The sequence below is a fragment of the Cucurbita moschata genome, unplaced genomic scaffold, assembly GCF_002738365.1.
Source record: "Cucurbita moschata cultivar Rifu unplaced genomic scaffold, Cmos_1.0 Cmo_Scf00041, whole genome shotgun sequence".
Lineage (NCBI taxonomy): Eukaryota > Viridiplantae > Streptophyta > Magnoliopsida > Cucurbitales > Cucurbitaceae > Cucurbita > Cucurbita moschata.
Genome location: NW_019268557.1, coordinates 1,948,296 through 2,016,942, shown reverse-complemented (window position 1 = coordinate 2,016,942; position 68,647 = coordinate 1,948,296). Strand labels below are relative to the sequence as shown.

Below are 68,647 nucleotides of genomic sequence, written 5' to 3'. Positions count from 1 at the left end.
AATATATATTTCCTAACTAATTCAAATTAAAATAAGTTGCACTAAATTATGACATGTCGTGCCATATACGAGAGAATAATCTTTTTTATCTTTAAAAAATAAGATAGGAAGGCTGAATTAGTATTTGTTGTAAGATTTGGTTATATCAATTTAAATAGCGTTCAAGCACTACTATAAATATCGAACTCTAAAGTATTCATGAACAAAGTAAATCGGTTGAAACTAATTCTATTGAAACTAACTATCAAAGGTGTTCGAGAATGAGTTCGGGAGAAATGCATCCTTCAATTGAAATGCCAGAAATTAAGGACGTCAATGACAAAAGAGTGCAAGAGGCTGGAAGGTTTGCCGTAGAAGAGTATAACAAGGGTGAACATAGTTTAGTTTACAAGGGTGTGGTGAACAGTCGGTCAATTATGATTGGCAACCCATTTAGTTCCAATTAAGGATGTCAATGATGAAGAAGTGCAAAAAGTTGGAAGGTTTGCAGTGAAAAAGAATAACAGGATTCGTCAACATTCTTTCATTTACAAGCGTATGGTGAACGGTCAGTTTGTTCAGATCAACGAAAGTGCTCGAATGTATACTATTGTGATAGAAGTTATAAATGATGATGATATTCCTTAGTCATACATTGGAAAGGTCCAGTGCGGTAAGCATCCCTTCCTATTGTCATTTCTCTTATCATTTGAAGATGTCCTAAAGGATTTCAACCGACATTAAATTGCTCTCTCTGTTTGCACTAAGTCCTCTCTCTCTATAATATAGGGGTGCTATTGTCTTTTAACTATGAAAATGGCATAGCGCCGCAATAAAATAATCCCATACTTATCTATAATATATACTTATCTCTTTTTTTCCTCTAATTTTCTCAAACTCAACTCTTAATTATGCATATTACGGTACCACCAAGCTTTCCTACCTGACGATTATAAATGAAAGGACTAATTTATTTTATAAATTATGTAATTTTATTTCAGATATGCTTATAAATCTTACAACATTTTACGTCATAAATATGAGAATAAGTTATTCTCATACATTCTCTGCATTTGGTCAAATCGTATTTGAGAATAAGTTATGTTTTGAGAATAAGTTATGTTCTATATGTATGATCTTCTATCTCATTTTCCCTCTCTTTTTATTCGTATAAAACTGTCTAAATTAATAAAAAAATATCTATAAACTTTATACTTTGTCCTAAAAATAGCACTAAAATTTCAAAAGTTTTTTTTAAAAAAATTCTACCAAATATTCTTACCCTTAGTTTTGAAATAGTTAATACTTTGTTTCAAAATTACTGTTGAACTTTCAACAATATTTTAAAATAGTGGTGGAACTTTAAGATTAAAAAAAAAAAAAAAAAAACTTAGGTTAGTATTGTGTTTAAAATATATCCATGAAAGTTTTAAAGCTAGCATTAACACCCATCACTATTATAAAAAAAAAAAAAAAAAATTTACAGTCAATATATGAATAGAGATCATTTATCGACACCTCTAAGATTATCTTTTTTTTTTTATGTTATTTTTTAAAATTAATTAATATTTTTGAAATGGGTAGTAATCGTAAAGATTATTTTTTAAGTTTTTTTTTTATATATAAATTAAGGGTATTAATAAATTTTTTGAAAAATCATCTGATATTTTTTAAACTCCTTTGAAAATTTGAAAAAAAATTATAGTATCTATTTAAAATTAACGACTAGGATATTTTTAAATTTTAAAGTTTATGGGGTTTGTTTAGATTTTTTTCAAAAATTTAAAGATATTATTGAAATTTCTAAAATTTATAAATATTTTTTAAATAGAGGGAAAAGTTAAGTGGTATTTTTATTAATTTAGTTCTGATTTTAGAAAAAAAAATACAAATAATTAATATTTTGAATCAATAAAATAAATTTTGGAAGAAAAAAAAAACATCAACACATTAAAATTAATTTGACTGAACATAAAAAAAAAATTGAAGTATAGTTGTTAGTCGTAATCTTTGTGCTAGTTTTAAAACTACTTTGAATAGGTAAAAAGAAAGCATCAAAATAACTTATTCTCATGTCTCTTTTGGACACGTGTGTTGGATATGTATTGAACACTTGTTAATACAATTAATATGTTAGACACTTTGACTTTGAATAAATTTTAAGAAATTTTGAGGGTAAACATACGTTAAACTATTTTAACCCTATAAGTATACAAATTTATTTATTTTGAATTTCTTTCTAATATAAAGTTGATAAACTTTTTAAAAATCTATATTTTTTTTAATTAATGTGTCACTGTCACATCGGTGTCTTAGATTTTTTTTTTTTAAATGACATGTACCATATTTTTGTGTATCATATTTATGTCTCAGGTCCATACTTATTTTTATTTTTGAGTCTTAGATATTTGACTTCTATAAATCGATATCCTCACGAAAAGAAGTTAAAATTCATGTTGACATGGAGAAGCTTGCAGCTTAAAATTACTTAGGTAGAAAGTGTGTTTCACTTAAAACTCACTCAAAAGAGAATAATCAATCAATACGGTACCATATTTGAGAGAATAATTTTTTTTTTTTTTTTTTTTATCTTTGAAAAATAAGGGAGGAATGTTGAATTAGCCTTTGTTGTAAGATTCGGTTATATCAATTTGAATAGCGTTCAAGCACTACTATAAATATCGATCTCTAAAGTATTCATGAGCAATGTAAATCTGTTGAAACTATCTATCAAAGGTGTTCAAGAATGAGTTCTGGAGAAGTGTTTTCTTCCCTTCAAATTCCAAAGATTGAGGATGTCAATGACCAAAGAGTGCAAGAGGCTGGAAGGTTTGCAGTGAAAGAGTATAACAATCAAGGTGGACATTCCTTCATTTATAAGCGTGTGGTGAACGGTCTGACAATTAGTGTTGGCACCTCAGTTGATTTTGACTAATATTATACTTTTGTGATAGAAGTTACGAAGGAGGATTGTATTCCTTGGTCATTTATTGCAAGGGTGAAAGTCAAGGTGAGAGGGTGCAAGAGAGAGATGAATCTCTTATTATTTGAAAATGTCCTCAAGGATTTCATCGAGCATTAGATTGCTCTCTCAGTTTATACTAAGCCCTCGTTCTATAGTGGAGAGGGCGTTGCTCTCTTTTAACTATGAAAATGGCATAGAGTCACACTAAAATAATCATATACTTATCTTTCTATCTATCTACTTATCTTTTTCTTTAAAATTTGCCAAATTCAACTATTAATTATACATACTAGGGTGAAGGTAGTAACATGACTAATTTGTTATACAAATTCTATATATATATTAAAATTTATTAATTTTATACGTGTCTAATACATGTCCGACATGTTTTGAAGATGATATGAGAATAAGTTATTCTCATGCTTTCTTTACTTTAATTTTGTTACCTAAGCATTTTGACTCAGGGAAAGACGATCAGAATGAACATAAGAATGAGAAAGCAAAATAAAATCCTTAGTTTGATACTTCCAAATTTTTTTTAAAAAATGCTACAAAATATTTTTATGGTTAATTTTGAAATCGTAGTCGAACTTTAAGAAGTTTAATTAATACCTTTCTACTGTTTTTAAATAATCTTAAAATTAGTACCGTGCTTAAATATATTTAGGAAAGTTTTGAATATAGCATTAACACTCTTCCCTATTTAAAAAAAATAAAAATATAATTTTTACTGTTAAAATATTGATAAAAATCATCTGTGGACACCTCTAAGATTATGTATTTTTTAATGTTACTTTGAGAGTTAAAATAATATTTTGAAATGTGATTTTTTTTTTAAATGAAGGATATTAATAATATTTTTATAAAATTCATATGTATTTTTTAAACAAGTTAAAAGGTGAAACTCTCTCAACCATTCAAAAGTATATTAGAAAAAAAAAATAATAGTATGCTAGGATATGTTTCAATTTTGAAGTTTAATATTTTTTTAGAGCTCGTGTAAAATAGTATATTTATTAATTTAGTTCTAATTAAAAAAAAAAACAAAAACAAAATACGATTCTTAATATTAATTTTATGAATAAAACTTTAAAATTTTGAAAAAAAAAATCATAACAACCCATTAAAATTAATTTAATGAAATTCATAAATAATCATACTTAATAAAATTAAACCTAAGAATTAATTTATTTTAGTTTGTAGTAGGGTGGATAAAAAAAAAAAAACCAACCAGAAGATTTTAAGGTAAGTTCTAAAAATTAATTAAATATTTTATAGATATTTTTCTCTTAACCATAAATAAATTTAACTTTTATATCTATATTTGAAAATTTAATAGGTGAGAGCTCCAAGAACACAATTACAACATCACACTCACAAGATTTTATGTCATATTTTAAAAAATTAAAGACATAAATACAACAAAACACATCTTCTTTCTCCATCCTAATTTCTTCATTCTCACGTTTATTTTTTTTTTTTTTAAACGAAAAAGTTACGGTGAAAAAGGAGAGAAAGGAGAAAGAAGGAAAAAGAAAACTTTTAATTCTAAAAGCGTATTAAATACTCTTTGACCGATATAAAGAAAGCATAAGAATAATTTATTCTCACCATCTTTGTTCTCTTGGTCTAAAACGACCCATTAAATGACAAAATTAAAGTTGTAGTTAGTCCAGCATAATATTTGATGTTCTAGCTAGTTTTCAGGCTGCTTTAAATGGGTTTAAAGAAAGCAACAAGTAACTTATAATATACATAATATAACAGTAACCAATGTGACGCTCGAATAAATGAGATATACATGAATAAACCAAGATTTCTTTCCACGGTAACCCTTCCATCCTCAATCGGCACTATACATTTTGCAAGCACCCGTTCCACACAACTCATTATAATACCTTTGATTATAGTATCTCTAACATATTTCTTATATGAAAGATTACTAAAATATTACACATTTAACTTTAAAATATTTAATATTTATACCCATTAAATTTTATAATATACATAATATAACAGTAACCAATGTGACGCTCGAATAAATGAGATATACATGAATAAACCAAGATTTCTTTCCACGGTAACCCTTCCATCCTCAATCGGCACTATACATTTTGCAAGCACCCGTTCCACACAACTCATTATAATACCTTTGATTATAGTATCTCTAACATATTTCTTATATGAAAGATTACTAAAATATTACACATTTAACTTTAAAATATTTAATATTTATACCCATTAAATTTTATATCATATATTAGCAATTCATCCGAGCAATTAGTGTTTGCTTCGTCAAAATTACTTAGGTAAATAATGTGTTTCACTTAAAATTCACTCAAGAGAAAATAATCAATATCGTACCATGTTCGAGAGAGAGAAAATAATCTTGTTTTATCTTTGAAAAATAAGAGAGAATTAAAAACATCAATAACAGTAACTACTTTGTTTTGTTCGTGTGAATATTTCAAAAGGAACCTTATATAATTTAATTGTTCAACTAGCTCAATCCAAACTTCTACTCACAATTGTATCCAACTAAAATAGATTATCAAATTAAATTGTAGGGGCCAAAAGTACATTTTTTTTTAATAAAAAAATATGATAATTTTAATAATTATATACATAATATAGGGGCCAAAAGTACATTTTTTTTTAATAAAAAAATATGATAATTTTAATAATTATATACATAATATTAAAATTAAATTATAAGTCGTATGTAAATTTCTCCACAAAATAGTAGATAAAAAAAATTAAATTTACTTAAAGTTGCATTATATATAAATTTTATAACAACAAATATTTTGATGTTCTCTAAATTTGTTTGCGTTTCAACGTTGAAGATGGCTGTGGAGTATTTATTTTTAAATAAAAATATATTTAATTTTAAAAAATAAATTAACCTTTTGCATATCTAAATCCACATTAGAAAGATTACTAAAAAAAATTATTAAAAACGTGTTTAACTTAAAATTCACTTTGGAGAGAATAATCTTTTTTATCTTTGAAAAAAATAAGAGAGGAATGTTGAATTGGTGTTTGTGTAATATTCGACTATATCAATTTGAATAACATTCAACCACGACTATAAATATGGCACTCCAAAGTATTCATGATCAAACTAAGTTTGTTGAAACTATCTATCAAAAGTATTCCAAAATGAGTTGTGAACCTGTGTTTCCTCCAGTTCCATATGCAATTAGGGGTATCAATCACAAAAAAGTACAAGAGGCTGCAGAGGCTGCAATAAAATGGAAAAACGAGAGGGAAAAACGTTGTTTGGTTTACAAGCGTGTGATAAACGGTCTGTCCGATTCTAAATGCAACCACGAAGATTCTCAACATTATGCTCTTGTAATAGAAGCTATAAATGACGATGGTATTCCTTGGTCATATATTGCAAAGGTGAAGCACTTTGGACACGGGAAAGAGCCCCATGTCTTTTCTGTTGAAGATGTACTCAAGGATTACAAGAAGCATTAAATTGCTCTCTGGCTCTCTACACTAAGCCCTCTCTCTCTCTACAATAAATGAGAGCGTCATTGTGTTTTAACTATAAAAATGGCATAGAGCCACAATAAAATAATAACATACTTATCTATCTATATATCTACCTATCTTTTTTTTTCTTTAAAATTTTCCAAATTCAACTTTTAATTATACATAATGGGTTAGGGTACCGACTAATTTGTTAAACAAATTCTACTTATTCAAATAATTTATAAAAATTGTTGGTAAAACACCGTCGTACGATAATAATTTTAAGAAAGAGATGAAGAAAAGAAAATTCTTCGGGTGAAAATCATCCATTATAAAAAATTGTTAATTTTAGTGTTTTAATTTCAACAATAACATAAAATATAATATAGTATCGAGGATGGGCTTAGCTCAGACTTACTTTAATTAATTAAGAGTATTAAAATAGGTTTTTATAAATAGAAGTATGACAGCAGAATAATAGAGGAGTACATGAATGAACCGAAATCACATCTAAATGAGAACGGTTTTTAGGATATGATGATGGTTAAGAAAACCTTAAAAAAAAAATTGAGAGTCACTGGTTACACCAATAAGTTGCAACTTTGTTTTCGGTGGCGTAATCATAAAAATTTCACTGTTAAACGTGCTTTTTTTTTTATAATTTTTCTAGGATACATGTGAGTGAGGATAAGGTATTCTAAAAAGACTCGTATTAGTTTGTGGGGGATAATTTTCACTTTTAGAAACGAGAAACGAGAAGTAAGTAACGTGACTATGTCGAAGAGAAATGTCGGGGTCATCAGCTCTTTAGATACTATCTTTTAAAAGTGAATCAATACAATATTTAAGAGAGAATAACCACTTTTTTGTTTTTTTTCTTTGTTTTGAGATAAGGAACCATTAAAATTCAAATTAACCACATGAAAAATTAGCCCTAAATTAATTAGCATTTATCGTTTGATTGGACATATTTTCAACCATGAACAAACTTGAATATCTAACACAAAATATAGTAATATCTATGTGAAGCTCCTTTTTAATTCATGTCAATATTCTTTCTTTGCATACCAACCAATTTTATCAGTAGTTTTAGATTTATATACGGTAACCATTTTTAGTTTCAAATTCTCAAAAAAATTTAATTAAAAGTATAAAGACTCTAGGCCATATAAATTTTAAAAACTAATTAAATATCCAATAAATATTTCATTTATTTTATAAAGACTCTAGGCCATATAAATTTTAAAAACTAATTAAATATCCAATAAATATTTCATTTATTTTTCTTCTAAAATTATTTTAATAAATTTTAAAAACTAATTAAATATCCAATAAATATTTCATTTATTTTTCTTCTAAAATTATTTTAAAAAAAATACATTTATTTGTGGTATTATAATATTGCAAAATAAAATATTATTAAAAAAAATTAGGAGTCCAATAGTTCACTTTTATCAAACTAAATTTTAGAGACCAAAAGTAAATTTTTTAAAATAAANTCACATACATGTCCGACATGTTTTAAAGATGGCCATGAGAATAAGTTATTCTCATGCTCTCTTTACGCCCATTCAAACTAGTTTGAAAGCTACAACTTTAATTTTGTTACCTAAGGAAGCGTTTGACGAAGGGAAAGACGACCAGAATGAGAAAGCGAAATAAAATTCTTAGTTTAATACTTTTAAATTTTTTTAAAAAAAATGCTACAAAATATTCTTAGGGTTAATTTTGAAATAGTTAATCCTTTATTTCAAAACTAAGGTCGAATTGAAATAGCAGTCGAACATTAAGAAATTTGTTTAATACCTTTCAACTTTAAAAAATAATAATAATAAATAACCTTAGAGTTAGTACTGTGTTTAAAATATTCCCATGAAAGTTTTAAAGGTAGCATTAACCCGTTCCACTATTCAAAAAATCAAAAAAAAATTTACTGTCAATATATTGATAGAAATCATTTATATTATCTATTTTTTTAATGTTACTTCGGAGAGTTAATTAATATTAATAATTTTTTTTTGAAAATTCATAAATAATCATACTAATAACAACAAGATTTTAAGTCAATATAAGTTCTAAAAATTAATTAAATATTCAATAGATATTTTTCTCCAAATCATAAATAAATTTAACTTCGATATCCATTTTCGAAAGTTCAATAGGTAAGAGCTCCAAGAACACAATGATGACACCACACCCACAAGATTTCATGTCATTTTTTAAAAAACCTAAACACAAAAATACGACAAAACACACTTTTCTCTCTCCTTCCTAATTTCTTCATTCTCACGTTTAATTTTTTTTTTTAAACGAAAAAGTGGAGAGAAAGGAGGAAGAAGGAAAAAGAAAACTTTTAATTCTAAAAGCGTATTAAATACTCTTTGACCGATATAAATAAAGCATAAGAATAATTTATTCTCACCGTCTTTGTTCTCTTGGTCTAAAAGGACCCATTAAATGACAAAATTAAAGTTATAATTAGTCATGCATAATATTTGACGTTCTAGCTAGCTTTCAGGCTGCTTTAAATGGGTCTAAAGAAAGCAACGAGTAACTTATTCTCGTGTTCCTAATCAACATGTGTTGGACATATATGGAGATATTTATAATCCATTGTGAGAGAAAAAAAAATTGATAGACATGTATTTCTCTAAAAAATTAGCCACTTTACCTATAATCTTTATATTCACATACATAATGTAAGGGTAACCAATGTGACGGTCGAATAAATGAGATATACATGAATAAATCAATATTTCTTTCCACTGCAATCCTTCCATCCTCACTCAGTACTACGGATTCTGCAAACACCTGTCCCACACAACTCATTATAATACCTTTGATTACAGTATCTCTAACATATTTCTTATTTGAAAGATTACTAAAGTATTACACATTTAACTCTAAAATATTTAATATTTATACGGATTAAATTTTATATAATATATTAGCCATTCATCAGAGAAATTAGTGTTTGCTCCATCAAAATTATTTAGATAAAGAATGTTTTTCACTCAAAATTCACTCAAGTGAGAATAATCAACATCATACCATATTCGAGAGAGAATAATCTTGTTTTATGTTTGAAAAATAAGAGAGAATTTAAAACATGGCACCAATAACCGTACTACCTTGTTTGTGTGAATGTTTAAAAAGAAACCTTATATAATTTTAGATATAATTTAATATTTGGTGTTCAACTAGGTGAATCTAAATTTTTACTTGCAATTTTATTTAACATTAATTGTATCCAACTAAAATAGAATTATTAAACTAAATTTAAGAGATCAAAAGTAAATTTTTTAAAATAAAAAATAGGATAACTTCAATAATGGTATGCATAATATTAAAATAAATTATAAGTCATATATACTAAATTTCTCCACATAATAATAGCCATAAAAAATTTCAATTTTCTTAAAAAGTTGCATTATATATATATATATATTATACGATCAAATATTTTGATGCTCTCTAAATTTATTTGCATTTAAACGTTGAAAAAGGTGGGGAGTTTATTTATTTTTAAATACAAATATATTCTATTTTAAAAAATTAATTAATCTTGTATATCTAAATCCACATTTTTTTTTATTAAAAAGATCACTAGAAAAAAAAAATTACCCATCTAGATAAAAAAAAAAAAGTGTTTAACTTAAAATTCACTCCAGAGAGAATAATTAATATCTTTCCTTACCATATTCAAGAGAATAATATATTTTATCTTTGAAAAATAAGAGAGGAATGTTGAATTGGTGTTTGTTGTAATATTCGACTATATCAATTTGAATAACGTTCAGCCACGACTATAAATATGGCACTCCAAAGTATTCATGATCAAACCGAGTTTGTTGAAACTATCTATTAAAAGTGTTCCAAAATGAGTTGTGAACCTGTGTTTCCTCCAGTCCCATATGCAATTAGGGGTGTCAATCACAAAAAAGTACAAGAGGCTGCAGAGGCTGCAATAAAATGGAAAAACGAGAAGGAAAGACGTTGTTTGATTTACAAGCGTGTGATAAACGGTCTGTCCGATTCTAAATGCAACCACGAAGATTCTCAACATTATGTTCTTGTAATAGAAGCTATAAATGACGATGGTATTCCTTGGTCATATATTGCAAAGGTGAAGCTTGGGGGTAACGGGAAAGAGCCCCATATCTTTTCCGTTGAAGATGTACTCAAGGATTACAAGAAGCATTAAATTGCTCTCTCACTCTCTACACTAAGCCCTCTCTCTCTACAATAAATGAGGGCGTCACTGTGTTTTAACTATAAAAATGGCATAGAGCCACAATAAAATAATAACATACTTATCTATCTATATATCTACATATCTTTTTTTTTCTTTAAAATTTTCTAAATTCCAACTCTTAATTACACATAATGGGGTTAGGGTACAGACTAATTTGTTAAACAAATTCTATATATATATATATATATATATATATTAAAATTTATTAATTACAGACTAATTTGTTAAACAAATTCTATATATATATATATATATATATATATTAAAATTTATTAATTTTATATTAGAAAAAAATTTAAAATCAATAAATATATATATATATATATATATTAAAATTTATTAATTTTATATTAGAAAAAAATTTAAAATCAATAAGTTTATATACTAACATATTTTAAATAATTTATTGTGTATTTTACTCTAAAAAATTTATTTGAAGTAAAGTGTCCAACAAATATTGAATTTATATTTATACGTGCTTAATACATATCTGACATGTTTTAAAGATGGATATGAGAATAAGTTATTCTCGTACTTTCCTTACCCCCATTCAAACTAGTTTGTAAGTACAACTTTAATTTTGTTACTTAAGAAAGCATTTTGACCAAGGAAACGAAGATTAGAATGACATGAACATAAGAATTTGAAAGCGAAATAAAATCTTTTGTTTAATACACATTTTCAAATATGAGATATGAGTCAAACCGTATCAAATACGCTCCCAAAATCAAAGGTTTTCTGTATGTATGTTCTATCCCCTTTTTCTCTCTCTTTTCATTCGGCTAAATTAATAAAAATATCTTTAAAATTTATATTTTATCTTAAAAATACGTCTAAAATTTCAAAAGTTTCAATAATTCTTCTACGTTTTTTTAAAAGATATAAAATATTCTTGCAGTTAAGTCAGAAACAATTAATACTTTATTCAAAACTAGGTTGAACTATTAACAATGTTTCAAAATAGTAGTGGAACTTTAAGAAGTCTTATTAATACTTTTCAATTTTTTTTTTTTCAAAAAATAACTTTAAAGTTAAGTAATGTATTTAAAATATACCCACGCCAAGTTTTTAAGATACATTAACACCCTCACTATTAAAAAACAAAAAAACAAAAAAAAATCGAAAAAGTTTTTACCGTCAATATATGGATAGAAAACATATATCGTCACCTCTAAGATTATCTCTTTTTTTTAATGTTACTTATAAAAGTTAATTAATATTTTTGAAACGTAGTACTAACGTAAGATTATTTTTACATTTTTTAAAAAAATTAAAGATATTAATAAAATTTTTGAAAACTCGTGGATTTTTGAAAGCTAAAGGATAGTTTTGAAACTCTTTTAAAAATATATATTTGAAAAAAAAAATTAATAGTATCTATTTAAAACTAAAGGCTAGAATATTTTTAAATTTTAAAGATTATGGATGTTTTTTTTTTCAGATTTTTTCAAAAGTTTAAGGATATTATTGTGAGGGCAAAGTTTAGTGGTATTTTCATTAATTTAAATCTAATTTTAGAAAAAGAAAAAAAAAACAAAATACAATTTTTTGGTTAATATTAATTTTAGTAATAAAACATTAAAATTTTGAGTCAAAAATATAAATTAAAAAAAAAAAAAATATATATATATATATATATATATAACAACGCATTAAAATTAATTTAACAAAATTCATAAATAATCATCCCGATTAAAACTAAAAAATTAATTTATTTTAATTTCGGGTAGAGTGGACCTCGAAAATTACAATAAGCAAATATAAGTTCTAAAAATTAACTAAATATCTAATAAATAATTCTCATGTCATTTTTTAAAAAATTTAAGATACGACAAAATATAATTTTTTCTTTTCTTTTCTTTTTCCTTCTTAATTTCTTCCTTCCCACATTTAACCTCCAAGAAAAATTAAACTTGAAGAATGAGAGAAAAAACGAAGAAGAAAAAAGAAAACTTTAATTCTGGAAGCGTATAAAATACTTTCTGACTCATATAAGGAAAACATGAAAATAACTTATTCTAACTGTCCCATCATTAAAAATATGCAAAGTTTAAGGCTTTTATTTTCCTTTCTCCTTTATATGTTGGTTCTCATCTTCGTTCCTATGATCTAAACAATCCATTAAATGACAAAATTAAAGTTCAGTAGTTAGTCAATCCTAATATTTGATGTGCTTGTTTTCAAACTACTTTGAATTTGTGTAAAGAAAGCATCAGAATATTTATTTATTTATTTGAATTTCTTTTTAATATAAAATTGAAAATATATATATATATATATATATATATATATATATATATATATATATATAAATAGTATAAAATTGATAAATTTAAAATCTATATATATATTTAAAATTAATGTGTCATTGTTACCTAGTGTCATTTATATTTCCTATCCACATCTCATTTTTATTTGTGTGAAGCTTTGATATTTGGTTTTTATAAATAGATATATTCACGAAAAGAAGTTTAATTCACACTTACGAACTTTGATACTTGGGGCTTCGATTCCTCTTAGTATGATGCTTGCCGCTTAGAATTACTTAGGTAGAGAATGTGTTTCACTTAAAATTCACGCAAGAGAGAATAATCAATATCGTACCATATTCGAGAGAATAATCTTTTTTATCTTTGAAAAATAAGATAGGAATGCTGGATTAGTCTTTGTTGTAAGATTTGGTTATATCAATTTAAATAGCGTTCAAGCACTACTATAAATATCGAACTCTAAAGTATTCATGAGCAAAGTAAATCGGTTGAAACTAAATCTGTTGAAACTAACTATCAAAGGTGTTCGAGAATGAGTTCGGGAGAAATGCGTCCTTCAATTGAAATGCCAGAAATTAAGGACGTCAATGACAAAAGAGTGCAAGAGGCTGGAAGGTTTGCAGTGGAAGAGTATAACAAGGGTGGACAAGTTTAGTTTACAGGGGTGTGGTGAATGGTCGGTCAATTATGATTGGCAACCCATTTAGTTATATCCAAGTTTTTATTATTGTGATAGAAGTTAGAAAGAAGGATGACCTTCCTTGGTAATTTATTGCAAGGGTGCAAGCCAGGGTGGTCGATAATAACATAGAGATGGATCTCATATACTTTAAAGATGTCCTCGAGGATTTCAACCAGAATTAGATTGCTTTCTCTGTTTACACTAAGCCCTCTCTCTCTACAATAAAAGGGGCGTTACTTATCTTTTAACTATGAAAATGGCATAGAGCCACAATAAAATAATAGCATACTTATCTATTGTTCGTAAAATCAACTCAGGCGTGAGAAAATAATTTTAAGAAAAAATAATTTTAAGAAAGATATGAAGAAAAGAAAATTCTTCACCTAAACATCATCTGTTATAAAAAAATTATTTATTTTAGTGTTTTAATTTTAACAATAAAAAATATATATAATATAGTATCGGAGTAGGGGTTTCACTCAAACTTACTTTAATTCAGAGTATTAAAATAGATTTTTATAAATAGAAGTATGACAGCCGAGTAAAGAAGTGTACATGAATGAACAGAAACCACATCTAAATGAGAAAAATCTTTAGGATATGATGGTTAAGAAAACCTTAAAAAAATTGAGTCACTGCTTCTACCAACAAGCCGCAACTTCTTTTTTGGTGGCTCAATCATAGAAATTTCATTGTTAAGCGTACTTTCTTCCTAGAATGCATGAGCGAGGGTAAAACATCTTAAAAAGACTCGTGTTAGTTTGTGGGGATAGTTTTCATTTTTAGAAATGACAAATAGCGTGACCATGTCGAAAGGAAATGTCGGGGCCATAACCAATACTTTAGTCTTTAGATACTTATCTTTTAAAAGTGAACCAATACAATATTTAAGAGAGAATAACCATTTTTTTCTTCTTTGTTTTGAGACAAGGAACAATTAAAATTCAAATTAACAACTTGAAAAATTAGCTCTAAATTAATTAGCATCTTATCGTTTGATTTGACATATTTTCAACCATGAACAAACTGGAGTTTCAAGCACAAAATATAGTAATATCTATGTGAAGATCGATATCGTCAAATATATATCTATAATGTCGACTTTTTTAATCCATGTCAATATTCTTTCTTTGCGCGAAAACCAAGTTTATCTGTATTTTAGACTTATTTACCAGTTAAAAGTAACCCTTTCTAATTTCAAATTGTCTAAAATTTTTAATTAAAAATATAAAGATTTTAAGCCATATAAATTTTAAAAACTAATTAAATATCCCATAGATATTTTTCATTTATTTTTCTTTTAAAATTATTATTTTTTAAAATACATTTATTTGTGGTTTGGAAAAGTCTAACAAAAATTAATTTTTTATTTCTAAAATTTATGTGAAACCTTTCTAGAAATGAGTAATGAAAAGCCAAAATAGTTATAAAAAGCATTAGTATTGCAAAATAAAATATTCTAAAAAAAAATTATGTGTCGATATAAAATAGTTATAAAAAGCATTAGTATTGCAAAATAAAATATTCTAAAAAAAAATTATGTGTCGATATACTCAAGTATAGTTCAATTAAAATGGGATTATCAAACTAAATTTTAGAGACCAAAAATAAATTTTTTAAATAAAAATACTATAATTTCAATAATTAGAAGCATGATATAAAAATTAAATTATAAGTCATTATATGGTAAATTTCTCCACAAAATAGTAACCCTAAAAAATTTAGAATTTATCTCTAAATTTGTTTGTATTAAAAAATGCAAATTTTTTTGTATTAAAAAATGCGGTGAATCTATTTACTTTTACATAAAAATATATTTAATCTTTAAAAATTAATTCATCTTTTGCATATCTAAATCACTTTTTTTTATTAGAAGATAGCCTAAAAAATTACCCATTTAACTCTACTAAGGTAAAAAATGTGTTTAACTTAAAATTCACTCTAGAGGGAATAATTAATATCGTTCCTTATCATATTCGAGAGAATAATATTTTTTATCTTTGAAAAATAAGAGAGGAATGTTGAATTGGTGTTTGTTGTAATATTCGACTATATCAATTAGAATAACGTTGAGCCACGACTATAAATATGGCACTCCAAAGTATTCATGATCAAACCAAGTTTGTTGAAACTATCTATCAAAGGTGTTCCAAAATGAGTTGTGAACCTGTGTTTCCTCCAGTTCCATATCCAATTAGGGGTGTCAATCACAAAAAAGTACAAGAGGCTGCAGAGGCTGCAATAAAATGGAAAAACGAGAAGGAAAGACGTTGTTTGATTTACAAGCGTGTGATAAACGGTCTGTCCGATTCTAAATGCAACCACGAAGATTCTCAACATTATGTTCTTGTGATAGAAGCTATAAATGACGATGGTATTCCTTGGTCATATATTGCAAAGGTGAAGCACTTTGGGGGTAACGGGAAAGAGCCCCATGTCTTTTCCGTTGAAGATGTCCTCAAGGATTACAAAAAGCATTAAATTGCTCTCTAGCTCTCTACACTAAGCCCTCTCTCCCTACAATAAAGGAGGGCATTATGTGTTTTAACAATAAAAATGGCATTGAGCCATAATAAAATAATAATATATTTATCTATCTATATATCTACTTATCCTTTTCTTTTTCTTTAAAATTTGCCTAATAGAGTTAGACACCTCACTCCCTTTGTCAATAGTATGAAAATTATAAGTAAAATGACTCATTTGTTATATATATATTAAAATTTATTAATTTTATATTAGAAAGGAATTTAAAATCAATAACCTTATGCACTAACATATTTTAAATAATTTATTGTGCATTTTACTCTAAAAATTTATTTGGAGTGTAAGTGTTCGATAAATATCCAACAAATGTTGAATTTATCTTTATACGTGTCTAATACATGTACGACATGTGTTGAAGATGGCCATGAGAATAAGTTGTTCTCGGTCAAATCCCATTTGATACGTTTCCAAAAAAGTTTTCTATACGTATCTTTTTCTATCCCCTATTCCCTCTCTTTTTATTTATATAAATTTTTGGCTAAATTAATAAAAATATCCTTAAACTATATGCTTTTATATTGAAAATACTTCTAATTTTTTTTTAAAAGTTTCAGTTATACTTCTAAATTTGTTTAAAAGAATTCTACAAAATATTATTACCCTTAATTTTTTATAGAAACGATTAATAGTTTGTTTAAAAATATGGCTGAACTTTCAACGTGTAGTTGAACTTTATAAAGTTTTATTAAAAGTCTTCCATTTTTTAAATTTTCAAAAATAATCTTAAATTTAGTATTGTGTTTAAAACATATCATTGAAAATTTAGATGGAGTACTAACACCCTTCACCTTTATAAAAAATAATAATAATAAATATTTTGTCGTCAATATTTGGAAAGTATTTATCGACACCTCATAGATTATCCTCTTTTTTAATATTACTTTTGAAAGTTCATTACGAACCATAAAATTATTTTTTTAGTTTTTTTTTTTAAATTGAGGATATTAATAAAAATTTTGAAAATTCATATGTATTTTTTTAAATACTTTCGAAAGTTAAAAGGATGATTTGAAACCTTTTGAAAATTAGTATTGTAAAAAAAAAAATGATCAACGGTTTCCTAAAGATATTTTTAATTTAAAAGTACATAACTATTTTTTTAACTTTTTTAAAAGTTTAAGAATATTATTGAAATTATATCTTCTAGATAGAGTACTAAACTATTAGTTTATTAGTGGTATTTTCATTAATTTAGTTTGATTCTAAAAACTATATATATACAATTTTTTTTATTCAGTTAATATTAATTTTAGTAATAAAACATTAAAATTTTGAAAAAAAATATATAACACATTAAAATTAATTTAACAAAATTCATAAGTAATCATTAAATTAAAACTAAAAAATTAATTTATTTCAATCTCGAGTAGAGTGGACAAGCAAATATAAGTTCTACAAATTAATTAAATATCTAATAGATACTTTTCATGTCATTTTTTAAAAAGTCTGAGACATAAAGACGATAAAATATAACTTTTTTTCTTTTTCTTTCTCCATCCTAATTTTTTCCTTCTCACATTTAACTTTAAAAAAAAAAATTAAACAGGAAGAAGGGGAGAAAAAGGGAGAAGAAAAAGGAAAAATCTTAATTTTGGAAGCGTATAAAATACTGTTTGACATATAAAGAAAACATGAAAATAACTTATTCTAACGTCCCATCTTTAAAAATATGCACTAAGTTTAAGGCTTTTATTTCCCTTTCTCCTTTATATGTTCATTCTCATCTTATTAAAGTTTAAGGCTTTTATTTCCCTTTCTCATTCTCATCTTACTAAAGTTTAAGGCTTTTATTTCCCTTTCTCCTTTATATGTTCGTTCTCATCTTCGTTCCTATGATCTAAACGACCCATTAAATGATAAACTTAAAGTGCAGTAGTTAGTCAATCGTAATATTTGATGTGCTTGTTTTCAAACTACTTTGAATTTGTGTAAAAAAAGCATTAGAATAATTTATTCTCATCCCTCTTCAACACGTGTTCGATATGCATTGAACACTTATTAATATAAGGGATATGTTAAACTATTTTTAACCATACAAATATATAAACTTATTTATTTGAATTTTTTTTAATATAAAATTGATAAATTTAAAAAAAAAAAAATATATATATATAGTATAAAATTGATAAATTTAAAATCTATATATATTTAAAATTAATGTGTCATTGTTACATAGTGTTATTTATATTTCTTATCCATATCTCATTTTTATTTGTGTGAAGCTTAATATTTGACTTCTATAAATAGATATATTCACGAAAAGAAGTTTAATTCACACTTACGAACTTTGATACTTGAGCTTCGATTCCTCTTAGTATGATGCTTGCCGCTTGGAATTACTTAGGTACAGAATGTGTTTCACTTAAAATTCACGCAAGAGAGAATAATCAATATCGTACCATATTCGAGAGAATAATCTTTCTTTATCTTTGAAAAATAAGATAGGAAGGTTGGATTAGTCTTTGTTGTAAGATTTGGTTATATCAATTTAAATAGCGTTCAAGCACTACTATAAATATCGAACTCTAAAGTATTCATGAGCAAAGTAAATCGGTTGAAACTAAATCTGTTGAAACTAACTATCAAAGGTGTTCGAGAATGAGTTCGGGAGAAATGCGTCCTTCAATTGAAATGCCAGAAATTAAGGACGTCAATGACAAAAGAGTGCAAGAGGCTGGAAGGTTTGCAGTGGAAGAGTATAACAAGGGTGGACATAGTTTAGTTTACAGGGGTGTGGTGAACGGTCGGTCAATTATGATTGGCAACCCAGTTACTTATATCCAAATTTTTATTATTGTGATAGAAGTTAGAAAGGAGAATGGCCTTCCTTGGTCGTTTATTGCAAGGGTGGAAGTCAGGGTGGCTGGTAATAAGAAAGAGATGAATCTCATATACTTTAACGATGTCCTCGAGGATTTCAACGAGAATTAGATTTCTCTCTCTTTACACTAAGCCCTCTCTCTCTACAATAAAAGAGGCGTTACTATCTTTTAACTATGAAAATGGCATAGAGCCATAATAAAATAATAGCATACTTATCTATAATATATACTTATCTCTCCTTTTTTTCTTCTAATTTTGTCAAACTCAAACTCATAATTATGCATATTTAAATACTATCAAGTTTCATTATCTCGAGGTAAAAATAAAATATTAATTTTATCATTAATATACTTATTATCTTCCAAAATTTTACTTCCTCAATAAAATGTTTGAATATAAACATTAAAATAATTAGTTATTAAATATGTTTGAATTAAAATAGTTATAATTTGAATGATTTTCAAAATTTAATTCATACAAAAATAAATAAAATGTATAGGAAGAGTTTGATGTAATTAGTTTATTCCAAAATTTAATTTTAAAAGTAATTAAAATATTACAATGATTCAATCATCCATTATATGCCGGACTAAAAATTAATTTTTAGAAAAAAAAAATTCTTAACTCAAAACCGTCATAAAAAACATTATAATATTATAAAATAAAATATTCTAAAAAAAAATTGTGAATCAATTTGAATATAATTCAATTAATTTCGGATTATCAAATTAAATTGTAGAGACAAAAAGTAAATATATATATATATATATATATATATATATATATTTTATTATTATTATTATTATTTTTTTTTTTTTGTTGTTGCTACGGACAAATATTTTGATGCTCTCTAACTTTGTTTGGATTGGAAGGTTGAAAAAGGCTGTGAATTTATTTATTTTTAAATACAAATATATTCCATTTTAAAAAATTAATTAACGTTTTGCATATCTAAATCCACATTTCTTTTATTAAAAAGATCACTAGAAAAAAAAATTACCCATTTAACTCTACTTAGGTAAAAAAATGTGGTTAACTTAAAATTTACTCTAGAGAGAATAATCAATACGGTAATGTATTCGAGTAACCTCTTTTATCTTTGAAAAATAAGAGATGAATGCTAAAGTGGTGTTTGTTGTAATATTCGACTATATCAATTTGAATAACGTTCACCACGACTATAAATATGGAACTCCAAAGTATTTAGGAGCAAAGTAAGTTGGTCGAAACTATCTATCAAAAGTGTTCCAAAATGAGTTTTGAAGAAGTGGTTCCTTCGGATCTATTTCCAATTAAGGATGTCAATCGCAGAAAAGTACAAGAGGCTGCAAGGTTTGCAGTGGAATGGAAAAACAAGGGTGGACATCGTTTGATTTACAAGCGTGTGGTGAACGGTTTGTCTGATAATACCGACAGCCACGCACATCATCAATATTATATTCTTGTGATAGAAGCTATAAATGACGATGGTATTCCATGGTCATATATTGCAAAGGTGAAGCACTTTGGTTTTAACCTAATACCACCTTGGGTCTATTCCTTTGAAGATGTCCTAGAGGATTTCATCAAGCATTAGATTGCTCTCTCAGTTTATACTAAGCCCTCTCTCTCTACGGTGAAAAGGGCGTTACTGTCTTTTAACTATGAAAATGGCATAGAGCCACACTAAAATAATAACATACTTATCTATCTATACATATATACTTATCTTTTTGTTTAACATTTGCCAAATCCAACTCTTAATTATACATATTAGGGTTAGTGTACCGATTATAAGTAAAATGACTAATTTGTTATACAAATTCTATATATATATTAAAATTTATGAATTTTATACGTGTCTAATACATGCCGACATGTTTTGAAGATGGACATGGGATTAAGTTATTCTCGTGCTTTCGTTACACCAATTAAAACTAGTTTGAAAGTTACAACTTTAATGTTGTTACCTAAGGAAGCGTTTTGACAAACGGAAAGACGATCAGAATGAACATAAGAATGAGAAAGCGAAACAAAATCCTTAATTTAATACTTCTAAATTTTTTAAAATGAATGCTACAAAATATTCTTATGATTAATTTTGAAATAGCTAATACTTTATTTCAAAACTAAGGTCGAATTGAAACAGTCATCCCCTCTTAACTTTTTTTTTAAAATTTTTTTTTAATAACTTTAGAGTTAGTACTGTGTCTGAAATATACCCATAAAAGTTTAGGTAGCATCACTACTCTTTACTATTTAAAAAAAAAGAAAAATCAAATAGATTTTTATCGTCAATATATTGATAGAAATCATCTATGAACACCTCTAAGATTATCTATTTTTTTTAATGTTACCTTTAAGAGTTAATTAATATTTTGAAATGTGTATTGCCACTCCAATTATTTTTTGAGAATTTTTTTTAAGTTAAGGATATCAATATTTTTTTTTTCAAAATTCATAAATAATCGAGTTGATTAATTCTAAGAATTAATTTATTTTAGTTTGATAAAAAAATAACAACCAGAAGATTTTACGCAAACATAAATTCTAAAAATTAATTAAATATTCAATAGATATTTCTCTATATTGTAAATAAATTTAACTTTTATATTTATTTTCGACGATAAGAGCTCCAAGATGACAGGACAAGATTTCATGTCATTTTTAAAAAAACTTAAAAGACATAAATACAACAAATACACTTTTCTTTCTATTTCCTAATTTCTTCATTCTCACGTTTAATTTTTTTTTCCTTTTTAAAAAAAAGTTAAATGTGAAGAATGAGAAAAAGGAAGAAGAAGGAAAAAGAAAATCTATAATTCTCGAAGCGTATTAAATACTCTTTGACCGATATAAAGAAAGCATAAGAATAACTTATTCTCACGGTTCCCTTGGTCTAAAAATACCCATTAAATGACAAAATTAAAGTTGTAGTTAGTCAAGTATAATATTTGACATTCTAGCTAGCTTTCAGGCCGCTTTAAATGGGTCTAAAGAAAGCAACGAGTAACTTATTCTCGTGTTCCTAATCGACATGTATTGGACATATATGGAGACATTTATAATCCAATGTGAGAGAACAAAAAAAAAAAATTGATAGACAAGTATTTCTCTACAAAATTAGCCACTTTACCTATAATCTTTTACACACATAATATAACAGTAATCAATGTGACGCTCGAATAAATGAGAGATACATAAATAAACCAAGATTTCTTTCCACGTAATCCTTTCATCCTCAATCGGCACTATAGAGTCTGCAAGCACCTGTTCCACACAAGTCATTATAATACCTTTGATTATAGTATCTCTAAAATATTTCTTATTTGAAAGATTAATAAAGTATTACACATTTAACTTTAAAATATTTAAAATTTATATCCATTAAATTTTATATAATATATTAGCAATCCATCGGTTAGTGTTTGCTTCATCAAAATTACTTAAGTAAAAAATGTATTTCACTCAAAATTCACTCAAGAGCGAATAATCAAAATCATACCATATTAGAGAGAGAAATCTTGTTTTATCTTTGAAAAATAACAGAGAATTAAAAACATGGCACCAATAACCGTGACTACTTTGTTTTGTTGGTGTGAATGTTTAAAAAGAAACTTATATAATTTAATATTTCCTGTTCAACTAGCTCAATTCAAACTTCTCCTCACAATTTTATTTAACATTAATTATATCCAACTAAAATGGATTATCAAACTAAATTTTAGGGACCAAAAAATGTAAATTTTTTAAAATTAAAAATATGATAATTTCAATAATTATATGCATAATATTAAAATTAAATTATAAGCCATACATACGGCAAATTTCTCCAGATATAAAAAAATTAAATTTACTTAAAAAGTTGTATTGTATATATATATATATATATTTTTTTTTACCAACATATATTTTGATGTTCCCTAAATTTGTTTGTGTTTAAATGTTGAAAAAGACTGTGAATTTATTTATTTTTAAATAAAAATATATTTAATTTTAAAAAATTAATTAATCTTTTTCATATCTAAATCCACTAAAAAAAATTAAAAAATGTGTTTAACTTAAAATTCACTCAAAAAGAATAATCAATACCGTAACATATTCGAGAGAATAATCTTTTTTGTCTTTGAAAAATAAGTGAGGGATGCTCAATTGGTGTTCATTGCAATATTCGACTATATCAATTTGAATAACGTTCAGCCACGACTATAAATATGGCACTCCAAAGTATTCATGATCAAACCAAGTTTGTTGAAACCATCTATCAAAGGTGTTCCAAAATGAGTTGTGAACCTGTGTTTCCTCCAGTTTCATATCCAATTAGGGGTGTCAATCACAAAAAAGTACAAGAGGCTGCAGAGGCTGCAATAAAATGGAAAAACGAGAAGGAAAGACGTTGTTTGATTTACAAGCGTGTGATAAACGGTCTGTCCGATTCTAAATGCAACCACGAAGATTCTCAACATTATGCTCTTGTAATAGAAGCTATAAATGACGATGGTATTCCCTGGTCATATATTGCAAAGGTGAAGCACTTTGGAGGTAACGGAAAAGAGCCCCATGTCTTTTCAGTTGAAGATGTCCTCAAGGATTACAAGAAGCATTAAATTGCTCTCTAACTCTCTACACTAAGCCCTCTCTCTCTACAATAAATGAGGGCGTTACTGTGTTTTAACTATGAAAATGGTATAGAGCCACAATAAAATAATAATATACTCATCTATCTATATATCTACTTATCCTTTTCTTTTTTCTTTAAAATTTGCCTAATAGGGTTAGCGACACCTAACTCTCAATAAGTATGAAAATTATAAGTAAAATGACTAATTTATTATATATATATTAAAATTTATTAATTTTATATTAGAAAGGAATTTAAAATCAATAACATTATGCACTAACATATTTTAAATAATTTATTGTGCATTTTACTCCAAAAATTTATTTGGAGGGCAAGTGTTCGATAAATATCCAACAAATGTTGAATTTATCTTTATACGTGTCTAATACATGTCCGACATGTTTTGAAGATGGCCATGAGAATAAGTTGTTCTCGGTCAAATCGCATTTGATATGTTTCCAAAATCAAAAGTTTTCTATGCATATGTTTTTCTATCCCCTATTCCCTCTCTTTTTATTTATATAAATTTTTTTGGCTAAATTAATAAAAATATCCCTAAACTATATGCTTTTATTTTGAAAATACCTCTAAATTTTTTTTAAAAGTTTCAATTAAACTTCTAAATTTGTTTAAAAGAATTCTACAAAATATTATTACCCTCAATTTTTCATAGAAACGGTTAATAGTTTGTTTAAAAATATGACTGAATTACAACCATGTAGTTGAACTTTATAAAGTTTTATTAATAGTCTTCCACTTTTAAAATTTTCAAAAATAATCTTAAATTTAGTATTGTGTTTAAAACATATCCATGAAAATTTAGATGGAGTATTAACCCCCTTCACCTTTATAAAAAAAAAAAATAATAATAATAAATATTTTGCCGTCAATATTTGGAAAATATTTATCGACACCTCATAGATTATCCTCTTTTTTAATATTAGTTTTGAAAGTTCATTAAGAACCATAAGATTATTTTTTTAGTTTTTTTTTTTTAAATTGAGGATATTAATAAAAATTTTGAAAATTCATAGGTATTTTTTTAAATACTTTCGAAAGTTAAAAGAATGGTTTTGAAACCTTTTGAAAATTAGTATTTTCTAAAAAAAATGATTAACAGTTTCCTAAAGATATTTTTAATTTAAAGCTTCATAACTATTTTTTAAACTTTTTTTTAAGTATAAGAATATTATTGAAATTATGTCTAAAGAATATTATTGAAATTATATCTTTTAGACAGAATACTAAACAATTAATTTATTAGTGGTATTTTCATTAATTTAGCTTTGATTTAAAATATATATATATATATACAATTTTAATTAAAACTAAAAAATTAATTTATTTCAATCTCGAGTAGAGTGGACAAGCAAATATAAGTTCTACAAATTAATTAAATATCTAATAGATACTTTTCATGTCATTTTTTAAAAAATCTGAGACATAAATACGACAAAATATAATTTTTTTTTTCTTTTTCTTTCTCTATCCTAATTTTTTCCTTCTGACATTTAACTTAAAAAAAAATTAAACAGGAAGAATGGGAGAAAAAGGAAGAAGAAAAAGGAAAACTCTTAATTTTGGAAGCGTATTAAATACTGTTTGACCATATAAAGAAAACATGAAAATAACTTATTCTAACGTTCCATCTTTGAAAATATGCACTAAAGTTTAAGGCTTTTATTTCCCTTTCTCCTTTATATGTTCATTCTCATCTTACTAAAGTTTAAGGATTTTATTTCCATTTCTCCTTTATATGTTCGTTCTCATCTTCGTTCCTATGATCTAAACGACCCATTAAATGATAAACTTAAAGTGCAGTACTTAGTCAATCGTAATATTTGATGTGCTTGTTTTCAAACTACTCTGAGTTTGTGTAAAAAAAGCATTAGAATAATTTATTCTCATCCCTCTTCAACATTGATATGCATTGGACACTTATTAATATAAGGGATATGTTAAACTATTTTTAACCACGCAAATATATATACTTATTTATTTGAATTTCTTTTTAATATAAAATTGATAAATTTAAAAAATATATATAGTATAAAATTGATAAATTTAAAATCTATATATATATTTAAAATTAATGTGTCAGTGTTATAGTGTCATTTATATTTCGTATCCATATCTCATTTTTATTCTGGCTCAGACATTTGACTTCTATAAATAGATATAGTCAGGAAAACAAGTTTAATTCACATTTACGAACTTTGATACTTGGGGCTTCGATTCCTCTTGATATGAAGCTTGCCGCTTGGAATTACTTAGGTAGAGAATGTGTTTCACTTAAAATTCACGCAAGAGAGAATAATCAATGTCGTGACGCAATATCTACCACTCAAAAGTGTGAGTAGATATGAAAATATTATTACTCAACGAAAGAATACAGATTTAAGAATAAGAAAAAAATTGGGATTGAATGTTCAATTTTCATTGATGTCTACAACCTTTAAATAGAAGAGAAGATACTAAATAATATCTAAAAACAAAATATAAACTAACTAAATCTTGATAATAAAATAAAATATACTACTATTCAAATTCAACTGATTACGAATATCTAATATATATTTCCTAACTAATTCAAATTAAAATAAGTTGCACTAAATTANTTTTTATGTTATTTTTTAAAATTAATTAATATTTTTGAAATGGGTAGTAATCGTAAAGATTATTTTTTAAGTTTTTTTTTTATATATAAATTAAGGGTATTAATAAATTTTTTGAAAAATCATCTGATATTTTTTAAACTCCTTTGAAAATTTGAAAAAAAATTATAGTATCTATTTAAAATTAACGACTAGGATATTTTTAAATTTTAAAGTTTATGGGGTTTGTTTAGATTTTTTTCAAAAATTTAAAGATATTATTGAAATTTCTAAAATTTATAAATATTTTTTAAATAGAGGGAAAAGTTAAGTGGTATTTTTATTAATTTAGTTCTGATTTTAGAAAAAAAAATACAAATAATTAATATTTTGAATCAATAAAATAAATTTTGGAAGAAAAAAAAAACATCAACACATTAAAATTAATTTGACTGAACATAAAAAAAAAATTGAAGTATAGTTGTTAGTCGTAATCTTTGTGCTAGTTTTAAAACTACTTTGAATAGGTAAAAAGAAAGCATCAAAATAACTTATTCTCATGTCTCTTTTGGACACGTGTGTTGGATATGTATTGAACACTTGTTAATACAATTAATATGTTAGACACTTTGACTTTGAATAAATTTTAAGAAATTTTGAGGGTAAACATACGTTAAACTATTTTAACCCTATAAGTATACAAATTTATTTATTTTGAATTTCTTTCTAATATAAAGTTGATAAACTTTTTAAAAATCTATATTTTTTTTAATTAATGTGTCACTGTCACATCGGTGTCTTAGATTTTTTTTTTTTAAATGACATGTACCATATTTTTGTGTATCATATTTATGTCTCAGGTCCATACTTATTTTTATTTTTGAGTCTTAGATATTTGACTTCTATAAATCGATATCCTCACGAAAAGAAGTTAAAATTCATGTTGACATGGAGAAGCTTGCAGCTTAAAATTACTTAGGTAGAAAGTGTGTTTCACTTAAAACTCACTCAAAAGAGAATAATCAATCAATACGGTACCATATTTGAGAGAATAACTTTTTTTTTTTTTTTTTTTATCTTTGAAAAATAAGGGAGGAATGTTGAATTAGCCTTTGTTGTAAGATTCGGTTATATCAATTTGAATAGCGTTCAAGCACTACTATAAATATCGATCTCTAAAGTATTCATGAGCAATGTAAATCTGTTGAAACTATCTATCAAAGGTGTTCAAGAATGAGTTCTGGAGAAGTGTTTTCTTCCCTTCAAATTCCAAAGATTGAGGATGTCAATGACCAAAGAGTGCAAGAGGCTGGAAGGTTTGCAGTGAAAGAGTATAACAATCAAGGTGGACATTCCTTCATTTATAAGCGTGTGGTGAACGGTCTGACAATTAGTGTTGGCACCTCAGTTGATTTTGACTAATATTATACTTTTGTGATAGAAGTTACGAAGGAGGATTGTATTCCTTGGTCATTTATTGCAAGGGTGAAAGTCAAGGTGAGAGGGTGCAAGAGAGAGATGAATCTCTTATTATTTGAAAATGTCCTCAAGGATTTCATCGAGCATTAGATTGCTCTCTCAGTTTATACTAAGCCCTCGTTCTATAGTGGAGAGGGCGTTGCTCTCTTTTAACTATGAAAATGGCATAGAGTCACACTAAAATAATCATATACTTATCTTTCTATCTATCTACTTATCTTTTTCTTTAAAATTTGCCAAATTCAACTATTAATTATACATACTAGGGTGAAGGTAGTAACATGACTAATTTGTTATACAAATTCTATATATATATTAAAATTTATTAATTTTATACGTGTCTAATACATGTCCGACATGTTTTGAAGATGATATGAGAATAAGTTATTCTCATGCTTTCTTTACTTTAATTTTGTTACCTAAGCATTTTGACTCAGGGAAAGACGATCAGAATGAACATAAGAATGAGAAAGCAAAATAAAATCCTTAGTTTGATACTTCCAAATTTTTTTTAAAAAATGCTACAAAATATTTTTATGGTTAATTTTGAAATCGTAGTCGAACTTTAAGAAGTTTAATTAATACCTTTCTATTGTTTTTAAATAATCTTAAAATTAGTACCGTGCTTAAATATATTTAGGAAAGTTTTGAATATAGCATTAACACTCTTCCCTATTTAAAAAAAATAAAAATATAATTTTTACTGTTAAAATATTGATAAAAATCATCTGTGGACACCTCTAAGATTATGTATTTTTTAATGTTACTTTGAGAGTTAAAATAATATTTTGAAATGTGATTTTTTTTTTAAATGAAGGATATTAATAATATTTTTATAAAATTCATATGTATTTTTTAAACAAGTTAAAAGGTGAAACTCTCTCAACCATTCAAAAGTATATTAGAAAAAAAAAAATAATAGTATGCTAGGATATCTTTCAATTTTGAAGTTTAATATTTTTTTAGAGCTCGTGTAAAATAGTATATTTATTAATTTAGTTCTAATTAAAAAAAAACAAAAACAAAATACGATTCTTAATATTAATTTTATGAATAAAACTTTAAAATTTTGAAAAAAAAAAACAAAAACAAAATACGATTCTTAATATTAATTTTATGAATAAAACTTTAAAATTTTGAAAAAAAAAATCATAACAACCCATTAAAATTAATTTAATGAAATTCAAATAAAACTTTAAAATTTTGAAAAAAAAAATCATAACAACCCATTAAAATTAATTTAATGAAATTCATAAATAATCATACTTAATAAAATTAAACCTAAGAATTAATTTATTTTAGTTTGTAGTAGGATGGATAAAAAAAAAAAAACCAACCGGAAGATTTTAAGGTAAGTTCTAAAAATTAATTAAATATTTTATAGATATTTTTCTCTTAATCATAAATAAATTTAACTTTTATATCTATATTTGAAAATTTAATAGGTGAGAGCTCCAAGAACACAATCATAAATAAATTTAACTTTTATATCTATATTTGAAAATTTAATAGGTGAGAGCTCCAAGAACACAATTACAACATCACACTCACAAGATATCTATATTTGAAAATTTAATAGGTGAGAGCTCCAAGAACACAATTACAACATCACACTCACAAGATTTTATGTCATATTTTAAAAAATTAAAGACATAAATACAACAAAACACATCTTCTTTCTTCATCTTAATTTCTTCATTCTCACGTTTATTTTTTTTTTTTTTAAACGAAAAAGTTACGGTGAAAAAGGAGAGAAAGGAGAAAGAAGGAAAAAGAAAACTTTTAATTCTAAAAGCGTATTAAATACTCTTTCACCGATATAAAGAAAGCATAAGAATAATTTATTCTCACCATCTTTGTTCTCTTGGTCTAAAACGACCCATTAAATGACAAAATTAAAGTTGTAGTTAGTCCAGCATAATATTTGATGTTCTAGCTAGTTTTCAGGCTGCTTTAAATGGGTTTAAAGAAAGCAACAAGTAACTTATAATATACATAATATAACAGTAACCAATGTGACGCTCGAATAAATGAGATATACATGAATAAACCAAGATTTCTTTCCACGGTAACCCTTCCATCCTCAATCGGCACTATACATTTTGCAAGCACCTATTCCACACAACTCATTATAATACCTTTGATTATAGTATCTCTAACATATTTCTTATATGAAAGATTACTAAAATTTTACACATTTAACTTTAAAATATTTAATATTTATACCCATTAAATTTTATATCATATATTAGCAATTCATCCGAGCAATTAGTGTTTGCTTCGTCAAAATTACTTAGGTAAATAATGTGTTTCACTTAAAATTCACTCAAGAGAAAATAATCAATATCGTACCATGTTCGAGAGAGAGAAAATAATCTTGTTTTATCTTTGAAAAATAAGAGAGAATTAAAAACATGGCACCAATAACAGTAACTACTTTGTTTTGTTCGTGTGAATATTTCAAAAGGAACCTTATATAATTTAATTGTTCAACTAGCTCAATCCAAACTTCTACTCACAATTGTATCCAACTAAAATAGATTATCAAATTAAATTTTAGGGGCCAAAAGTACATTTTTTTTTAATAAAAAAATATGATAATTTTAATAATTATATACATAATATTAAAATTAAATTATAAGTCGTATGTAAATTTCTCCACAAAATAGTAGATAAAAAAAATTAAATTTACTTAAAGTTGCATTATATATAAATTTTATACCAACAAATATTTTGATGTTCTCTAAATTTGTTTGCGTTTCAACGTTGAAGATGGCTGTGGATTTATTTATTTTTAAATAAAAATATATTTAATTTTAAAAAATAAATTAACCTTTTGCATATCTAAATCCACATTAGAAAGATTACTTAAAAAAAAATTATTAAAAACGTGTTTAACTTAAAATTCACTTTGGAGAGAATAATCTTTTTTATCTTTGAAAAAAATAAGAGAGGAATGTTGAATTGGTGTTTGTGTAATATTCGACTATATCAATTCGAATAACATTCAACCACGAGTATAAATATGGCACTCCAAAGTATTCATGATCAAACTAAGTTTGTTGAAACTATCTATCAAAAGTATTCCAAAATGAGTTGTGAACCTGTGTTTCCTCCAGTTCCATATGCAATTAGGGGTATCAATCACAAAAAAGTACAAGAGGCTGCAGAGGCTGCAATAAAATGGAAAAACGAGAGGGAAAAACGTTGTTTGGTTTACAAGCGTGTGATAAACGGTCTGTCCGATTCTAAATGCAACCACGAAGATTCTCAACATTATGCTCTTGTAATAGAAGCTATAAATGACGATGGTATTCCTTGGTCATATATTGCAAAGGTGAAGCACTTTGGACACGGGAAAGAGCCCCATGTCTTTTCTGTTGAAGATGTACTCAAGGATTACAAGAAGCATTAAATTGCTCTCTGGCTCTCTACACTAAGCCCTCTCTCTCTCTACAATAAATGAGAGCGTCATTGTGTTTTAACTATAAAAATGGCATAGAGCCACAATAAAATAATAACATACTTATCTATCTATATATCTACCTATCTTTTTTTTTTCTTTAAAATTTTCCAAATTCAACTTTTAATTATACATAATGGGTTAGGGTACCGACTAATTTGTTAAACAAATTCTACTTATTCAAATAATTTATAAAAATTGTTGGTAAAACACCGTCGTAATAATAATTTTAAGAAAGAGATGAAGAAAAGAAAATTCTTCGGGTGAAAATCATCCATTATAAAAAATTGTTAATTTTAGTGTTTTAATTTCGACAATAACATAAAATATAATATAGTATCGAGGATGGGCTTAGCTCAGACTTACTTTAATTAATTAAGAGTATTAAAATAGGTTTTTATAAATAGAAGTATGACAGCAGAATAATAGAGGAGTACATGAATGAACCGAAATCAAATCTAAATGAGAACGGTTTTTAGGATATGATGATGGTTAAGAAAACCTTAAAAAAAAATTGAGAGTCACTGGTTACACCAATAAGTTGCAACTTTGTTTTCGGTGGCGTAATCATAAAAATTTCACTGTTAAACGTGCTTTTTTTTTTATAATTTTTCTAGGATACATGTGAGTGAGGATAAGGTATTCTAAAAAGACTCGTATTAGTTTGTGGGGGATAATTTTCACTTTTAGAAACGAGAAACGAGAAGTAAGTAACGTGACTATGTCGAAGAGAAATGTCGGGGTCATCAGCTGTCGAACCAATACCTTCGTCTTTAGATACTTATCTTTTAAAAGTGAACCAATACAATATTTAAGAGAGAATAACCACTTTTTTGTTTTTTTTCTTTGTTTTGAGATAAGGAACCATTAAAATTCAAATTAACCACATGAAAAATTAGCCCTAAATTAATTAGCATCTTATCGTTTGATTTGACATATTTTCAACCATGAACAAACTTGAATATCTAACACAAAATATAGTAATATCTATGTGAAGCTCGATATCGTCAAATATATATCTATAATGTCATCTTTTTAATCCATGCCAATATTCTTTCTTTGCATACCAACTAATTTTATCAGTAGTTTTAGATTTATATACGGTAACCATTTTTAGTTTCAAATTCTCAAAAAAATTTAATTAAAAATATAAAGACTCTACGCCATATAAATTTTAAAAACTAATTAAATATCTAATAAATATTTTTCATTTATTTTTCTTCTAAAATTATTTTTTAAAAAATACATTTATTTGTGGTATTATAATATTGCAAAATAAAATATTATTAAAAAAAATTAAGAGTCCAATAGTTCACTTTTATCAAACTAAATTTTAGAGACCAAAAGTAAATTTTTTAAAATAAAAAATACATCATTTCAATAATTATTGGCATAATATTAAAATTAAATTATAAGTCTAGTAAATTTCTCCACAAAATAATAGACCTAAAAAATGTATATTTTCTTAAAAAGTTGCATTGAATATATTTTTTTATACTAACAAATATTTTGATTTTCTCTAGATTTGTTTGCGTTAAAAAATGCTGTGAATTTATTTATTTTAACATAAAAATATATTTAATTTTAAAAAATTAATTAATCTTTTACGTATCTAAATCCACCTTTTATTTTATTAGAAAGATGGTTAAAAAAATTACCCATTTAACTTAATGGGTAAAAAAGATGTGTTTAACTCTAAAGAGAATAATCAATACAGTAACATATTCGAGAGAATAATCTTTTTTATCTTTGAAAAATAAGTGACGGATGCTCAATTGGTGTTTGTTGCAATATTCGACTATATCAATTAATAATGTTCAGCCACGACTATAAATATGACACTCCAAAGTATTCATGATCAAACCAAGTTTGTTGAAACTATCTATCAAAGGTGTTCCAAAATGAGTTGTGAACCTGTGTTTCCTGAAGTTCCATATGCAGTTAGGGGTGTCAATCACAAAAAAGTACAAGAGGCGGCAGAGGCTGCAGTGAAATGGAAAAACGTTGTTTGATTTACAAGCGTGTGATAAACGGTTTGTTTGATTCTAAATGCAACCACGAAGATTCTCAACATTATGTTCTTGTAATAGAAGCTATAAATGACGATGGTATTCCTTGGTCATATATTGCAAAGGTGAAGCACTTTGGGCGTAACGGGAAAGAGCCCCATGTCTTTTCCGTTGGAGATGTCCTCAAAGATTTCAAAAAGCATTAAATTGCTCTCTTTCTCTACACTAAGCCCTCTCTTAACTATGAAAATCACATAGAGCTACAGTAAAATAATAATATACTTATCTATTTATATATATACTTATCTTTTTCTTTTTCTTTAAAATTTGTCAAATTCAACTCTTAATTATACATATTAGGGTACCACGGTACTTCTCCCTAAGGACTAATTTATTATAAAAATTCTCCAGTAATATATATATATTTAAAAAAAAAAGAATTTTTAAATCAACATGTTAATGCGCAATAATACATTTAAAAATAATTTAAGTTAAAGTGTTCACCTACAAATGTTAGATTTTTATTTATATGTGTCACATACATGTCCGACATGTTTTAAAGATGGCCATGAGAATAAAGTTATTCTCATGCTCTCTTTACGCCCATTCAAACTAGTTTGAAAGCTACAACTTTAATTTTGTTACCTAAGGAAGCGTTTGACGAAGGGAAAGACGATCAGAATGAGAAAGCGAAATAAAATTCTTAGTTTAATACTTTTAAATTTTTTTTAAAAAAATGCTACAAAATATTCTTAGGGTTAATTTTGAAATAGTTAATCCTTTATTTCAAAACTAAGGTCGAATTGAAATAGCAGTCGAACTTTAAGAAATTTGGTTAATACCTTTCAACTTTAAAAAAAAATAATAATAAATAACCTTAGAGTTAGTACTGTGTTTAAAATATTCCCATGAAAGTTTTAAAGGTAGCATTAACCCCTTCCACTATTCAAAAAATCAAAAAAAAATTTACTGTCAATATATTGATAGAAATCATTTATATTATCTATTTTTTTAATGTTACTTCGGAGAGTTAATTAATATTAATAATTTTTTTTTGAAAATTCATAAATAATCCTACTAATAACAACAAGATTTTAAGCCAATATAAGTTCTAAAAATTAATTAAATATTCAAGAGATATTTTTCTCCAAATCATAAATAAATTTAACTTTGATATCCATTTTCGAAAGTTCAATAGGTAAGAGCTCCAAGAACACAACTATGACACCACACCCACAAGATTTCATGTCATTTTTTAAAAAACCTAAACACAAAAATAGGACAAAACACACTTTTCTCTCTCCTACCTAATTTCTTCATTCTCACGTTTAATTTTTTTTTTTTAAACGAAAAAGTGGGGAGAGAGGAGGAAGAAGGAAAAAGAAAACTTTTAATTCTAAAAGCGTATTAAATACTCTTTGACCGATATAAAGAAAGCATAAGAATAATTTATTCTCACCGTCTTTGTTCTCTTGGTCTAAAAGGACCCATTAAATGACAAAATTAAAGTTATAATTAGTCAAGCATAATATTTGACGTTCTAGCTAGCTTTCAGGCTGCTTTAAATGGGTCTAAAGAAAGCAACGAGTAACTTATTCTCGTGTTCCTAATCAACATGTGTTGGACATATATGGAGATATTTATAATCCATTGTGAGAGAAAAAAAAATTGATAGACATGTATTTCTCTAAAAAATTAGCCACATTACCTATAATCTTTAGATTCACATACATAATGTAAGGGTAACCAATGTGACGGTTGAATAAATGAGATATACATGAATAAATCAATATTTCTTTCCACTGCAATCCTTCCATCCTCACTCAGTACTACGAATTCTGCAAACACCTGTCCCACACAACTCATTATAAACCTTTGATTACAGTATCTCTAACATATTTCTTATTTGAAAGATTACTAAAGTATTACACATTTAACTCTAAAATATTTAATATTTATACGGATTAAATTTTATATAATATATTAGCCATTCATGAGAATAATTAGTGTTTGCTCCATCAAAATTACTTAGATAAAGAATGTTTTTCACTTAAAATTCATCAAGTGAGAATAATCAACATCCTACCATATTCGAGAGAGAATAATCTTGTTTTATCTTTGAAAAATAAGAGAGAATTTAAAATATGGCACCAATAACCGTACTACCTTGTTTTGTTTGTGTGAATGTTTAAAAAGAAACCTTATATAATTTTAGATATAATTTAATATTTGTGTTCAACTAGCTGAATCTAAATTTTTACTTACAATTTTATTTAACATTAATTGTATCCAACTGAAATAGAATTATTAAACTAAATTTAAGAGATCAAAAGTAAATTTTTTAAAATAAAAAATAGGATAACTTCAATAATGGTATGCATAATATTAAAATAAATTATAAGTCATATATACTAAATTTCTCCACATAATAATAGCCATAAAAAATTTAAATTTTCTTAAAAAGTTGCATTATATATATATATATTATACGATCAAATATTTTGATACTCTCTAAATTTATTTGCATTTAAACGTTGAAAAAGGTGGGGAATTTATTTATTTTTAAATACAAATATATTCTATTTTAAAAAATTAATTAATCTTGTATATCTAAATCCACATTTTTTTTTTATTAAGAAGATCACTAGAAAAAAAAAAATTACCCATTTAGATAAAAAAAAAAAGTGTTTAACTTAAAATTAACTCTAGAGAGAATAATTAATATCTTTCCTTACCATATTCAAGAGAATAATATATTTTATCTTTGAAAAATAAGAGAGGAATGTTGAATTGGTGTTTGTTGTAATATTCGACTATATCAATTTGAATAACGTTCAGCCACGACTATAAATATGGCACTCCAAAGTATTCATGATCAAACCAAGTTTGTTGAAACTATCTATCAAAAATGTTCCAAAATGAGTTGTGAACCTGTGTTTCCTCCAGTCCCATATGCAATTAGGGGTGTCAATCACAAAAAAGTACAAGAGGCTGCAGAGGCTGCAATAAAATGGAAAAACGAGAAGGAAAGACGTTGTTTGATTTACAAGCGTGTGATAAACGGTCTGTCCGATTCTAAATGCAACCACGAAGATTCTCAACATTATGTTCTTGTAATAGAAGCTATAAATGACGATGGTATTCCTTGGTCATATATTGCAAAGGTGAAGCTTGGGGGTAACGGGAAAGAGCCCCATATCTTTTCCGTTGAAGATGTACTCAAGGATTACAAGAAGCATTAAATTGCTCTCTCGCTCTCTACCCTAAGCCCTCTCTCTCTCTACAATAAATGAGGGCGTCATTGTGTTTTAACTATAAAAATGGCATAGAGCCACAATAAAATAATAACATACTTATCTATCTATATATCTACATATCTTTTTTTTTCTTTAAAATTTTCTAAATTCAACTCTTAATTACACATAATGGGGTTAGGATACAGACTAATTTGTTAAACAAATTCTATATATATATATATATATATATATATTAAAATTTATTAATTTTATATTAGAAAAAAATTTAAAATCAATAAGTTTATATACTAACATATTTTAAATAATTTATTGTGTATTTTACTCTAAAAAATTTATTTAAAGTGAAGTGTCCAACAAATATTGAATTTATATTTATACGTGCTTAACACATATCTGACATGTTTTAAAGATGGACATGAGAATAAGTTATTCTCGTACTTTCCTTACACCCATTCAAACTAGTTTGTACGTACAACTTTAATTTTGTTACTTAAGAAAGCATTTTGACCAAGGAAACGAAGATTAGAATGACATGAACATAAGAATTTGAAAGCGAAATAAAATCTTTTGTTTAATACACATTTTCAAATATGAGATATGAGTCAAACGGTATCAAATACGCTCCCAAAATCAAAGGTTTCTGTATGTATGTTCTATCCCCTTTTTCCCTCTCTTTTCATTCGGCTAAATTAATAAAAATATTTTTAAATTTTATATTTTATCTTAAAAATACGTCTAAAATTTCAAAAGTTTCAATAATTCTTCTAAATTTTTTTAAAAGATATAAAATATTCTTGCAGTTAAGTCAGAAACAATTAATACTTTATTCAAAACTGGTTGAACTATTAACAATGTTTCAAAATAGTAGTGGAACTTTAAGAAGTCTTATTAATACTTTTCAAATTTTTTTTTCAAAAAATAACTTTAAAGTTAGTAATGTATTTAAAATATACCCACGACAAGTTTTAAAGATACATTAACACCCTCACTATTAAAAGACAAAAAAACAAAAAAAAATCAAAAAAGTTTTTACCGTCAATATATGGATAGAAAACATATATCGTCACCTCTAAGATTATCTCTTTTTTTAATGTTACTTATAAAAGTTAATTAATATTTTTGAAACGTAGTACTAACGTAAGATTATTTTTACATTTTTTTAAAAAATTAAAGATATTAATAAAATTTTTAAAAACTCGTGGATTTTTGAAAGCTAAAGGATAGTTTTGAAACTCTTTTAAAATTATATATTTGAAAAAAAAAATTAATAGTATCTATTTAAAACTAAGGGCTAGAATATTTTTAAATTTTAAAGCTTATGGATGTTTTTTTTTCCGATTTTTTCAAAAGTTTAAGGATATTATTGAAATTTTTAGGAGTTTATAACTATCTTTTACTGAGGGCAAAGTTTAGTGGTATTTTCATTCATTTAAATCTAATTTAAATCTAATTTTACAAAAAGCAAAAAAAACAAAATACAATTTTTTTGTTAATATAAATTTTAGTAATAAAACATTAAAATTTTGAGTCAAAAATATAAATTAAAAATATATATATATATATATATATATATATATATATATATATATATATAACAACGCATTAAAATTAATTTAACAAAATTCATAAATAATCATCCCGATTAAAACTAAAAAATTAATTTATTTTAATTTCGGGTAGAGTGGACATCGAAAATTACAATAAGCAAATATAAGTTCTAAAAATTAACTAAATATCTAATAAATAATTCTCATATCATTTTTAAAAAAATTTAAGATACACAAAATATAATTTTTTCTTTTCTTTTCTTTTTCCTTCTTAATTTCTTCCTTCTCACATTTAACCTCTAAAAAAAATTAAACTTGAAGAATGAGAGAAAAAAAGGAGAAGAAAAAAGAAAACTTTAATTATGGGAGCGTATAAAATACTTTCTGACTCATATAAAGAAAACATGAAAATAACTTATTCTAACTGTCCCATCTTTGAAAATATGCACTAAAGTTTAAGGCTTTTATTTTCCTTTCTCCTTTATATGTTGGTTCTCATCTTCGTTCCTATGATCTGATCCATTAAATGATAAAATTAAAGTTCAGTAGTTAGTCAATCCTAATATTTGATGTGCTTGTTTTCAAACTACTTTGAATTTGCGTAAAGAAAGCATTAGAATATTTATTTATTTATTTGAATTTCTTTTTAATATGGAATTGAAAATATATATATATATATATATAAATAGTATAAAATTGATAAATTTAAAATCTATATATATATTTAAAATTAATGTGTCATTCTTACCTAGTGTCATTTATATTTCCTATCCACATCTCATTTTTATTTGTGTGAAGCTTAGATATTTGGTTTTTATAAATAGATATATTCACGAAAAGAAGTTTAATTCACACTTACGAACTTTGATATTTGGGGCTTCGATTCCTATTAGTATGATGCTTACCACTTAGAATTACTTAGGTAGAGAATGTGTTTCACTTAAAATTCACGCAAGAGAGAATAATCAATATTGTACCATATTCGAGAGAATAATCTTTTTTATCTTTGAAAAATAAGATAGGAATGCTGGATTAGTCTTTGTTGTAAGATTTGGTTATATCAATTTAAATAGCGTTCAAGCACTACTATAAATATCGAACTCTAAAGTATTCATGAGCAAAGTAAATCGGTTGAAACTAAATCTGTTGAAACTAACTATCAAAGGTGTTCGAAAATGAGTTCGGGAGAAATGCGTCCTTCAATTGAAATGCCAGAAATTAAGGACGTCAATGACAAAAGAGTGCAAGAGGCTGGAAGGTTTGCAGTGGAAGAGTATAACAAGGGTGGACATAGTTTAGTTTACAGGGGTGTGGTGAATGGTCGGTCAATTATGATTGGCAACCCATTTAGTTATATCCAAGTTTTTATTATTGTGATAGAAGTTAGAAAGAAGGATGACCTTCCTTGGTAATTTATTGCAAGAGTGCAAGCCAGGGTGGTCGATAATAACATAGAGATGGATCTCATATACTTTAAAGATGTCCTCGAGGATTTCAACCAGAATTAGATTGCTTTCTCTGTTTACACTAAGCCCTCTCTCTCTACAATAAAAGGGGAGATACTTATCTTTTAACTATGAAAATGGCATAGAGCCACAATAAAATAATAGCATACTTATCTATTGTTCGTAAAATCAACTCAGGCGTGAGAAAATAATTTTAAGAAAGAATAATTTTAAGAAAGATATGAAGAAAAGAAAATTCTTCACCTAAACATCATCTGTTATAAAAAAATTATTTATTTTAGTATTTTAATTTCAACAATAAAAAATATATATAATATAGTATCGGAGTAGGGGTTTCACTCAAACTTACTTTAATTCAGAGTATTAAAATAGATTTTTATAAATAGGAGTATGACAACCGAGTAAAAGAAGTGTACATGAATGAACAGAAACCACATCTAAATGAGAAAAATCTTTAGGATATGATGGTTAAGAAAACCTTAAAAAAATTGAGTCACTGCTTCTACCAACAAGCCGCAACTTCTTTTTTGGTGGCTCAATCATAGAAATTTCATTGTTAAGCGTACTTTCTTCCTAGAATGCATGAGCGAGGGTAAAACATCTTAAAAAGACTCGTGTTAGTTTTTGGGGATAGTTTTCATTTTTAGAAATGACAAGTAGCGTGACCATGTCGAAAGGAAATGTCGGGGCCATAACCAATACTTTAGTCTTTAGATACTTATCTTTTAAAAGTGAACCAATACAATATTTAAGAGAGAATAACCATTTTTTTTTTCTTTGTTTTGAGACAAGAAACAATTAAAATTCAAATTAACAACTTGAAAAATTAGCCCTAAATTAATTAGCATCTTATCGTTTGATTTGACATATTTTCAACCATGAACAAAATATAGTAATATCTATGTGAAGATCGATATCGTCAAATATATATCTATAATGTCGACTTTTTTAATCTATGTCAATATCTTTCTTTGCGCGAAAACCAAGTTTATCTGTATTTTAGACTTATTTACCAGTTAAAAGTAACCCTTTCTAATTTCAAATTGTCTAAAATTTTTAATTAAAAATATAAAGATTTTAAGCCATATAAATTTTAAAAACTAATTAAATATCCCATAGATATTTTTCATTTATTTTTCTTCTAAAATTATTATTTTTTAAAATACATTTATTTGTGGTTTGGAAAAGTCTAACAAAAATTAATTTTTTATTTCTAAAATTTATGTGAAACCTTTCTAGAAATGAGTAATGAAAAGCTAAAATAGTTATAAAAAGCATTAGTATTGCAAAATAAAATATTCTAAAAAAAAATAATGTGTCGATATACTCAAATATAGTTTAATTAAAATGGGATTATCAAACTAAATTTTAGAGACCGAAAATAAATTTTTTAAATAAAAAATACTATAATTTCAATAATTAGAAGCATGATATAAAAATTAAATTATAAGTCATTATATGGTAAATTTCTCCACAAAATAGTAACCCTAAAAAATTTAGAATTTATCTCTAAATTTGTTTGTATTAAATAATGCAAATTTGTTTGTATTAAAAAATGCTGTGAATCTATTTATTTTTACATAAAAATATATTTAATTTTTAAAAATTAATTCATCTTTTGCATATCTAAATCACTTTTTTTTTATTGGAAGATAGCCTAAAAAATTACCCATTTAACTCTACTCAGGTAAAAAATGTGTTTAACTTAAAATTCACTCTAGAGGGAATAATTAATATCGTTCCTTATCATATTCGAGAGAATAATATTTTTTATCTTTGAAAAATAAAAGAGGAATGTTGAATTGGTGTTTGTTGTAATATTCGACTATATCAATTAGAATAACGTTGAGCCACGACTATAAATATGGCACTCCAAAGTATTCATGATCAAACCAAGTTTGTTGAAACTATCTATCAAAGGTGTTCCAAAATGAGTTGTGAACCTGTGTTTCCTCCAGTTCCATATGCAATTAGGGGTGTCAATCACAAAAAAGTACAAGAGGCTGCATAGGCTGCAATAAAATGGAAAAACGAGAAGGAAAGACGTTGTTTGATTTACAAGCGTGTGATAAACGGTCTGTCCGATTCTAAATGCAACCACGAAGATTCTCAACATTATGTTCTTGTGATAGAAGCTATAAATGACAATGGTATTCCTTGGTCATATATTGCAAATGTGAAGCACTTTGGGGGTAACGAGAAAGAGCCCCATGTCTTTTCCGTTGAAGATGTCCTCAAGGATTACAAGAAGCATTAAATTGCTCTCTAGCTCTCTACACTAAGCCCTCTCTCTACAATAAATGAGGGCATTATGTGTTTTAACTATAAAAATGGCATTGAGCCATAATAAAATAATAATATATTTATCTATCTATATATCTACTTATCTTTTTCTTTTTCTTTAAAATTTGCGTAATAGAGTTAGGACACCTTAACTCCCATTGTCAATAGTATGAAAATTATAAGTAAAATGACTAATTTGTTATATATATATTAAAATTTATTAATTTTATATTAGAAAGGAATTTAAAATCAATAACATTATGCACTAACATATTTTAAATAATTTATTGTGCATTTTACTCTAAAAATTTATTTGGAGTGTAAGTGTTCGATAAATATCCAACAAATGTTGAATTTATCTTTATACGTGTCTAATACATGTACGACATGTGTTGAAGATGGCCATGAGAATAAGTTGTTCTCGGTCAAATCCCATTTGATATGTTTCCAAAAAAGTTTTCTATACGTATGTTTTTCTATCCCCTATTCCCTCTCTTTTTATTTATATAAATTTTTGGCTAAATTAATAAAAATATCCCTAAACTATATGCTTTTATATAGAAAATACTTCTAAATTTTTTTTTAAAAGTTTCAGTTATACTTCTAAATTTGTTTAAAAGAATTCTACAAAATATTATTACCCTTAATTTTTTATAGAAACGATTAATAGTTTGTTTAAAAATATGGCTGAACTTTCAACGTGTAGTTGAACTTTATAAAGTTTTATTAAAAGTCTTCCATTTTTTAAATTTTCAAAAATAATCTTAAATTTAGTATTGTGTTTAAAACATATCCATGAAAATTTAGATGGAGTACTAACACCCTTCACCTTTATAAAAAATAATAATAATAAATATTTTGCCGTCAATATTTGGAAAGTATTTATCGACACCTCATAGATTATCCTCTTTTTTAATATTACTTTTGAAAGTTCATTACGAACCATAAAATTATTTTTTTAGTTTTTTTTTTAAATTGAGGATATTAATAAAAATTTTGAAAATTCATATGTATTTTTTTAAATACTTTCGAAAGTTAAAGGATGATTTGAAACCTTTTGAAAATTAGTATTGTAAAAAAAAAATGATCAACGGTTTCCTAAAGATATTTTTAATTTAAAAGTTCATAACTATTTTTCAAACTTTTTTAAAAGTTTAAGAATATTATTGAAATTATATCTTTTAGATAGAGTACTAAACTATTAGTTTATTAGTTGTATTTTCATTAATTTAGTTTGATTCTAAAAAATATATATATACAATTTTTTTATTCAGTTAATATTAATTTTAGTAATAAAACATTAAAATTTTGAAAAAAAATATATAACACATTAAAATTAATTTAACAAAATTCATAAATAATCATTAAATTAAAACTAAAAAATTAATTTATTTCAATCTCGAGTAGAGTGGACAAGTAAATATAAGTTCTACAAATTAATTAAATATCTAATAGATACTTTTCATGTCATTTTTTAAAAAGTCTGAGACATAAAGACGATAAAATATAATTTTTTTTCTTTTTCTTTCTCCATCCTAATTTTTTCCTTCTCACATTTAACTTAAAAAAAAATTAAACAGGAAGAAGGGGAGAAAGAGGAGAAGAAAAAGGAAAACTCTTAATTTTGGAAGCGTATAAAATACTGTTTGACATATAAAGAAAACATGAAAATAACTTATTCTAACGTCCCATCTTTAAAAATATGCACTAAGTTTAAGGCTTTTATTTCCCTTTCTCCTTTATATGTTCGTTCTCATCTTCGTTCCTATGATCTAAACGACCCATTAAATGATAAACTTAAAGTGCAGTAGTTAGTCAATCGTAATATTTGATGTGCTTGTTTTCAAACTACTTTGAATTTGTGTAAAAAAAGCATTAGAATAATTTATTCTCATCCCTCTTCAACACGTGTTGGATATGCATTGAACACTTATTAATATAAGGGATATGTTAAACTATTTTTAACCACACAAATATATAAACTTATTTATTTGAATTTTTTTTTAATATAAAATTGATAAATTTAAAAAATATATATATATATATATAGTATAAAATTGATAAATTTAAAATCTATATATATTTAAAATTAATGTGTCATTGTTACATAGTGTTATTTATATTTCTTATCCATATCTCATTTTTATTTGTGTGAAGCTTAATATTTGACTTCTATAAATAGATATATTCACGAAAAGAAGTTTAATTCACACTTACGAACTTTGATACTTGAGCTTCGATTCCTCTTAGTATGATGCTTGCCGCTTGGAATTACTTAGGTACAGAATGTGTTTCACTTAAAATTCACGCAAGAGAGAATAATCAATATCGTACCATATTCGAGAGAATAATCTTTCTTTATCTTTGAAAAATAAGATAGGAAGGTTGGATTAGTCTTTGTTGTAAGATTTGGTTATATCAATTTAAATAGCGTTTAAGCACTACTATAAATATCGAACTCTAAAGTATTCATGAGCAAAGTAAATCGGTTGAAACTAAATCTGTTGAAACTAACTATCAAAGGTGTTCGAGAATGAGTTCGGGAGAAATGCGTCCTTCAATTGAAATGCCAGAAATTAAGGACGTCAATGACAAAAGAGTGCAAGAGGCTGGAAGGTTTGCAGTGGAAGAGTATAACAAGGGTGGACATAGTTTAGTTTACAGGGGTGTGATGAACGGTCGGTCAATTATGATTGGCAACCCAGTTACTTATATCCAAATTTTTATTATTGTGATAGAAGTTAGAAAGGAGAATGGCCTTCCTTGGTCGTTTATTGCAAGGGTGGAAGTCAGGGTGGCTGGTAATAAGAAAGAGATGAATCTCATATACTTTAACGATGTCCTCGAGGATTTCAACGAGAATTAGATTTCTCTCTCTTTACACTAAGCCGTCTCTCTCTACAATAAAAGAGGCGTTACTATCTTTTAACTATGAAAATGGCATAGAGCCATAATAAAATAATAGCATACTTATCTATAATATATACTTATCTCTCCTTTTTTTCTTCTAATTTTGTCAAACTCAAACTCATAATTATGCATATTTAAATACTATCAAGTTTCATTATCTCGAGGTAAAAATAAAATATTAATTTTATCATTAATATACTTATTATCTTCCAAAATTTTACTTCCTCAATAAAATGTTTGAATATAAACATTAAAATAATTAGTTATTAAATATGTTTAAATTAAAATAGTTATAATTTGAATGATTTTCAAATTTTAATTCATACAAAAATAAATAAAATGTATAGGAAGAGTTTGATGTAATTAGTTTATTCCAAAATTTAATTTTAAAAGTAATTAAAATATTACAATGATTCAATCATCCATTATATGCCGGACTAAAAATTAATTTTTAGAAAAAAAAATTCTTAACTCAAAACCGTCATAAAAAAACATTATAATATTATAAAATAAAATATTCTAAAAAAAAATTGTGAATCAATTTGAATATAATTCAATTAATTTCGGATTATCAAATTAAATTGTAGAGACAAAAAGTATATATATATATATATATATATATATATATATATATTTTATTATTATTATTATTATTTTTTTTTTTGTGTTGTTGCTACGGACAAATATTTTGATGCTCTCTAACTTTGTTTGGATTGGAAGGTTGAAAAAGGCTGTGAATTTATTTATTTTTAAATACAAATATATTCCATTTTAAAAAAATTAATTAACGTTTTGCATATCTAAATCCACATTTCTTTTATTAAAAAGATCACTAGAAAAAAAAAATTACCCATTTAACTCTACTTAGGTAAAAAAATGTGGTTAACTTAAAATTTACTCTAGAGAGAATAATCAATACGGTAATGTATTCGAGTAACCTCTTTTATCTTTGAAAAATAAGAGATGAATGCTAAAGTGGTGTTTGTTGTAATATTCGACTATATCAATTTGAATAACGTTCACCACGACTATAAATATGGAACTCCAAAGTATTTAGGAGCAAAGTAAGTTGGTCGAAACTATCTATCAAAAGTGTTCCAAAATGAGTTTTGAAGAAGTGGTTCCTTCGGATCTATTTCCAATTAAGGATGTCAATTGCAGAAAAGTACAAGAGGCTGCAAGGTTTGCAGTGGAATGGAAAAACAAGGGTGGACATCGTTTGATTTACAAGCGTGTGGTGAACGGTTTGTCTGATAATACCGACAGCCACGCACATCATCAATATTATATTCTTGTGATAGAAGCTATAAATGACGATGGTATTCCATGGTCATATATTGCAAAAGTGAAGCACTTTGGTCTTAACCTAATACTACCTTGGGTCTATTCCTTTGAAGATGTCCTATAGGATTTCATCAAGCATTAGATTGCTCTCCCAGTTTATATTAAGCCCTCTCTCTCTACGGTGAAGAGGGCGTTACTGTCTTTTAACTATGAAAATGGCATAGAGCCACAATAAAATAATAACATACTTATCTATTTATACATATATACTTATCTTTTTGGTTAACATTTGCCAAATTCAACTCTTAATTATACATATTAGGGTTAGTGTACCGATTATAAGTAAAATGACTAATTTGTTATACAAATTCTATATATATATTAAAATTTATGAATTTTATACGTGTCTAATACATGCCCGACATGTTTTGAAGATGGACATGGGATTAAGTTATTCTCGTGCTTTCGTTACACCAATTAAAACTAGTTTGAAAGTTACAACTTTAATGTTGTTACCTAAGGAAGCGTTTTGACAAACGGAAAGACGATCAGAATGAACATAAGAATGAGAAAGCGAAACAAAATCCTTAATTTAATACTTCTAAATTTTTTAAAATAAATGCTACCAAATATTCTTATGATTAATTTTGAAATAGCTAATACTTTATTTCAAAACTAAGGTCGAATTGAAACAGTCATCCCCTTTTAACTTTTTTTTTTTAATTTTTTTTTAATAACTTTAGAGTTAATACTGTGTTTGAAATATACCCATGAAAGTTTAGATAGCATCACTACTCTTTACTATTTAAAAAAACAAAAGAAAAATCAAAAAGATTTTTACCGTCAATATATTGATAGAAATCATCTATGAACCCCTCTAAGATTATCTATTTTTTTTTAATGTTCCCTTTAAGAGTTAATTAATATTTTGAAATGTGTATTGACACTCCAATTATTTTTGGAGAATTTTTTTTTAAGTTAAGGATATCAATAATTTTTTTTTCAAAATTCATAAATAATCAGTTGATTAATTCTAAGAATTAATTTATTTTAGTTTGATAAAAAAAATAACAACCAGAAGATTTTACGCAAACATAAATTCTAAAAATTAATTAAATATTCAATAGATATTTCTCTATATTGTAAATATATTTAACTTTTATATTTATTTTCGACAGTAAGAGCTCCAAAATGACCGGACAAGATTTCATGTCATTTTTAAAAAAACTTAAAAGACATAAATACAACAAATACACTTTTCTTTCTATTTCCTAATTTCTTCATTCTTACGTTTAATTTTTTTTTTCTTTTTAAAAAAAAAGTAAAATGTGAAGAATGAGAAAAAGGAAGAAGAAGGAAAAAGAAAATCTATAATTCTCGAAGCGTATTAAATACTCTTTGACTGATATAAAGAAAGCATAAGAATAACTTATTCTCACGGTTCCCTTGGTCTAAAAATACCCATTAAATGACAAAATTAAAGTTGTAGTTAGTCAAGTATAATATTTGACATTCTAGCTAGCTTTCAGGCCGCTTTAAATGGGTCTAAAGAAAGCAACGAGTAACTTATTCTCGTGTTCCTAATCGACATGTGTTGGACATATATGGAGACATTTATAATCCAATGTGAGAGAACAAAAAAAAAAAATTGATAGACAAGTATTTCTCTACAAAATTAACCACTTTACCTATAATCTTTTACACACATAATATAACAGTAATCAATGTGACGCTCGATAAATGAGAGATACATAAATAAACCAAGATTTCTTTCCACATAATCCTTTCATCCTCAATCGGCACTATAGAGTCTGCAAGCACCTGTTCCACACAAGTCATTATAATACCTTTGATTATAGTATCTCTAACATATTTCTTATTTCAAAGATTAATAAAGTATTACACATTTAACTTTAAAATATTTAAAATTTATATCCATTAAATTTTATATAATATATTAGCAATCCATCAGTTAGTGTTTGCTTCATCAAGTAAAAAATGTATTTCACTTAAAATTCACTCAAGAGCTAATAATCAAAATCATACCATATTAGAGAGAGAAATCTTGTTTTATCTTTGAAAAATAACAGAGAATTAAAAACATGGCACCAATAACAGTGACTACTTTGTTTTGTTGGTGTGAATGTTTAAAAAGAAACTTATATAATTTAATATTTCCTGTTCAACTAGCTCAATTCAAACTTCTCCTCACAATTTTATTTAACATTAATTATATCCAACTAAATGGATTATCAAACTAAATTTTAGAGACCAAAAAATGTAAATTTTTTAAAATAAAAAATATGATAATTTCAATAATTATATGCGTAATGTTAAAATTAAATTATAAGCCATACATACGGCAAATTTCTCCAGATATAAAAAAAATTAAATTTACTTAAAAAGTTGTATTATATATATATATATATATATATTTTTTTTTTTTTTTACCAACATATATTTTAATGTTCCCTAAATTTGTTTGTGTTTAAATGTTGAAAAAGACTGTGAATTTATTTATTTTTAAATAAAAATATATTTAATTTTAAAAAATTAATTAATCTTTTTCATATCTAAATCCACTAACAAAAATTAAAAAATGTGTTTAACTTAAAATTCACTCTAAAGAGAATAATCAATACCGTAACATATTCGAGAGAATAATCTTTTTTGTCTTTGAAAAATAAGTGCGGGATGCTCAATTGGTGTTCGTTGCAATATTCGACTATATCAATTTGAATAACGTTCAGCCACGACTATAAATATGGCACTCCAAAGTATTCATGAACAAACCAAGTTTGTTGAAACCATCTATCAAAGGTGTTCCAAAATGAGTTGTGAACCTGTGTTTCCTCCAGTTCCATATCCAATTAGGGGTGTCAATCACAAAAAAGTACAAGAGGCTGCAGAGGCAGCAATAAAATGGAAAAACGAGAAGGAAAGACGTTGTTTGATTTACAAGCGTGTGATAAACGGTCTGTCCGATTCTAAATGCAACCACGAAGATTCTCAACATTATGCTCTTGTAATAGAAGCTATAAATGACGATGGTATTCCTTGGTCATATATTGCAAAGGTGAAGCACTTTGGAGGTAACGGGAAAGAGCCCCATGTCTTTTCAGTTGAAGATGTCCTCAAGAATTACAAGAAGCATTAAATTGCTCTCTAGCTCTCTACACTAAGCCCTCTCTCTCTACAATAAATGAGGGCGTTACTGTGTTTTAACTATAAAAATGGTATAGAGCCACAATAAAATAATAATATACTTATCTATCTATATATCTACTTATCCTTTTCTTTTTCTTTAAAATTTGCCTAATAGGTTTAGCGACACCCAACTCTCAATAAGTATGAAAATTATAAGTAAAATGACTAATTTATTATATATATATTAAAATTTATTAATTTTATATTAGAAAGGAATTTAAAATCAATAACATTATGCACTAACATATTTTAAATAATTTATTGTGCATTTTACTCTAAAAATTTATTTGGAGGGTAAGTGTTCGATAAATATCCAACAAATGTTGAATTTATCTTTATACGTGTCTAATACATGTCCGACATGTTTTGAAGATGGCCATGAGAATAAGTTGTTCTCGGTCAAATCGCATTTGATATGTTTCCAAAATCAAAAGTTTTCTATACATATGTTTTTCTATCCCCTATTCCCTCTCTTTTTATTTATATAAATTTTTTAGCTAAATTAATAAAAATATCCCTAAACTATATGCTTTTATCTTGAAAATACCTCTAAATTTTTTTTAAAAGTTTCAATTAAACTTCTAAATTTGTTTAAAAGAATTCTACAAAATATTATTACCCTTAATTTTTTTATAGAAACGGTTAATAGTTTGTTTAAAAATATGACTGAATTACAACCATGTAGTTGAACTTTATAAAGATTTATTAATAGTCTTCCACTTTTAAAATTTTCAAAAATAATCTTAAATTTAGTATTGTGTTTAAAACATATCCATGAAAATTTAGATGGAGTATTAACCCCCTTCACCTTTACAAAAATAATAATAATAATAATAATAATACATATTTTGCCGTCAATATTTGGAAAGTATTTATCGACACCTCATAGATTATCCTCTTTTTTAATATTAGTTTTGAAAGTTCATTAAGAACCATAAGATTATTTTTTTAGTTTTTTTTTTTTAATTGAGGATATTAATAAAAATTTTGAAAATTCATAGGTATTTTTTTAAATACTTTCGAAAGTTGAAAGGATGGTTTTAAAATCTTTTGAAAATTACTATTTTCTAAAAAAAATGATTAACAGTTTCCTAAAGATATTTTTAATTTAAAACTTCATAACTATTTTTTAAACTTTTTTTAAAGTTTAAGAATATTATTGAAATTATATCTTTTAGACAGAGTACTAAACAATTAATTTATTAGTGGTATTTTCATTAATTTAGCTTTGATTTAAAAAATATATATATATATACAATTTTAATTAAAACTAAAAAATTAATTTATTTCAATCTCGAGTAGGGTGGACAAGCAAATATAAGTTCTACAAATTAATTAAATATCTAATAGATACTTTTCATGTCATTTTTAAAAAAATCTGAGACATAAATACGACAAAAATATAATTTTTTTTTCTTTTTCTTTCTCCATCCTAATTTTTTCCTTCTCACATTTAACTTAAAAAAAAAATTAAACAGGAAGAATGGGAGAAAAAGAAAAAGGAAAACTCTTAATTTTGGAAGCTTATTAAATACTGTTTGACCATATAAAGAAAACATGAAAATAACTTATTCTAACGTTCCATCTTTGAAAATATGCACTAAAGTTTAAGGCTTTTATTTCCCTTTCTCCTTTATATGTTCATTCTCATCTTACTAAAGTTTAAGGATTTTATTTCCATTTCTCCTTTATATGTTCGTTCTCATCTTCGTTCCTATGATCTAAACGACCCATTAAATGATAAACTTAAAGTGCTGTAGTTAGTCAATCGTAATATTTGATGTGCTTGTTTTCAAACTACTTTGAGTTTGTGTAAAAAAAGCATTAGAATAATTTATTCTCATCCCTCTTCAACACGTGTTGGATATGCATTGAACACTTATTAATATAAGGGATATGTTAAACTATTTTTAACCACGCAAATATATATACTTATTTATTTGAATTTCTTTTTAATATAAAATTGATAAATTTAAAATATATATATATAGTATAAAATTGATAAATTTAAAATCTATATATATATTTAAAATTAATGTGTCAGTGTTATAGTGTCATTTATATTTCGTATCCATATCTCATTTTTATTCTGGCTCAGACATTTGACTTCTATAAATAGATATAGTCAGGAAAACAAGTTTAATTCACATTTACGAACTTTGATATTTGGGGCTTCGATTCCTCTTGATATGAAGCTTGCCGCTTGAAATTACTTAGGTAGAGAATGTGTTTCACTTAAAATTCACGCAAGAGAGAATAATCAATGTCGTGACGCAATATCTACCACTCAAAAGTGTGAGTAGATATGAAAATATTATTACTCAACGAAAGAATACAAATTTAAGAATAAGAAAAAGAATTGGGATTGAAGGTTCAATTTTCATTGATGTCTACAACCTTTAAATAGAAGAGAAGGTACTAAATAATATCTAAAAAGAAAATATAAACTAACTAAATCTTGATAATAAAATAAAATATACTACTATTCAAATTCAACTGATTACGAATATCTAATATATATTTCCTAACTAATTCAAATTAAAATAAGTTGCACTAAATTATGACATGTCGTGGAGAATAATCTTTTTTATCTTTAAAAAATAAGATAGGAAGGCTGAATTGGTATTTGTTGTAAGATTTAGTTATATCAATTTAAATAGCGTTCAAGCACTACTATAAATATCGAACTCTAAAGTATTCATGAACAAAGTAAATCGGTTGAAACTAATTCTGTTGAAACTAACTATCAAAGGTGTTCGAGAATGAGTTCGGGAGAAATGCATCCTTCAATTGAAATGCCAGAAATTAAGGACGTCAATGACAAAAGAGTGCAAGAGGCTGGAAGGTTTGCCGTAGAAGAGTATAACAAGGGTGAACATAGTTTAGTTTACAAGGGTGTGGTGAACGGTCGGTCAATTATGATTGGCAACCCATTTAGTTATATCCAAGTTTTTATTACTGTGATAGAAGTTAGAAAGAAGGATGGCCTTCCTTGGTCATTTATTGCAAGGGTGCAAGCCAGGGTGGCGGTAATAAGAAAGAGATGGATCTCATATACTTTAAAGATGTCCTCGATTTCAATGAGAATTAGATTGCTTTCTCTGTTTACACTAAGCCCTCTCTCCCTACAATAAAAGAGGCGTTACTATCTTTTAACTATGAAAATGGCATAGAGCCATAATAAAATAATAGCATACTTATCTCTAATATATACTTATCTCTCTTTTTTTCTTCTAATTTTGTCAAACTCAAACTCATAATTATGCATATTTAAGTACTATCAAATTTCATTATCACGAGGTAAATAGGAATATTATAAAAAAATATTAATTTTATCAGTAATATACTTATTATCTTCCAAAATTTTACTTCCTCAATAAAATGTTTGAATATAAACATTAAAATAATTAGTTATTAAATATGTTTGAATTAAAATAGTTATAATTTGAATGATTTTCAAAATTTAATTCATACAAAAATAAATAAAATGTATAGGAAGAGTTTGATGTAATTAGTTTATTCCAAAATTTAATTTTAAAGGTAATTAAAATATTACAATGATTCAATTATCCATCGCAGACTAAAAATTAATTTTTAGAAAAAAAAAATTCTTAACTTAAAACAGTTATAAAAAACATTATAATATTATAAAATAAAATATTCTAAAAAAAAGGTGTGAGTCAATTTGAATATAGTTCAATTAAGTCGGATTATCAAATTAAATTTTAGAGACAAAAAGTAAATTTTTTAAAATAAAAAATACTATAATCTCAATATATATAAATAAATAAATATATATATATATATTTTTTTTTTTTTTTGTTTTTTTTTTTTTTTTTTTGCTGCTAGGAACAAATATTTTGATGCTCTCTAATTTGTTTGCATCGCAAGGTTGAAAAAGGCCGTAAATTTATTTATTTTTAAATACAAATATATTCCATTTTAAAAAATTAATTAATGTTTTGCATATCTAAATCCACATTTCTTTTATTAAAAAGATCCCTAGAAGAAAAATTATCCATTTAACTCTATTTAAGTAAAAAAATGTGGTTAACTTAAAATTCATTCTAAAGAGCATAATAATACTTTCAGCATTTGAGTAATCTTTCTTATCTTTGAAAAATAAGAGAGAAAAAGTGGTTTTTGTTGTAATATTCAACTATATCAATTTGAATAGCATTTAGTCACGACTACAAGTATGGAACTCCAAAGTATTTATGAGAAAAGCAAGTTGGTTGAAACTATCTATCAAAAGTATTCCAAAATGAGTTGTGAAAAAGTGTTTCCTTCCGATCTATTTCCAATTAAGGATGTCAATCACAACAAAGTACGAGGCTGCAAGGTTTGCAATGGAATGGAAAAACAAGAGTGGACATCGTTTGATTTACAAGCCTGTGGTGAACAGTTTGTCTGATAATTCCGACAGCCACGCACATCATCAATATTATATTCTTGTAATAGAAGCTATAAATGTTCCATGGTCATATATTGCAAAGGACTTTGGTCTTAACCCAAGACTACCTTGGGTCTATTCCTTTGAAGATGTCTTCAAGGATTTCATCAAGCATTAGATTGCTCTCTCAGTTTATACTAAGCTCTCTCACACTACGGTGAAGAGGGCGTTACTGTCTTTTAACTACGAAAATGGCATAGAGCTACAATAAAATAATAACATACTTATCTATCTATATATATAGATATCTTTTTCTTTAACATTTGGGAAATTCAACTCTTAATTATACATATTAGGGTTAGGGTACCGATAATAAGTAAACGGACTAATTTGTTATACAAATTCTATATATATATATTAAAATTTATTAATTTTATACGTTTCTAATACATGCCCGACATGTTTTGAACATGGACATGGGATTAAGTTATTCTCGTCTTTCTTTACACCAATTCAAACTAGTTTGAAAGTTACAACTTTAATGTTGTTACCTAAGGAAGCGTTTCACAAACGGAAAGATGATCAGAATGAACATAAGAATGAGAAAGCGAAATAAAATCCTTAATTTAATACTTCTAAATTTTTTAAAATGAATGCTACCAAATATTCTTATGGTTAATTTTGAAATAGCTAATACCTTATTTCAATTGGTTAATATCTTTCAACTTTTAAAAAAAAAAATAAAAAATAATTTTAGAGTTAGTAATGTGTTTAAAATATACCCATGAAAGTTTTAAAGGTATCATTAATACTTTTTACTATTAAAAAAAATCAAAAAGGTCTTTACTATCAATATATTGATAGAAATTATCCAGAGACACCTCTAAGATTATATTTTTCTTTAATGTTCCCTTTAAGAGTTAAAAAAATAACAACAAGCAAATATAAGTTCTAAAATTTATTTAAATATTCCATAGATATTTTTTCTCCTGACCATAAATAAATTTAATTTTTATACACATTTTTTAAAATTCAATATGTAAGAGCTCCAAGAACACAATTATGACACTACACAAACAAGATATCATGTCATTTTTTTAAAAACTTAAAAGACATAAATACGACAAAACACACACTTTTTTTTTTTTTTTTGAAGAGGTAGAGAAAGAGGAAGAAGGAAAAAGAAAACCTATAATTCGGGAAGCGTATTAAATGCTCTTTGATCGATATAAAGGAAGCATAAGAATAACTTATTCTCATGGTCTTTGTTCCCTTGGTCTAAACGATCCATTAAATGAAAAAATTAAAGTTGTAGTTAGTCAAGCATAATATTTGACGTTCTAGCTAGCTTTCAGGCTGCTTTAAATGGATCTAAAGAAAGCAACGAGTAACTTATTCTCGTGTTCTTAATCAACACGTATTGGACATATATGGAGACATTTATAATCAAATGTGAGAGAACAAAAAAAAAAAAATAATTGATAGATAAGTATTTCTCTACAAAATTATCCACTCTTCCTATAATCTTTTACACACATAATATAACAGTAATCAATGTGACACTCGAATAAATGAGATATACATGAATAAACCAAGATTTTTTTTCGTGGTAATCCTTCCCTCCTCAATCGACACTATGGATTCTGCAAGCATCTGTTCCACACAACTCATTATAATACCTTTGATTATAGTATCTCTAACATATTTCTTATTTGAAAGATTACTAAAGTATTACACATTTAACTCTAAAATATTTAATATTTATACCGATTAAATTTTATATAATATATTAGCAATTCATTAAAACAATTCGTGTTTGCTTCGTCAAAATTATTTAGGTAAATAATGTGTTTCACTTAAAATTCACTCCAGAGAGAATAATCAACATCCTACCATATTCGAGAGAGAATAATCTTATTTTATCTTTAAAAAATAAGAGAGAATTAAAAACATGGCACCAATAACAGTAATTACTTTGTTTTGTTCGTGTGAATGTTTAAAAAGGAATCTGGTAAATTTAATATTTTTGGTTCGAGGAACTCAATTCAAATTTCTACTCACAATTTTATTTAACATTAATAGTGTCGGACTAAAATGGGATTATTAAACCAAAAGTAAATTTTTTAAATTATAAGTCATATATACTGTGAATTTCTCCAGATATAAAAAATTTAAATTTACTTAGAAAGTTGCATTGTATAAAATATTTTTATTTATTCAATGTTGAAAGAGACTGTGAATTTATTTATTTTTTAATAAAAATATATTTAATTTTAAAAAATTAATTAACCTTTTGCATATCTAAATCCACATTTTATATTAGAAAGAAATTCTAATTCAATAGGTTAATGTGCACTAATACATTTAAAAATAATTTAAGTGTCCAAAATGTTAGATTTATATTTATACGTGTCTAATACATGTTCGACATGTTTTGAAGATGGACATCAGAATAATTTGTTCTCCTTCTTTTACAACCAGTATAAAAGTTTGAAAGCTTTCAAATATTAAGATTGACTGACTACAATTTTAATTTTGTTATCTAAGGAAAAGTTTTGACTGAGGAAACAAAAATTAAACTGAACATACAAATAAGAAAGAGAAATAAAATTTTTAGTCTAATACACATTTTCAAAGATAAGATATGAGAATAAGTTATTCTCTTACTTTCTTTACACTTGTCAAATCGTATTTGTTATACTTTCAAAATCAAAGCTTTTCTATATGATGCTCTTCTTCTTTTTTTTTTTAATTTGTTGACTAAATTAATAAAAATATCTCTAAAATTTCAAAATTTAGAATAATACTCCTAATTTTTTTATAAAAAAATTATACAAAATATTTTCATGGTTAGTTTTGGATAGAAACTATTTGTTTAAAACATGTTGCTGAACTTTAGACAATATTTCAAAAATGTCATTGAAATTTAAAATGTTTCATTAATACCTTCAAGTTTTTTTAAAAAAGTTTAGAAAAAGAAAAATAAAAAAATTATTACCGTCAACATATCAATGGAAACCATCCATGGACACCTCCAAGATTATTTTTTTTAATGTTACTCTTGAAAATTGATTAATATTTTTTACGCAAGGTACTAATAGTAAAATTATTTTTTATTTTTTTTAAAAATTAAGAGTATTAATCAAACTTTTGAAAATAAAGAGTCTTCTTCCTCGCTATACCAACCATGCCCCACACACACTTGTAGTAATTGCTTTAATCTTAAGTAACTTATAATAACTTATAAAAATTGTTCGTAAAATCAACTCAGGCGTACGAAAATAATTTTAAGAAAGATATGAAGAAAAGAAAATTCTTCACCTAAACATCAACGGTTATAAAAAAAATTATTTATTTTAGTGTTTTAATTTCAACAATAAAAAAAATATATAATATAGTATCGGAGGTACGGGTTTCACTCAAACTTACTTTAATTCAGAGTATTAAAATAGATTTTTATAAATAGAAGTCTGATAGCCGAGTAAAAGAAGTGTACATGAATAAACAGAAACCACATCTAAATGAGAGAAATCTTTAGGATATGATGGTTAAGAAAATCTTAAAAAAATTGAGTCACTGCTTCTACCAACAAGCCGCAACTTCTTTTTCGGTGGCTCAATCATAGAAATTTCATTGTTAAGCGTACTTTCTTCCTAGAATGCATGAGCAAGGGTAAAACATCCTAAAAAGACTCGTGTTAGTTTGTGGGGATAGTTTTCACTTTTAGAAACGAGAAGTAGCGTGACAATGTCGAAGGGAAATGTCGGGGCCATAACTAGTACTTTAGTCTTTGGATACTTATCTTTTAAAAGTGAACCAATACAATATTTAAGAGAGAAAAACCATTTTTTTTTCCTTTGTTTTGAGATAAGGAACAATTAAAATTCAAATTAACAACATGAAAAATTAGCCCTAAATTAATTAGCATCTTATAGTTTGATTTGACATATTTTCAACCATGAACAAACTTGAATTTCAAGCACAAAATATAGTAATATCTATGTGAAGCTCGATATCGTCAAATATATATCAATAATGTCGACTTTTTTAATCCATGTCAATATTCTTTCTTTGCGCACCAACTAAGTTTATTTGTAATTTTAGACTTATTTTCTAGTTAAAAGTAACCCTTTCTAATTTTAAATTCTCTAATTTTTTTAATTAAAAATATAAAGATTTTACGCCATATAAATTTTAAAAACTAATTAAATATCCCATAAATATTTTTCATTTATTTTTCTTCTAAAATTATTTTTTAAAAAAATACATTTTATGTGTGGTTTGAAAAAGTCTAACAAAAATTAATTTTTAATTTCTAAAATTTCGGTGAAACGTTTCTAGAAATGAGTAATGAAAAGCCAAAATAGTTATAAAAAGCATTGCAAAATAAAATATTCTAAAAAAAAAAAAATTATGTGTCGCATAGTTCAATTAAAATGGGATTATAAACTAAATTTTAGAGACTAAAAATAAATTTTTTAAAATAAAAAATACTATAATTTCAATAATTAGAAGCATAATATAAAAATTAAATTATAAGTCATTATACGTAAATTTCTCCACAAAATAGTAACCCTACAAAATTTAGAATTTATCTCTAAATTTGTTTGTGTTAAAAAATGCTGTGAATCTATTTATTTTTACATAAAAATATATTTAATTTTAAAAAATTAATTAATCTTTTGCATAGCTAAATCACTTTTTTTTATTAGAAGGATGGCTAAAAAATTACCCATTTAACTCTACTCAGATAAAAAAAAATGTGTATTCACTCTAAAGAGAATAATCAATATCGTAACATATTCGAGAGAATAATCTTTTTTGTCTTTGAAAAATAAGTGAGGGATGCTCAATTGGTGGTCGTTGCAATATTCGACTATATCAATTTGAATAACGTTCAGCCACGACTATAAATATGGCACTCCAAAGTATTCATGATCAAACCAAGTTTGTTGAAATTATCTATCAAAGGTGTTCCAAAATGAGTTGTGAACCTGTGTTTCCTCCCGTTCCATATGCAATTAGAGGTGTCAATCACAAAAAAGTACAAGAGGCTGCAGAGGCTGCAATAAAATGGAAAAACGAGAAGGAAAGACGTTGTTTGATTTACAAGCGTGTGATAAACGGTCTGTCCGATTCTAAATGCAACCACGAAGATTCTCAACATTATGCTCTTGTAATAGAAGCTATAAATGACGATGGTATTCCTTGGTCATATATTGCAAAGGTGAAGCACTTTGGGGGTAACGGGAAAGAGCCCCATGTCTTTTCCGTTCAAGATATCCTCAAGGATTACAAGAAGCATTAAATTGCTCTCTAGCTCTTACACTAAGCCCTCTCTCTTTCTCTACAATAAATGAGGGCGTTATTGTGTTTTAACTATGAAAATGGCATAGAGCCACAATAAAATAATAATATACTTATCTATCTATATATCTACTTATCCTTTTCTTTTTTCTTTAAAATTTGCCTAATAGGATTAGGGACACCTAACTCCCTTTGTCAATAAGTATGAAAATTATAAGTAAAATGACTAATTTATTATATATATATTAAAATTTATTAATTTTATATTAGAAAGGAATTTAAAATCAATAACATTATGCACTAACACATTTTAAATAATTTATTGTGCATTTTACTCTAAAAATTTATTTGGATGTAAGTGTTCTATAAATATCCAAAAAATGTTGAATTTATCTTTATACGTGTCTAATACATGTCCGACATGTTTTGAAGATGGCCATGAGAATAAGTTGTTCTCGGTCAAATCCCATTTGATATGTTTCCAAAATCAAAAGTTTTCTATACGTATGTTTTTCTATCCCATATTCCCTCTCTTTTTATTTATATAAATTTTTGGCTAAATTAATAAAAATATCCCTAAACTATATGCTTTTATCTTGAAAATACCTCTAAATTTTTTTAAAAAGTTTCAATTATACTTCTAAATTGGTTTAAAAGAATTCTACAAAATATTCTTACTAGTTTTTTATAGAAACGGTTAATAGTTTGTTTAAAAAATATGGCTGAACTTTCAACCGGTGTAGTTAAACTTTATAAAGTTTTATTAATAGTCTTCCACTTTTAAAATTTTCAAAAATAATCTTAAATTTAGTATTGTGTTTAAAACATACGGGTGGAAATTTAGATGTAGTATTAACACCCTTCCCTTTTATTATAATAATAATAATAATAATAATAATAAATGTTTTGTCGTCAATATTTGGAAAGTATTGATCTACTCCTCATAGATTATCCTCTTTTTTAATATTACTTTTGAAAGTTCATTACGAACCGTAAGATTATTTTTTGAGTTTTTTTTTATTGAAGATATTAATAAAATTTTTGAAAATTCATGCATATCTTTTAAATACTTTGGAAAGTTAAAAGGTTGGTTTTGAAACCTTTGGATAATTCGTATTTTCTAAAAAAAATGATGAACAGTTTCCCTCCAAAACTAATGATCAGGATATTTTTTAATTTGAAAGTTTATGGGTGTTTTTTAGACTTTTTCAAAAGTTTAAGGATATTATAAAACATTTTGAAGTTTAGAAGTATTTTTTAGTTTGAGGGCAAAATTTAAAGATATTTTTATTAATTTAGCCGGCTGATCCTAAAAAAAAATACAATTTTTTTTTGTTAAATTTATATTAATTTTATTAATATAACATTAAAAAAATTTAATGAATAAAATAAATTTTGACAAAAATAAATAAATAAATTTTGACAAAAAAAAAAAACATAATCCCACATTAAAATTATTTTAATGAAATTCATAAATAATCATGGTTAATAAAATTAAAACAAAACAATTAATTTATTTTCAGTTAATTTAGGTTTGCAGTGGAAGAGAATTGGACATAAAAAAACAACAATAACAAGATTTCAGGCAAATATATGTTCTAAAAATTTATTAAATATCATTTTAGAAAAATGATTTAGCAAAAGCTTAAAAATTAATGAACATGACCAAACAAATACTTTAATAATTAAAATTATAAATTATCTTATAACAATATTAGTTTCCATTAAAATTTAACTTCCCTTTAGGTAGAGATATCTATTTACGGAAATCTAATATGTAAGAGCTCCAAGATATGATATACCGATATGAGACACAATTATGACACCACACGGACAAACTTTCATATTATTTTTAAAAAATAAAGGCATAAATACGATAAAACACACTTTATTTATTCGTTCTTTTTTTTCTCCTTCCTCATTTGTTCCTTCTAACATTTTACTTTTTTTTTTTAAAAAAAAAACGTTAAAGGTGAAAAAGGAGAGAAAACTTTTAGTTCTGAAAATATATCGAATATTGGACATTAGAATAATTTATTCTCATGTCCCTATACTAACATTTAAAATTCATTTAACTCTCTCATGTTTAATATTTAAATTGATTAAACAACATATAATATTATTAGCAATGGAATGGAGCGCTAGTGTTTGCTTGACTCAATTATTTATGTAAAAAATGTGTTCTAAAGAGAATAATCAATACCGTATTATATTTGAGAGAATAATCTTTTTTTTATCTCTAGAAAATAAGAGAGGAATCTTTAATTGGTGTTTGTTGCAATATTCGACTATATCAATTTGAATAACGTTTAGCCACAACTATAAATATGACACTCCAAAATATTCATGATCAAAGCAAGTTTGTTAAAACTATTTATCAAAGGTGTTCCAAAATGAGTTGTGAACCTAAGTTTCCTCCACTTCCATATGCAATTAGGGGTCTCAATCACAAAAAAGTAAAAGAGGCCGGAGAGGCTGCAATGAAATGGGAAAACAGACATAGTTTGATTTACAAGCGCGTGGTGAATGGTCGGTTCGATTGTATTTGCAATCACGAAGATCCTCAACATTATGTTCTTGTGATAGAAGCTATAAATGAGAATAGTATTTCTTGGTCATATATTGCAAAGGTGAAGCACTTTGGGGGTTACAAGAAAGAGCCCCATGTCTTATCCTAAGGATTTCAATGAGCATTAAATTTCTCTCTCTCTACACTAAGCCCTCCCTCCGTGCAATAAAGGAAGTGTTACTATCTTTTAAGTATGAAAATGACATAGAGCCACAATAAAATAATCACATACTTATCTATAATATATATTTTTTTTTTCAAACTCAACTCTTAATTAAGCATATTAAGGTACTACCAAACTTCGCGAATAGAAAAATTATAATTAAAAGACTAATTTATTATACAAATTCTCTAATTTTATTAGGATACGCTTTTTTCATAACCAATTCATACAAAATAATAAAATGTATAAAAAAAAGTTTGATGTAATTAATTTATTGAGCAATCTTTAAGTTTAGAAGTAACTTAAAATATTACAATATTGTGATTCAGTCGTTCACTATAAATCGACTATAAAATTAGGCAAGAACTAAAAAAATAATATTTAGATAAAAAATGAAAAAAAAAAATCTTAACCCAAAAAAAATATTTATTCAAAGATGAAAGAATTAAAAATAATAATTATAATAATTTAAATAATTATAATATTAAAATAAAATTGTAAATGATGCTCTCTTTTGGAACAAATTTGTTTGCACTCAATTCTCATTTCTAATAATAGTGTATTCATTTATATTTTCTTTATCATACAAAACAATTATTTAATTCAGAAGAGCATCCTAGCTAACAAACCCACCTCAAAGTTATTATCTTCGCTCGAGGCTACAAATTAAGATGTCTTACTAGGAAGCAAAGCTGAATGTCCAAAAGTGAACTTTTAAGACAAAGGAAGCTACATTTGAGCAAAAAGAATCATGTTCCATGTGTCCGGAATACCGGGAAGACACCAATGCAAGCAATCACTACCACCCGAAGTTCCTTTGATATTGTAGTGGGATCTATGAGCCTCATCCCTCAGATCGGAAAGAGCAGTTATATCCAACATCCTTACTTGTGTGCCACTTACAGCACTCTCAACAATTGGATCGTTTGATCTATTTTGTTCTACTTTGCTTCCTCTTGATAACGGTGTGGTATTGACACAGCTACCTTTGTTATTCCATTCCCCGTTGCGAAAATGGCGAGGAGATATGGTCCTGAAAAAAACCTTGAGTCGGGGATGAGAGGAGAGTTGCAAATCCAGCCATTGGACAATACTGTGCACAGTATAATTCTTAGCTGTGTCAATTTCTTTCAAGTTATCAAGTTCACTACGAATTCCATCTTTGTACATCACCCACCTATTTTCTCTAACTTTTACTTTGTTCCAGTGATGTCCAGTATTAAGAACCAACACATCAAACAAATGGAGGAAGTTTCTCAAAAATGCTGGCGGACGGTCAAGATGCATGGCTACACTAGTGGCTGGGTCTGACATGTTCAATGGCAATAACTCATTGAGGCTTGTTGACCAATAGTATAAAATAGTAGTATTGATACTCGGAAAACGATATGCCCACCCATCTGAACGAATAGCGCCCTTAGCTTTGACAAGACCATATTCCTTTCCTACGTCTTTAATTTCAGGACTCTCTTCCCCACCCGTGGCCATACACATCAAAGATTGAAATTGCTGTCTTCCTAATGAATCGTCAATAAATGCAATGGTTTTGTCCTGCATTCTGAAAAAAACATATTGAGATCACTCAAAAAAATGTCAAGAATAGCAGAAACTAACCTAACTAAATCATAAACCATTAAATAAATACCAATTGGCAGACAAGTTGAAGACCATAAGATAAGTTAGATAACTATACTCTCAACTCTCAGAATTCAGGGCAGGATGAAACTTGTTTAGTTGCATATTTTATAACTAGTTCGCTAAATAAAAACAAGACAGCTATACATCATCTTTATTTTTTTTTAGGTGTTTCTGGTTCTTTTCGTTTGAAAACTATCACCCCGAACATACTATAGGTTACTAGTGACAAAAGAATGAAAAAAAAAGCCCACTGTTATCGCTTGTGGGAGAAAATCTGGATAAATTAACCTTCACTTCCCTCGTGGAAAGTGGAGGAAGGCTTTCAGCTTTGGGAAGTCATGTCCCTTTTCAGGAATTCAGACCGCTCGAATGCTGGCAATTCACAATCTTTGGTAACCCAACGATATCTTTCATAGGAAAAATCAGTCCGCTCGGTCAGTCTACAAGCCCATGTTGCTGATAACCATCGCTTACATCCAAAACCAGAGTATAGCGGTCGACTATCGTCAAGGACCCATTCACCATTTCCATAGCTACAGGCTGAAAAGTTTAAGAAATAAAAAAATAAAGTAGATTCGAAAGCAGCACCACTAGTTTGGGCTAAGTACTTACTGTTCTCACTACTCTTGCTCCTGTTAAAATTTATTGTGGATGCAGCATATGTGTGTGTAACTTCTGAATGTGCATCATCTTTTACGGTCTCTTCTTTTGTACTTGAATTTGAATATGTTTTTTCAGTGTTCTCTTTTACTGTGTCAGGTATTACAGAACTGTATGTGGAACCTACCATGAACCCTAAAAAATCATCAGCAAGAGCTACGCAAATAGCAAGAAAAGAAAAGGTGCAAAATACACTATATTTGCATTTGAATATGTTTCAGCATTTAACTAAATTCATTACATTTATCAATCATATTTTAAATACCCGATTTTAACATTTTCAATTTTGTCTGCCAGGTGTAAAGGAGGATTGCATGTTCACTTGGTAAGTTTTCAATTTTCAAAGCATTAAGGCTGAATAGAGGGGTGCGAGAAAAGGGATAGCAGCATGTATCAGGAGAAAGAGTTGAACCTATGGTAAAATGTAGAGATGTATTTTTAACTCGTAGGGTGAAGTCTCCATTTAAGCGAGGAATGGGGGAATGAGCAGATAGAGATTTCTCCCCATCAGCTAAACAAGGTTAAAAATCTCAATTGTTTCGAACTTCCTCTTTTTTTTTTGGAATGAGATAAAAATTTCACATTCAAAAACTAGTCTAAAGGTTCCAACAAGAGAACGAAGAATGCCAAGAACTAGTCTAATTACATAATCGACATGCTCTACATTTATAATAAGGGTTGACGAGCATACCTGAATAAGAAGTTCTATACCATGCTTGAACTGACTGAGAAGTGGTAATAAAAGAATTTTCCCCCCACGCCCACAACACCACGATGGTGAATGCAAGAGCAGCCATAACAAAGGAACAATGCTTCCCTCTTGCGGGGAAATTATTTCTCAATTTCATCTCTGCAAACTAATTCATAAGACAAAGCTCGATCAAACCTCAGCACCCACAAATATTACTTCCAGTAACGAAAATATTACTAGAGGATTACAGAACGAAAAGCAGCAAAATCAAAACCCCTGAATGTCAATCTTAGTTATTCTTATCCATGTTGAAATGTTGAATGATGAATATTCTTATCCATTACCATCCCAATCTTAGTTATAGGCTACAAAAAAATAAATAAAAATACAGGTATCCTACTTGATAGCAATCTGTCCTTTTTAGCCTTGTAGCTTCATCATGTGGCTTCACACTCTCAAATTCTTTCCTTAAAATTGCTAGCTTCTTCAATGTCTACACATTTGCAACGCTGTGATCCAAATAAATCATGCTTAAAGTTCAAGTACTCTTAACCATCATAAAAGTAAATACCATCGTCAAGAGGCATGTAACCAAATTTTTTCATATGATCTAGTAGTATGAACATTAACTCGTATATCTCACCCATCTGACTATGGGAATTATCTCTTGCCACAAACTTCTGTCTTACGTTTCTTATTTCTATGAAGCTTTGTGCTACTTCCTTCTTGAAACCTCTTTCTTCCATAAGTTTTCTCACATTATGGGCATCCATCCATCTACTTGCTGCTGCAAAGACATTAGATAACATTACATATCTTCCAGCATTATCTGGTTCCATCTCGAACAAAGTTTCTGCAGCTCTTATAGCCAGGTCCAAATTGTCGTGTATTCGACAAGCCCCCAGAACTGCACCCCATATACCGATGTGTTTTGATGCATTGGGTGCCCTGGATATTAAATCCAATGCTTCGGCAAGTCTATTTTTTCTTCCAAACATATCAATCAAGACTGCATAATGATCTAAACTAGGCTTAATATCATTAGACTTCTCCATTAACTCCATAATATATAATCCTTCAGATGACAAACCAGTATGGGAACAGGCAGACAGCACACCAAGAAACGTCACTTCATTAGGCTTTATCCCTACTTCTATCATCCTCCTAAATGCAATAAGTGCTTCCCTTCCGAGCCCATTTTGTGCAAACCCAGTTATTAGTGAATTCCACGAGACTACATCCTTTTTAGGAACCAAGTTAAACAACGTCCTAGCTGATTTCATGTCACCACTCTTACTGTACAAATCAACTAAAGCATTACACATGTATACATTCGGAAAATTAAGGTCGCTGCTCCTTCTGATTATGATTGCATGAATCTCTTTCCCTTTTGCTATCAAAGCAAGATCTGCACACGCACTTAAAACACCTACAAATGTGAAAGCATTAGGAGAATATTTTTCCTCCAACATTTGTTGAAACAAATCCAGGGCCTCATTGCTATACTTGTTTTTCACAAAAGCATTAATCAAAGCAGTCCATGTATGAACATTTTTTACTGGCATACTCCTGAACACTCGAAAAGCATCATCTAACTTGGATGTCTGAGTATAGGCTACAACCATGGAGGTCCAGGTAACAACATCTCTCTTCTGCATTCTACTAAAAACAGAATATGACGTGCCCGGTTCGCCACATTTACCATAAGCATTAATTACAGCATTGCAAACAATCATATTGAACTCCAATCCAATGAAAATAGCTGCTCCATGAACCTGACGCAACATTTCCAAAGCACCCAAACAGGCACAAGTACCCACAATACTCACAAAAGTAAACTCGTCCAAGACTAAACGATCAAAATCTTGTTGCATTTGCCAAAAGATATCCATTGCTTCTACATACAACCCATGGTGAGTAAAGCTAGAAATCAAGGTATTGTAGCTAACAATATTTGGATGAGGCATTTCATCAAATATCATACGAGCTTGACTCAAAAATCCAGCACGTGAGTAGGAGGCAAGAATGGTATTCCACGAGTGGATATTTTTAAAGGGTAAATCATCAAATGCCTTCTGTGCATTTTCCATAGAATTACATTTGGAATACATGTCAATAAGACGGTTAGCAAGGAACGGATCAAACGAAAGAGCGGACTTAATAAGGTGGGAGTGCAAGGACATGCCAACCTTCAAGTGTTTGTGTTTGATGCATTTTGAAATGAGAAAAGCATAGTGATCAAAGGATGGGAAAAAACCAGACAGAGGCATCATTTTCAGATCGTGAAAAAACAGAGAACTAGAATCGTTAAAGTGGGCTAGTTCATATAAATCTTCTACAAATTAAACGTCCTAATGCCCAATTATTACATTGAAGATTGTCCATTCACACTCTAGCAGGACAGCACTCAATGAGTAGTTCACCAGTAGTTGACAAAACTCCAACAGAGCAAGAACAAAATCGTATAACCAATATTACATCATACAAGATGACAATCTCTACAACAAAACCTTCATCAAAATCACCACGATTACTTCCGTTTCAACTCTAAACCAAGGCCAGTAGTTGAATCTGAAATATAATGCTAATTACTAACTTAAAAGCGTCCAACATTCTGCCAAATCGATGTCCAAACAAAGAAATTCATACCTTCACGAACTCCGGAAACTTCAACAACAAAATGTCGAGCATTGTCTACAACCTGCTCGCAAATTCCATGGATTCACTAGAAAAAAATTTACCTCAATTCACAACTTTCCTCTTCCGTGTTTCTTTCACAAGTCGTGACCTAGAAATCCGACATGTGAACTTCAAACTTTTTTCCTCAATCCCCAATCGCAAAACCAAAGAAGCAACAAGAATTTTTCTTGAAATTCTTGGAGTATTCACCATATTTACTAGAAAACAAATTCCGCGTAGGGAAGACGAAGAACAGTAGAACACAACCTCTCAGAATTTTTCTACTGCTTATCACAATTATAATGAAGGATTTAATTTAATCAAGTCGACCGAAATTTATTTAATTTATTTACGAATTTTTCTATTTTAATTAAAATTTAAGATTTTACCTTTATTTTTATTAAATATGTCAAATTAACAAAAATTAAAATATATAAAAAATTGCAAATTTTGGACAAAAATTAACCCACAATGCCGAGACTATAATAAATTTTAAATTTTTTTAAATATTATTTTTTTGCATTTATAATTTCATATTTTTTTCCAAAAAAAAAAAAAAATTCCTCAACTTACGTCTAGAAATTCGGATTTTCCATAATGGTATGATATTGTCCATTTTGAACATAATCTCTCGTCGAACTCACTCCTAACAATTCTCAACACATCCACATCAACATCCACATCCTCATCCATAGCCTTGTTGTTGCTCCGTTTAATTTATATGGAGAGAATTTCATATAATAAAATGTAAACCGTACGTGTTTGATGGTAAAAATTCCCGAACTTAGAGAAATCAATTCTACCCTAAAATTCAATCAAATAATAGATGACTTTTAACAAACTCGAAAAGAAATATACGTTACCTCGTTGCTAGCAATCTTGTTCAACCGACCATGAATCAAAATGTTGCTTGGTATGGTTGGAGGAAGCTCCGAGTCCCTCTCATACCTGCTCTCTCTCTTCTACATGCATGCATTAAATAGAAATTCTCCAGTTTCTCTCTCATGCATGCAAGCAAGACTAATACCCTGTTCATTATTGTCATTACTCTTTTTCCCTCTCATATTTGTTTTCTAACGTGTGACCTTAATTATTATATTTGTCAACTTTCTTTTATATGGTATTAATACGAGATTTTCGAGTTTAAACTCGTACGAGGGTCGTTTCACTTCTCGTCCTAAACTCGTATAAGTTGTATTTAAGTCCTTGAGTTTCTTGAGTTTTTGAATCTGACATCTTGATCTCATTTATTTTTATAGTTGACGCTTTGGTTCTTACCAATCGTGTTTATTAGATATTTTTTATTGTTTTTAATTTAACGTGATATAAATATTAATTAAATTTATGATATAAATATATATATTATATATGTGGGTATGTATTTTGACAACAATAATGTATAAAACTATAAAATTAAAAAAAAAAAAAAAAAAAAAAAACCTTT

The 68,647-nt window shown here is 26.6% G+C and overlaps 3 protein-coding genes and 2 long non-coding RNA genes across 11 annotated transcripts; 4 read left to right on the top strand and 1 right to left on the bottom strand.

Annotated features, from left to right (window-relative positions):
* The first annotated feature begins 2,702 nt into the window (after window positions 1–2,702).
* Window positions 2,703–3,180, top strand: LOC111433342. Of its 2 annotated transcripts, none has more exons than XR_002708771.1 (2): window positions 2,703–2,837; window positions 2,937–3,180. It is a non-coding gene; the product is annotated as an uncharacterized LOC111433342 (long non-coding RNA). The 2 variants fall into 2 exon arrangements; XR_002708772.1 differs by having other exon boundaries at window positions 2,934–3,180.
* Window positions 3,181–20,229: 17,049 nt separating this feature from the next.
* Window positions 20,230–23,714, top strand: LOC111433340. The gene is made up of 2 exons (XM_023070385.1): window positions 20,230–20,499; window positions 23,510–23,714. The coding sequence occupies exons 1-2, from the start codon at window positions 20,257–20,259 to the stop codon at window positions 23,588–23,590; spliced, it is 324 nt and encodes a 107-aa protein (XP_022926153.1). The 5' UTR covers window positions 20,230–20,256; the 3' UTR covers window positions 23,591–23,714.
* A 3,694-nt stretch (window positions 23,715–27,408) lies between these two features.
* Window positions 27,409–27,886, top strand: LOC111433341. Of its 2 annotated transcripts, none has more exons than XR_002708769.1 (2): window positions 27,409–27,543; window positions 27,643–27,886. It is a non-coding gene; the product is annotated as an uncharacterized LOC111433341 (long non-coding RNA). The 2 variants fall into 2 exon arrangements; XR_002708770.1 differs by having other exon boundaries at window positions 27,640–27,886.
* A 2,857-nt stretch (window positions 27,887–30,743) lies between these two features.
* LOC111433339 lies at window positions 30,744–49,146 on the top strand. 3 transcript variants are annotated; one of them, XM_023070381.1, is made up of 2 exons: window positions 30,744–31,014; window positions 48,973–49,146. In XM_023070381.1, the coding sequence occupies exons 1-2, from the start codon at window positions 30,769–30,771 to the stop codon at window positions 49,051–49,053; spliced, it is 327 nt and encodes a 108-aa protein (XP_022926149.1). In that variant the 5' UTR covers window positions 30,744–30,768; the 3' UTR covers window positions 49,054–49,146. The 3 variants fall into 3 exon arrangements, with proteins under 3 accessions (XP_022926149.1, XP_022926150.1, XP_022926152.1); XM_023070382.1 differs by lacking the exon at window positions 30,744–31,014 and adding an exon at window positions 36,063–36,313; XM_023070384.1 differs by lacking the exon at window positions 30,744–31,014 and adding an exon at window positions 45,691–45,931 and having other exon boundaries at window positions 48,947–49,146.
* A 12,921-nt stretch (window positions 49,147–62,067) lies between these two features.
* Window positions 62,068–67,492, bottom strand: LOC111433199 (pentatricopeptide repeat-containing protein At2g21090-like). 3 transcript variants are annotated; one of them, XM_023070169.1, is made up of 5 exons: window positions 65,214–67,492; window positions 64,525–64,690; window positions 63,786–63,968; window positions 63,518–63,713; window positions 62,068–63,093 (listed from the first exon to the last, which is right to left on the bottom strand). In XM_023070169.1, exons 1-5 carry the CDS (start codon window positions 66,795–66,797, stop codon window positions 62,265–62,267), a joined length of 2,958 nt encoding a protein of 985 aa, XP_022925937.1. In that variant the 5' UTR covers window positions 66,798–67,492; the 3' UTR covers window positions 62,068–62,264. The 3 variants fall into 3 exon arrangements, with proteins under 3 accessions (XP_022925937.1, XP_022925935.1, XP_022925936.1); XM_023070167.1 differs by having other exon boundaries at window positions 63,518–63,968; XM_023070168.1 differs by having other exon boundaries at window positions 63,518–63,956.
* Window positions 67,493–68,647: the final 1,155 nt, after the last annotated feature.

Excerpts from the sequence above, each read along its gene's own strand:
- LOC111433340 (XM_023070385.1), top strand. The coding sequence starts at position 20,257 with ATGAGTTTTGAAGAAGTGGTTCCTTCGGATCTATTTCCAATTAAGGAT. Across the intron at positions 20,500-23,509 it reads CATGGTCATATATTGCAAAG|GTGAAGCACTTTGGAGGTAA; the intron begins GTGAAGCACTTT and ends TATATTGCAAAG.
- LOC111433339 (XM_023070381.1), top strand. The coding sequence starts at position 30,769 with ATGAGTTGTGAACCTGTGTTTCCTCCAGTTCCATATGCAATTAGGGGT. Across the intron at positions 31,015-48,972 it reads CTTGGTCATATATTGCAAAG|GTGAAGCACTTTGGAGGTAA; the intron begins GTGAAGCACTTT and ends TATATTGCAAAG.
- LOC111433199 (XM_023070167.1), bottom strand. The coding sequence starts at position 66,797 with ATGATGCCTCTGTCTGGTTTTTTCCCATCCTTTGATCACTATGCTTTT. Across the intron at positions 63,969-64,524 it reads GTATAGAACTTCTTATTCAG|GGTTCATGGTAGGTTCCACA; the intron begins GTATGCTCGTCA and ends ATGATTTTTTAG. Across the intron at positions 63,094-63,517 it reads CGGTCTGAATTCCTGAAAAG|AATGCAGGACAAAACCATTG; the intron begins GGACATGACTTC and ends TGTTTTTTTCAG.